A 68282-nucleotide genomic window follows, 5' to 3' on the forward strand; every position below is an offset into this window, starting at 1 on the left:
CTTCAGTTTGAAGATTGAAAACTTTTCCTGCATTCATCAAACCAAATGTTACTACTGGTAAATGCTCTGATGACTGAGAGCGGACACTTACTATGTTTAGTAACATGTAGCTTCCAAATTAAACGAAAAACAAAAATAATCTCAAAGAAAGACAAGGCCATGTGGCACAGTGGTTAGTATTGCTAGCTCACAGTGCCAAGGACCTGAGCTCAATTCCAGCCTCAGGTGACAGTAAGGTTCTTCTTGTTCTCCTTGTGTCTGTGAGTTTCTTCCAGGTGCTCCGGTTTCCTCCCACACTCCAAAGACCTATTGGTTCAGTGGATTGGCCATGCTAAATTGTCCCTCAGTATCCCAAAATGTGTAGGTTTGGGGGGTAGCAGGGTGGCATAGTGGTTAGCACTGCTGCTTCACAGTGTCAGAGATGCAGGTTCAACTCCAGGCTTGGGTCACTGTTTGTACAGAATCTGCACATTCTCCCCATGTCTGTGTGGGTTTCCTCCAGGTGCTCCAGTTTCCTCCTACACTCCAAATGTCTGTGTGGGTTAGGTGGATTGGCTATGCTCAATTCCCCATAGTGTGAGGGGGACTAGCTAGGGGAAATACATGTGTTTATGCGGATAGAGCCTGGGTGGGATGTGGTCAGTGCAGACTCGATGGGCCGAATGGTCTCCTTCTGCACTGGATTGTATGACTGGCAGAGTAAATGCGAGGGGTTACAGGAAACGCAGTTTGGAACTGGATGACACATCGACAGTTGATGTTGAACCTCTCCTCGTGCTGAGAATTGGAGTCAAACTAAATGTTATCACATTGCTCGCCAGAGCTACCATATGAATATCAAATACCTAAAGATCATATGGGCAGAAGGAATCAAGGGATATGGGGGGAAGGCAGGATCAGGATGTTGAATTTGGTGATCAGCCGTGATCAAAATGAATGGCAGAGTAGGATCGACAGGCGGAATGGCTCCTCCTGCTTGTATTTTCTATGTTTCTATGTGTGAAAGTTCCCAGTAAAGAAGGGAACAGAACCTCACTCTCCGGGCTAAAGGAATCAGATTTAGAGGGAATGTTCACTCCTGCCACGCAGCAAAGACCTTCCAGAAACTTCCTCTGCCAATCGGTATTGCTGAAATCCTGAACTGCCATTGACAATAATGCTGAGTGATGAAATTAACCAAAATACAGAACATTGCAAAAAATAATGCAACTTCCTGCTGGACAATTTCAGTGACAGACATATATTGGTTTTAATGTGATATTATACTCTTATGTCATCCCTCCTCATTCATAAAGCTGCTGACTCTCACTGGGATACAGTTACATAGAACACAGAACACTACAGCACAAACAGGCCCTTCGGCCCACAAATTGCACCGATCACATCTATACCTACCAAGCCATAGAACTATCTGTAACTCCCAATGCCATTAGATCCCATATACTCATCGAGAAGTCTTTTAAAAGACCCCAGCGAGTTTGCCTCTACCACCACCGACGGCAGCCGATTCCACTCACTCACCACCCTCTGAGCGAAAAACTTACCCCTAACATCTCCTCTGTACTTGCTTCCCACCACCTTAAACCTGTGTTCCTGAAGGTGCTGACTCTGACTGGGATACAGTTCCTGAAGGTGCTGACTCTCACTGGGATACAGTTCCTGAAGGTGCTGACTCTCACTGGGATACAGTTCCTGAAGGTGCTGACTCTCACTGGGATACAGTTCCTGAAGGTGCAGACTCTGACTGGGATACAGTTCCTGAAGGTGCTGACTCTCACTGGGATACAGTTCCTGAAGGTGCTGACTCTCACTGGGATACAGTTCCTGAAGGTGCTGACTCTCACTGGGATACAGTTCCTGAAGGTGCTGACTCTGACTGGGATACAGTTCCTGAAGTTGCTGACTCTGACTGGGATACAGTTCCTGAAGGCGCTGACTCTCACTGGGATACAGTTCCTGAAGGTGCTGACTCTCACTGGGATACAGTTCCTGAAGGTGCTGACTCTGACTGGGATACAGTTCCTGAAGGTGCTGACTCTCACTGGGATACAGTTCCTGAAGGTGCTGACTCTCTCTGGGATACAGTTCCTGAAGGTGCTGACTCTGACTGGGATACAGTTCCTGAAGGTGCTGACTCTCACTGGGATACAGTTCCTGAAGGTGCTGACTCTCACGGGGATACAGTTCCTGAAGGTGCTGACTCTCACTGGGATACAGTTCCTGAAGGTGCTGACTCTCACTGGGATACAGTTCCTGAAGGTGCTGACTCTCACTGGGACACTGTTCCTGAAGGTGCTGACTCTCACTGGGATACAGTTCCTGAAGGTGCTGACTCTCACTGGGATACAGTCCCTGAAGGTGCTGACTCTCACTGGGATACAGTTCCTGAAGGTGCTGACTCTCACTGGGATACAGTTCCTGAAGGTGCTGACTCTCACTGGGATACAGTCCCTGAAGGTGCTGACTCTCACTGGGATACAGTTCCTGAAGGTGCTGACTCTCACTGGGATACAGTTCCTGAAGGTGCTGACTCTCACTGGGATACAGTTCCTGAAGGTGCTGACTCTCACTGGGATACAGTTCCTGAAGGTGCTGACTCTCACTGGGATACAGTTCCTGAAGGTGCTGACTCTCTCTGGGATACAGTTCCTGAAGGTGCTGACTCTCACTGGGATACAGTTCCTGAAGGTGCTGACTCTCACTGGGATACAGTTCCTGAAGGTGCTGACTCTGACTGGAGTAAATCTCTTCAGAATGTTGAGCATTAAGTAACCAATCAGTCATTCAGGTAGGTTGTTGAGAGGCAATGCACTTTGCCTAATGTTGAATCCAGCTTCCCTGACAGCAGGATGAGTTTGGGTGTGAGTGGTGTGTGTGCTGTGGCTGTTCTTGCTGCGGGTCCTGGCGGAAGGTGCAGATGATGGGGGGCTGAGGCGCAGTGCTGGATAGGGGTATCTGGCATTTGAAGCAGATACGAGAGGTTGCCAGTGAGGGGGGAATGGGAGGGGGAGTAATGTGTGTGGGAGGTTGCCAGTGAGGGGGGATGGCAAGGGGAGTGTGTGTGGGAGGTTGCCAGTGGCGGGGGGAGGGGGGTGGTGTGGTGATGGGAGATTACAAGTGGGGGATATGGGAGGTTGTCAGCGAGGGGGGATGGCCGAGGTAGAGGGTATGGGAGATTGCGAGTGGGGCTGGTGGGAATGGGTGTGAGGGGGTATGGGAGGTTGCCAGTGAGGGGGGATGGCAGGGGGAAGGGGTGTGGGAGGTTGCCAGTGGAGGGGGGGGAGGGGGAATGGGAGATTACATGTGGGGGATATGGAGGTTGTCAGTGAAGGGAGATGGCTGGGGGAGGGGTTTTGGGAGATTGCGAGTGGGGTGGATGGGAGGGGGGGTGCTCAGGGTTCGGGAGTGTGGGATGGTAGATGGTGCAGGGCTGATGGTTTTGGGGTTTGGTGGATGAAGGGGTGAGGGAGGGAGGATGAGGAGCAGTGGTTGGGGTCAGACTGTGGGGGTGGAGGTTGGGCAGCATTGCAGGGTGTGTCAAGGTGAGTGGAGGCCATGAGTACAGAGGTTACTGGAGATGTGTAGAGTCGATGGTTTGTACTGTGTAGCAGCTGCTATCTCCCCAGTAACCTGGCAGCTGGTTAAATATTAGCAGGAAGCAAACAGAGAGAAAGGCCGGAGCATCTCGACAGGACGTTGCACTTTGTCCCAACTGGAACTGATCGCGGCCCAGCAGAATGGGAGGGGCAGTGAGCTTGTCCAGACTGGTAACCAGGCACTGCCCAATCCCCAGTTTACAGCCCGAGAACTGGAAATCTGACCAATCTGAACTTTACATTCTAAATCAATCAAATTGCAGAATCTATAAACCATTGGAACACATTTCCCACTCAGATCCGAAGCCTTCAATCTGATCAATCCTCTTCCCAGCCTGGAAATTGATGAGTTGTCTTTGGGATTCTAATGTGATTGGCATTTAAGTGGCCATTGAAATCCTGGCAAACTTCCCAGTTCCTGGGCAATTAGGGATGGGCAAATGCTGGCTTTGCCAGTGACCCCCACATCGCGTGAAAGAATCTTTGAACTTTCCTGTTCCCTGGCATCTCTCCATAACTAGGGAAGATTGGAAGATTAGAACAAGCCTCTACTTCCTCCAATAACTGGGGATGCATGCCAAATGGACCAGATTTAAAGTTTAAAGTTTATTTATTAGTGTCACAAGTAGACTTACATTAACACTGCAATGAATGTACTGTGAAAATCCCCTAGTCGCCACACTCCGACACCTGTTCAGGTACACTGGGGGAGAATTTAGCATGGCCAATGCACCCTAACCAGCATGTCTTTCAGCCAGTGGGAGGCAACTGGAGCACCCGGAGGAAACCCACACAGACATGGGGAGAATGTGCAAACTCCACACAGACAGTGATCCAAGCCTGGAGTCGAACCTGGGTTCCTGGCACTGTGACGCAGTAGTGCTAACCACTGTGCCACTGTGTGCTGTGACTCTCCATTTCTCATCAGCTCCTTAGTGGCTCTGAGTGCTGATAGTGGGAACGGTCATATTGGTTCCATTGAATATTTACCTAATCATCTTCAATGGCCTTGTCCACAATCATTCCCTCCATCAGACAGTTCAGAGGAGTGGGATGTTTGCTCCCAATTCCACTAGTGTTCAGTCTCATTCATAGAAACATAGAAAATCGGACTGGGGGAGGCCATTTGGCCCATTGAGACTGCTCCACCATTCATTATTGTCATGGCTGATCTTCCAATTTACTAACCTGTTCCCACTTTCCTCCCATATCCTCTGATTCCCTTTGCCCCAAGAGCTATATCTAATTCCTTCTTGAAAACATAATGTTTTGGCCTCAGCTTTCTGTGGTAGAAAATTCCAAATGGTGAAATTTGAACTCAGTAAAAAATCTGGAATTAAAAATCTACTGATGACCATGAAACCATTGTGGAGGTTCACTGATGTCCTTTAGGTAGGGAAATCTGCCGTCCTTACCCAGACTACACGTGACTCCAGACTCACAGCAATCTGAAATGCCCTCAGGGATGGGCAATAAAAGTTTTTTAAAAGTTTATTTATTAGTCACAAATAAGGCTTAAACTAACACTGCAATGAAGTTACTGTGAAATAAATGCTGGCCCAGCCAGCGATGCCCATATACCATGAATGAATTTAAAAAGTCTCCTACACACCCTGACACTTCACATACCCACACTGAAACTCTCATGTACTCACTAACGCACAGCTGAGAATCATAGAAACCCTACAGTGCAGGAAGAGGCCCTTCGGCCCATTGAGTCTGCACTGAACACAATCCCACCCAGGCCCTACCCCCATATCCCTACATATTAGACCCACTAATCCCCACATCCCTAGACACTGAGGGGCAATTTTAGCATGGCCAATCAACCTAACCCGCACATCTTTGGACTGTGGGAGGAAACCGGAGCACCCAGAGGAAACCCACACAGACACGAAGAGAATGTGCAAACTCCACACAGACAGTGACCCGAGCCGGGAATTGAGCCCGGGACCCTAGAACTGTGAAGCAGCAGCGCTAACCACTGTGCTACCGTGCCGCCCCGTGCCCATTACTGGCACATTTGTAAACCATGTAATAAAAACAGAAAATGTTGTTAATATTGAATGTATTGAGTGTGCAGAGAAACAGCTTCAGATCCAGGACCTTTCAGCAGCTCTGATCTGCGGAATATTTCCAGTGTTTATTTCAGATTTGCAGCATCTGTAGTGTTTTATTTTGGTAATGTGTCTGACGGTTCACACAGACTGCAATCTTGCTTCATGGAGTCTGCTTCTTCCTGAGTTCAGCTCAATGATTTTAGATGTTTTTCTCCCTCACTTTCTCCCAGGTGCTGTTTCTCACCCATTCTCTCTGGTCTGATGTGAAACTGCGGAGTTACAATCTGGAAAATCAACCCATTCTCTCTCTGAATGAGGAAGGATTGGCCTCTGTCCTCTCAAACTCCAGTGCAGTCTCCACCCCGGGCTGGGGGGTCTGGTTTCTGGGCACTCCTGCAACTAAGATCCCAACAGCCGGTGTCGCGCAAGTATGATCCAGATAAACTCCGAGACTGTGCGTAATAATTTAACTTAGCTTGGCTCAGAGACAAGAGAAAGTGTCCAGAGACCGGGGTAAACCGAGATAGACCGCGTTAGAGACAGAGAGGGGGGGGGGGCAGAGTGAGAAAGAGACTGACAGAAAAAAAAGAGAGACTGACAGAAAGTCGGCAAAAAAAAGACGAAGAGAGACAGCAACTGAGAGCGAGATAGAGACACAAATAGAGAAAAGGGGCGGGGGGGGGGGGTACTGACAGACGGAGAGAGAGAGGAGAAAGACTGACGAGGAAAAGAGACAGGGAGAGAGAAGGGCCGGGAGAGATTCACAGAGAGAGAGAGAGATTGATAGAAAGACAGCAAAAAAAAAGGATAGAGAGATAGGGAGAGAGAAGTCAAAGAGAGAGACTGACAAAGTGTGACAGGGAGAGAGAGATAGCGAGAAAGACAAGTAGAGAAAGAGAGATAGGTGAGGATAGACCGATGAGAGGAGATAGAAAAGAGAGGGAGAGAAATAGAGGAGAGATGCCTGAACAGGCTGACAGAGAAAAGTGAGCAAACCATAGGCGACACTGAGGAGAGATGAGAGTCTCTCAAACCAAAAACTCAGCCACTGGCACTGAGAGACTGACACAGAAAAAAACCTCACGAGGGTTAAATATAATTTATTACATGTTTTCAAAATTGCTGGACATATCAAATATCGGTACAAATGAGTTTTTAAAAATCTGTAAAGTTTCTATCAACATTGCGGCTGCTCCCAGGATTCACACGTTCACATTCGGAATAAAAACAGAGATTCTGTCTCCGTCTCAGAGACAAACTCAGACACAACTCCCAGAGAGAGTGTGTGGGAACAGCTGAGATACAGTCCAGTGCAGAGTGATATGAAAAACCCAGCACACTAAACAGCGGCTCAGAAAACTCTCTCTACTTCGGTTACAATCTCCAACCGGATTGGAAATGATCCAGACGGGGTGAGCTTTGCTTTGTAAACCGGCCCCGGAGCTGCCAGCTGATTCACCTCAGAGAAAGTTCAACAAATATTCTCTGCCCATCACACAGAAAACTCTGCACAGTCGCTTCAATAACACATTGCTGCTTATTTACTGAGTTCTCCCCACCCCTTCTCCCGGGCTCACTCTGTAGCCCAGTAACAGCTCCTTCCACATCCTGGCCCAGAGGCTGTGAACATTTCAAACCTCTTCACCCGCGGGGGGCAGATCCATCCCGCTGCCGTCTGCAGAGTGGGGTTAGAGTCAGTGTTCAGTCTGAGCCCGTGTCTCAGTCTCAGGTGGACGGGCTGAGCTGTGCTGGTGATGTAGAGTTGAGAGAGAGAGAGTTGGGGGAATTACACAGCTCAGTCTGTGTGTCTCTCTGTGTCTCTGTGTGTCTGTGTGTGTGTGTCTCTCAGACACAGTCATGCACAGCTGCCCATGGCTTTAAGTAGAGAGTCCTCGGGTAGTTGTCTGAACAATCCCCGCAGAGTTTCCAGCTCCCTGTTGAGTTGTTCCAGCCTCTTCCGGAGCCTGTCATTATCGGTGCTGAGCTCCATCACTTTGTGCTGGGTCTCCACATTGCGGAGCTTGGCTTTATCCCGGCTCTTCCTCACCGCGATGTTATTGCGCTCTCTCCGGAGCCGGTACTCCAGGCTCGACTTATCCACCGACTTCTTCCCCTTGGCCGGGGGGGGCAGCCTGGGCTGGGGGCTGGACACGGGGGTGGGCGGTGGGGTGGGGTGGGCAGCCTGTAGCTGGACACTGGTCTGGGCGCACTGGGCCACCTGGTACTGGAGGTGCTGCATTGGGAAAGCGCCGCCGGGGCAGCGCTCCCCGGGCTCCTGTTTGACCATGACTGAGGCTGCGGGGGGGCTGAGGCAGCAGAAAGCCCCCGGAGCGGCTCCCTGCCCCCGGAGGCCGCTCAGTGCCCCCCTGTGAGTGCCCCCCAGCTCCGGGCCCAGTTTGGCCGCTTTGGGGATCCCCAGGCCGGCTCCGTGCCCCCCCGCCGCCCCCCCCTGCTGCTGGCTGAATAAATCCGCCAGGAAATCCTCGTTAAAGGCGGCAGGGTCGATGTAGGCGCTGATATCGATGGAGTTCTCATTCTCACAGATACCCCCCAGCTCAGAGGGGGGGTCCCGGTAACTGAAAACCCCCCCCGGGACCGGGCCCCCCGCCCCCAGAGCCCGCGGCTCCGGCTCGTAGAAATTGGGCAGCTCCATGGGCGGCCGGAGGGAGGGGAAGCCGGAGGGGCGGGGAGGGGGCTCCAGGGCGGGGGGGGGGGGGGGGGGGTGAGAGGGTCCCGGGGGGGGGGGAGTGAGAGGGTCCCGGGGGGGGGTGTCCGGGGGGCGGTGTAGGGGGCAGGGGGGCTCTGTGCTGGGACTGGGGGTCTCCGGGGGGGGGGGGGGACAGAGACACGAAGATCAGTGAAATAATAAAAAGTAACCCACTGCCGCCCCGAGTGCCGCTCTGCCGCCGCCGCTCACTGTCACTCTCACTGGGTGCCGGTGTCCGGGAGATCGCTCTGCCTCTCCCTTTGGGTGAGCTCTGTGTCCGGGTCAGCTCTCTCTGGGTGATCGCTCTGTCTCTGGGTGAGCTCCGTCTGTCTCTCCCTCTGGGTGAGCTCCGTCTGCCTCTCCCTCTGGGTGAGCTCCGTCTGTCTCTCCCTCTGGGTGAGCTCTGTCTGCCTCTCCCTCTGGGTGAGCTCTGTCTGCCTCTCCCTCTGGGTGAGCTCCGTCTGTCTCTCCCTCTGGGTGAGCTCTGTCTGCCTCTCCCTCTGGGTGAGCTCTGTCTGCCTCTCCCTCTGGGTGAGCTCTGTCTGCCTCTCCCTCTGGGTGAGCTCTGTCTGCCTCTCCCTCTGGGTGAGCTCTGTCTGCCTCTCCCTCTGGGTGAGCTCTCTCTGTCTCAGGCTGCCCAGCGCACATTATTCCGCCTTTTATACCCCCTCCACCTCCTCCTCCTCCCCCCCGCCTCCTGGCCCAACCCACAGCACAAAGCCGGGTCCTAATGCCCGTCTCCGCTCTCTAACCCACAGCCCGGGCAATAACCCCCCCGGGGGCAGGGGGTGCAAAGACCCTTCATTCTGACACCAAAGCCCACTGACAGAGAGCCTGCACCCCTCTCAGTGTCACTTTCCCAGCTGACTGGAAGATGCCGATTTGGATCTTTCTCTTCCCGGGCAGGGAGGGGACAGAGGCTATCACAAGGCAGGGGCTGATCACCGGAACCGAGTCGGTTCCGGAGTCAGTGACTTTCCCCCTGAACCCGCACCCCTTTACCTGGCAAACATTCCCATTAACTCCCCCATCCCCAAAACTTCAGCATCCAAAACCCCACAAAAAACTGCCCCGAAAACCCCATCCCCTTAAACCCCTCCCCTAGACCCCAAAACATTGCCCCTAAAACCCCAAAATACTGCCCCTAATAGCCCCTAAACACTGCCCCTAAATCCCCCTAAAACCCCAAAACACTGCCTCTAAACCCCTCACCCCCTAAATCCCTTACCTCAAAACATTGCCTCGAAACCCCCAAAACCCCAACCCCCTAAAACCCCTCACCTCAACCTTTAAACCTGCACCCCTAAACTCCAAAACCACACCGACTAAACCCCTCACCCTGATATCTCCCCACTCATCTCCAACCCCCAACCCATTCCCTAACCCCGACCCCCTCACTCCCCACTCCTCCCCCATTCCTTACCCCTAAGCCCCACCCCTCACCCACTAACCCCCATCCCTCCCGCATCCTTCCCCCACCCTGGGACAGTTGGTTTGGGAATGCCTCGGAATTACAGTTCTCTGGGTGAAGCACATTCTGAGAAGTCACAGTCAGGTTTGGGATTGGGATGAAGCTCACTGAGGGAAGAGGGTTGAGTTGGTTATTTCCTGCTGGGTTTACAATACCTGTTCAATAATCTGCCTTTAATTAAAGACCGGCAGATGTCAGGGATTCAGGCTGAGAGTTTGGAAGCAGCATCATAAACACAACATAATGGGGAAAGTTTGATAAAGAAAGTGTTACAGGAAGTAAATGTGACACTGAGAGGAAGTGAGCAGGAGAGGCAGTTTTTAAAAATACATCACTAACTGCAGCAACCAGTCTCTACAGGGTCTCTACAGCAAGGAGGAGAGGGAGATGGAGACCCCCCGCCACCCTCCGCCCCCCCGTAAGAGAATTACACCCAGAGATACTGGGTGTAATTCTAATTGTGTCATTTCAAACCTCCACGTTGTCTTTTTTTTACATTTTATGATAAATTTCGATATTCCATTAATAATGGGGACGGAAAAAGTGTTTGTCATGCTTAACACACAACCAGGGTAAGGATGTCCCAGTGTTACAAAACAAGAGGACACAGGTACAGCACAGGGTTAGATACAGAGTAAAGCTCCCTCTCCACTGTCCCCATCAACACTGTAAAAAGTCTGACAACACCAGGTTTTAGTCCAACCGATTTATTTGATAATACTCACAAGCTTTCCAGGGGACTGCCTCTTCGTCAGGGAGGCAGTCCCCTCGAAAGCTTGTGAGTATTATCAAATAAATCGGTTGGACTAAAACCTGGTGTTGTCAGACTTTTTACTGTGTTTACACCAGTCCAACGCCGGCACATCCACATCATGCCCATCAACACTCCCAGGACAGGTACAGCAGGGGGTTAGATACAGAGTAAAGCTCCCTCTACACTGTCCCCATCAAACACTCCCAGGACAGGTACAGCACGGGGTTAGATACAGAGTAAAGCTCCCTCTACACTGTCCCCATCAAACACTCCCAGGACAGTATAGTTGTTCATCCATCGACATTGATGAGGACCTCGCCACCATTAAGTCATTTTGAGGCTGGTTGCGGTGTGTCCAAAGATGACTGATCAGGCCAATTCAGGCATGGAATGTCCTGGCATATATTGGACAGACTTGTGTAGACACTGTAGTTGTTGTGCTGGTGGCTCTGGACTTGCGCAGCTTGCGCTTAAGTTGTGCTTTGGCAATACACTTTGCTTCGTGAGCTTGACAGCCTTTGTGGGTAAGGCAGTGCCAGGGAGAGTTGTTTTGTGCCAGCGTTTCCCAGGTGGTCGTGTCAATGTCAAGCGACTTCGGGAAGGCCTTGAGTGTGTCTTTGAAATGTTTCTTCTGCCCTCCATGCGAGCGTCTTCCAGCAGAGAGTTTCCCAAAAAGGAGTTGCTTGGGTATGCGATCATCTGACATACGGATGACATGACCTGCCACCGCTTCTGCGCTCTCATCAGCAGTGTGTGGACTGATGGTAGACTTGCTCTCGAGAGAACTTCAGTGTCTGGTACTTTGTCTTGCCATCTGATGCATCTACAGGGCCATGGTACTCACTACCCTCCTGTATGCCTGTGAAATGTGAACTGTGTATCAAAGGCATGCAAGACAGCTCAGTCATTTCCACATGACTTGTCTTCGCAGAATATTACGCTTATTACGTAGGACAGTATAGCATGGGGTTAGATACAGAGTAAAGCTCCCTCTACATTGTCCCCCATCAAACACTCCCAGGACAGGTACAGCACGGGGTTAGATACAGAGTAAAGCTCCCTCTACACTGTCCCCATCAAACACTCCCAGGACAGGTACAGCACGGGGTTAGATACAGAGTAAAGCTCCCTCTACACTGTCCCCCATCAAACACTCCCAGGACAGGTACAGCACGGGGCTAGATACAGAGTAAAGCTCCCTCTACACTGTCCCCATCAAACACTCCCAGGACAGGTACAGCATGGGGTTAGATACAGAGTAAAGCTCCCTCTACACTGTCCCCCATCAAACACTCCCAGGACAGGTACAGCACGGGGTTAGATACAGAGTAAAGCTCCCTCTACACTGTCCCCGTCAAACACGGGACAGCATGATGGCACAGTAGGTAGCACTGCAGTCTCACAGCATCAGAGACCCAGGTTTGATTCCTGGCTTGTGTCACTGTGCAGAGTGTGCATGTTCTCCTCGTGTCTAGGTGGATTTTCTCCAATTTCCTCCCACCGTCTGAAAGACGTGCCAGTTAGGTGCATTGGCCATGGTAAAATTCTCCCTCAGGGTACCTGAACAGGCACCAGAGTGTGGCAACCAGGGGATCTTTACAGTAACTTCATTGCAGTGTTAATATAAGCCTACATGTGACACAAATAATACACTTTAAACAATCCCAGGACAGGTACAGCACGGGGTTAGATACAGAGTAAAGCTCCCTCTACACTGTCCCCCCATCAAACACTCCCAGGACAGGTACAGCACGGGGTTAGATACAGAGTAAAGCTCCCTCTACACTGTCCCCCATCAAACACTCCCAGGACAGGTACAGCACGGGGTTAGATACAGAGTAAAGCTCCCTCTACACTGTCCCCCATCAAACACTCCCAGGACAGGTACAGCACGGGGTTAGATACAGAGTAAAGCTCCCTCTACACTGTCCCCCCCCATCAAACACTCCCAGGACAGGTACAGCACGGGGTTAGATACAGAGTAAAGCTCCCTCTACACTGTCCCCATCAAATGCTCCTAGGTGAATTATGGTAAGATTGAGATACAGTAAAGCTCCCTCTCTGCCTGTTTCTCTAACTGTCTGAGCAGTTGCTGATGTGGACTATTTGATGATTTCTGACACATTTACAGACAAGGCCATGACCCTGTAGAACATTGTTATACATCTTAGTCAATATTTTACCAAAGACAGTTCCATTGCCCCTGTCCAGAACTCTAATCACCAGTTTTTCATCTGCAGCAGATAACTGGGAATGAGTTACAAACACTCTAATCTAATCTCGGCTTCAGATGATGCCCTGAGAGGTTTATTAACATCATCTGGATTCCACAGATTAGATTGCAGCCTCGCAGTCAGTTGCTGCACACTCTGATTTGATAGAATACACGTTGGACTATCTGCTCAGTGTCACAGAGTTCATTATTCCGGCTGGAACAGTCTCAGCCCCTGTCTGCTTGTCCCTGTTCCAATTCAAGACAGATAGGGCAGTGAGATCCCGGGTTCAACCTGCCTTTGAGCCGAGTTAGCTGTAGTTGATGTTGATCGTGGAGAATCACATGTGTCACACATGTAGAACAAATGCCTGAGTGAGGGGATAGAAGGTGAACAGACACAAACAGGAACTGGAAGAGAATCTGGAATGTTTAAAAGCTGTAACTGTTTACACCCTAAAGCCCATTGGCACGGCAACAGGAGGGGGGCAGATGAACTAGAATGAAACCAGGGTTACATTATTAGTGCCAGCTTCACTCTCAAACATGCAGAACCTTCCTTTCACTGAGGAGGTTGGGGAGTGAGTCTTCTTATTGAGGCATTTAAAATTCTAAAGGGTTTTAATAAGGAAATATTAAATATTTCTGCTGATGAGAGTAACCAGAACAAAGTGACAGGTCTTCACAGTAAAGTTCAGTGTTTAACAGGACATAGTTTTACATTTTAAGGAGAGTGGGAATCTGGAACTCTGACACCCTAAAGACCCTGGATTCTGGGAGGCAAGTAGAGCGTAAAGACATCTAGGGATATGGAGCAAAGGCAACTAAATGGAGTTAAAAAACAGATTAGCCATGACCTGATTAAATGTCAGAATGGGCTTGAGGGGCCAAATGGCCTCTGCTTGTCCATGTGCTTGGTATTTTATGAGGTGGGACTTCTGATCATCGTCCAGATGTTGAAAAAGCTTACAGAGATTGCCAGAGTCTGGAAGGAGGCATGTAGACAGAGGCATGTTCTCCTCTGTGCTTCCTGAAGTCAATGACAATTTACTTTGTTTTGTTGGTATTGAGGGAGAGATTATTGTCGCCACACCAGTTCACCAGATTCTCTCTCTTTAGCCATGTCGTGTTTACATAGGATAGAGCAAATGGATTTTATTGAGAGATTCCCCCTAAACCAGATCCTCACTGAGGATAATGCACAGAGGGAACCTGGCACTCTTGAACCTGACCCCCTAGCTAGGAGTTGGGGGAAAAAGATCATCTGACACCTCTTGTAACTAACCTCAGGGCAAAGGATGCACAGAGAGTGTCTGATGACCCTCGACCTAGACCTCCAACACAGACTGGAGGTGGAAGTCTGAGTGGAAACTGACGGCAGAGGAAATGTACAGTAAGCAGTATTCTCACAAACAATGGTCTGATTGTAAGAAATACACCATTTAAATCTTACCCACTGTTATCTCACCTTTATCTCTCTGTCCATCTCGGAATGCAGCTCCCTCCAAACGCACAACTCTGTATGGGTAAACACCTCAACAATCTCTTACAATCATCTCGTTATAGTCATCAGAATACATTTAATGACTAAGAAAGCCAAAATAAATCACTCCTGGGAAAGTTTTATAAATGCAAACATTAAAAATAAAATAAAACCACAGTAAGATTTTTTTTTTAAAAAATGAATTGGTGAGTAGTTTGGAACTGGGCAGGTACGGTTACCCGGAAACAGTCTTGTACCTCAACATGTTCTGATAACCAGTCAGCTCACATCACGTTTACATAGAAACATAGAAACTCGAAGCAGGAGGAGGCCATTCAGCCCTTCGAGTCTGTTCCACCATTCATTTTGATCATGGCTGATCATCAAATTCCATATCCTGATCCTGCCATCCCCTATACCCTTTGATCACCTTCATTCCAAGAGCTATACATACTCCTACTGTACATTTTCATATAAAATACATAAAAATTTAGAAAACATACTATTTCATTCTAAATATTTACTCTCTCATGGGATATGGGAGTTGCTGGCTGGGCTAGCGTTTATTGCCCATCCCTAATTGTCCTTGCACTGAGTGTATCGCTGGGCCATTTCAGAGGGCAGTTGAGAGTCACTGACATTGCTGTAGCTCTGGAGTCACATGTAGGCCAGACCAGGTAAGGACAGCAGATTTCCTTCCCTAAAGGAAATGAGATGGGTTTATCCGACAATTGACAATGGTTTCATGGTCATCAGTAGATTCTTAATTCCAGATCTTATTTTATTGAATTCAAATTCCACCATTTGCTGTGACGGGATTTGAACCTGGATCCCCAGAACATTAGTTGAGTTTCTGGATTAATAGTCCAGCGATAATATCGCGAGGCCATCGCATCCCCAAGGTCAAAAGACCAAGGCCAGCAGTTACATGAGAACGTTGGCACCTTCAGATCATTCCACATAAATTGTTATTCCTTCATTTTCACTGGGCACAATTCTGGGACTCCCACCAGAACGGCATTGAGGGTGTAGTGTATGTGAGTGGGAATGCAGCCCAGCACCACCTTGTTAACAGTAAAGTAGTGATGAGCAATAAATGCTGGCCTAGCCAGCAATGGCCATATTGCAAGAATAGGTTATAAAGAAAATACTCTGCTCCCTCAGACAGTCGCATGGGATCTTTAGCCTGAATGAGGGGATGGAGTGGCAGTGCAGCACTGCGCAGTGAGATTCTCAGTTAAGGTTCTATCCCAGAGTGAACCTTCTGGGTCAGATGCTGAAATGGAAGCCTAGCTGTGGGAGGCTGCAGACTGCACTGTGAGAGGTACTGGGGAAAGGGACAGGTTAAAAAACAACAAGCAGACCAGCATCCTCCTGTGGGAAATTGAGCACACGCATGTTCAATACGTGTCATTTCCTTGATGCTTGTGCAGGATAGTATTAAATGAGCCATGATAATGTCTCAATTATAAAATCTTGGCATGCGTGTTATTACACATTGTGACACAGTGCTGACATGTCAGTAGGATAATAGGTGGATAATAGGTGCCAGCTCAGACACTCAACCAAAAAACTGAAAACACTAAACAACTGAGTTGTTAAATGTTATAAGCATTGATATTACCACTGGATGAATGAAAACTGTGACCCAATTATCATGCAGACAATTCTTGCAGCGTGACAGAGGGAGTGGTGGAGACAGAGACTATTCTATTTTCAAGGAAAATTCATAGAATGATACTGCACAGGAGGCTATTCGGCCCCTCATGCCTCTGTCTGCTCTTTGAAAGTGCTGACTTGATTTGATTTATTCTTGTCACATGTATTAACATACAGTGAATAGTATTGTTTCTTGAGCGCTGTACAGACAAAGCATACCATTCATAGAGAAGGAAATGAGAGAGTGTAGAATGTAGTGTTTCAGTCATAGCTAGGGTGTAGAGAAAGATCAACTTAATGCGAGGTAGATCCATTCAAAAGTCTGACAGCAGCAGGGAAGAAGCTGTTCTTGAGTCGGTTGGTACGTGACCTCAGACTTTTGTGTCTTTTTCCCGAAGGAAGAAGGTAGAAGAGAGAATGTCCGGGGTGCTGTCCAATTAGTCCCATTCCCCCAGTATCTCCTCCTAACCTTGTACCTTCTGTTCTCTGTTTTGAGTATTTATCCAATTCCCTTATGAAAGTTCCTGTTGAATCTGCTTCCAACTCCCCTGCCCTCCCTCCCCCCCCACCACCACCACCTCACCCTGCCCCGCCCCGCTCACAGGCAATGCTTTACTGATCACAACACCTCACTGTGTAAAAACATTCTCGTCTGCCCTCTGGCTTTTTTGTAAGTTCCTCCTCTCCTCCCCTGCCCCTCCCTGACTCCTTTACCTTCTTTAGACAGGACCTTCCTCATTAATCTCTACTTCACTCACCTTACATTTTTAAAGAAATGTAAAGCACTTTGGGATTTTTTTGTACATTAAAACTTCCCATTAATGCAAGGTGAAAGCTTTTCTCAGCAATCTTCTTCATGTCCCCGTCCTCCAAGCCTTCTGCTAGAGGTGCCACCATAACACCAAATAATCCTCCTCCCAATCTTTATAAAGGGGTTCCCCTCTATCCATCCCTTCACATTCTCCATCCAGAAACACTTCCCCTTCATCTCGCCATCCACACCTCCCTCTTTCCATTCATCCCCTTTTCTATTTATCCCTTTGTCTCTATATCCACCCCCTCCCCTTCTCCATTTAACCCCTCCCCCTGCATCCAACCTCCCTCTCCATCTACCCCGTCCCCTCTCCATCCAACCCCCTCCCCCTCTCCACCTACTCCCCTCTCCATCTACCCCCTCCCCTCTCCATCCAACCCCCTCCCCTCTCCATCCAATGCCCTCCCTCTCTCCATCCAACCCCTCCCCCTCTCCATCTACCCCCCTCCCCCTCTCCATCAAACCCCCCCTTTCCATCTACACCCTCCTCCTCTCAATCCAACATCCTTACCCTCTCCATTCACTTCCCTCCCCCTCTACATCTAACGCCCTGGGTATCTATCCCCCTCTCCCTCTTCATCCAACCCCTTGCTCCTCTCCATCCAACCCCCCTCCCCCTCTCCTTCCACCCCTCTCCCCCTCTCCTTCCACCCCTCTCCCCCTCTCCTTCCACCCCTCTCCCCCTCTCCTTCCACCCCCTCCCCCTCTCCTTCCACCCCTCTCCCCCTCTCCTTCCACCCCCTCCCCCTCTCCTTCCACCCCCTCCCCCTCTCCTTCCACCCCTCTCCCCCTCTCCTTCCACCCCTCTCCCCCTCTCCTTCCACCCCCTCCCCCTCTCCTTCCACCTCTCTCCCCCTCTCCTTCCACCCCTCTCCCCCTCTCCTTCCACCCCCTCCCCCTCTCCTTCCACCCCTCTCCCCCTCTCCTTCCACCCCCTCCCCCTCTCCTTCCACCCCTCTCCCCCTCTCCTTCCACCCCCTCCCCCTCTCCTTCCACCCCCTCCCCCTCTCCTTCCACCCCTCTCCCCCTCTCCTTCCACCCCCTCCCTCTCTCCTTCCAGCCCCTCCCCCTCTCCTTCCACCCCCTCCCCCTCTCCTTCCACCCCCTCCCCCTCTCCTTCCACCCCCTCCCCCTCTCCTTCCACCCCCTCCCCCTCTCCTTCCACCCCCTCCCCCTCTCCTTCCACCCCCTCCCCCTCTCCTTCCACCCCCTCCCCCTCTCCTTACACCCCTCTCCCCCTCTCCTTACACCCCTCTCCCCCTCTCCTTACACCCCCTCCCCCTCTCCTTCCACCCCCTCCCCCTCTCCTTCCACCCCCTCCCCCTCTCCTTCCACCCCTCTCCCCCTCTCCTTCCACCCCCTCCCCCTCTCCTTCCACCCCTCTCCCCCTCTCCTTCCACCCCTCTCCCCCTCTCCTTCCACCCCCTCCCCCTCTCCTTCCACCCCCTCCCCCTCTCCTTCCACCCCCTCCCCCTCTCCTTCCACCCCCTCCCCCTCTCCTTCCACCCCCTCCCCCTCTCCTTCCACCCCTCTCCCCCTCTCCTTACACCCCTCTCCCCCTCTCCTTACACCCCCTCCCCCTCTCCTTCCACCCCCTCCCCCTCTCCTTACACCCCCTCCCCCTCTCCTTCCACCCCCTCCCCCTCTCCTTACACCCCCTCCCCCTCTCCTTCCACCCCTCTCCCCCTCTCCTTCCACCCCCTCCCCCTCTCCTTCCACCCCTCTCCCCCTCTCCTTCCAGAGTTTGCTCTCCTGGTTCACCCTGTAAGAAAGAGTGTAATGTTATCCGAGAAAGAGGCAGCAGTGACTGGGGCAGAAATCCAATCGGAAAGAGGATGGAGAATTGAATACAGAGAAATAAAAGTTATCAATACTGAAATAAAGAGTAAAGGAATTAAACCGAGGAAGAACAAACAACAATCAACACAAGATTGTATTTAATGACATTTATATAATTATGATTTAAATTTATATATAATTACACATACATTTCTATACTGCAAATAATGATATTTAATTACATTGACATGTCACCCAACACAATTAGATATAATTAACTGTCATCTGATCTGTTCTGACCAATGCCACAGACAAGTCAGTAACTGAACCTGACATGCTGATTCACCCAGTTTTCACACTCCAACTCCCAGATACTGAATGCACAGCAATCTGGAGGAGGAAAAGTTAGTTTCTATTGTATAGTTAGTTACTACAATTTATAAAAAGGACATGTTTGGCTAAGATAAGTGTGGGTTGTTACAGGCAGAGTCAGGAGAATTTATACTGGGGAATAGAGAAATGGTAGAGAAGTGAAATGATCACTTTGTGTCTGTTTTCACTCAGGAAGATACAGGAAAGCTCCAGGATGTACAGATCTAAGGGACTCTGGAGATTGAGGAGTTGAAGGAAATTAGTATCAGTAAGAAGGTTGTATTGGAGAGATGAATGGGAAAGTCCTGAGAACTGGTATTCTACATCCAGAATGTTGAGTGAAATTGCTGTAGAGATAGAAGGTGGGATTTTTCTCTCATTCTGTGGTGTTTTGCGGCAGTGGGAGGTGCCGTGCACTCACTGGTGCAGGATCTTATGGTCTTACTATTGTCTGAGAGTCTCCTTTTGAACACAACCCTCGCACCGGGAAACCCTTCACAGGGTCGCGTCATTGGCAGTGGGACCCTGAGATCCCGCTGGCGTGAATATGAGCAAGATTTTGGCAAATGGATGTCGTGATGATCATCTTCTGAAAGTCTATAGATTCTGGAATGGTTCCTGAAGATTGGAAAGTGGTAAATGTCACCCCATTGCTTAAGAAGGGAGGGAGAGAGAAAACCTGTTAGCCTGACATCAGTGGCAGGGAAAATGCTAGAATCCATGATAAAGAATGTGATAAATGATATTAATGATCTGATTGGGGATCATCAGCATGGATTTATGAATGGAAAACCATGTTTGATGAACTTGTGGGAATCTTTTGAGGATGTTACTAACTAATATTTAGAAAGGGTGGATGTAGTGGCTGGAATTCTCTGGCTGTTCACATCAGTGGGATCTTCAGTTCCCGGTGTTCCCTGGCCATGCGCTTCCCGATGGTGTGGAGTGAACGCAAAGAGAAATCCCATTGACAGCAATGGGACCAGAAAATCCCACAGCCAGTGAATAGTGCACCATCTCCCACACGCTGCAGAGAGGCCAGAGAATCCACCTTAGTGAACTTTCAGACAGCTTCCGATAAAGTCCCCCACAGGAGGTTAATTAGCAAGTTAAAAGCACATGGGATAGGAGGCAACACACTGGCATGGATTGAGGATTGGCCAACAGGCAGAAAGCGTTGGAATAACACAATCATGACTGGTTGGCTTTTCAATGCCTTTTACACCCACCAATCCCAGAACTCTTTACATTTTTAGTAATCGAGGAATGAGAGGTGATCTCATTGAAACCTATAAAATACTGAAAGGAACAGACCTGGGTAGATGTAAGTAAGATGTTTCCCTTAGTTGGAGAGTCTCAAACCAGGGGGCGCAATTTCAAAGTAAGGGGGATGCCACAGAGGACCGAGATGAGGAGAAATTTCTCCACTCAGAGGATGGTGAATCTTTGGAATTCTCTACCCCAGAGGCTGTGGAAGCTCGGTCATTGAATCTGTTTAAAGTAGAGATTGATAGATTTTTGATTACCAACAATGTAAAGAGTTCTGGGATTGGTGGGTGTAAAAGGCACTGAAGAGGCCAATCAGTCATGATTGTATTAAATGGTGGAGCAGCTTGATGGGCTGAATGGCCTCCTCTTGATCAACCTTCATGTTGCTGTTACTGACCTCCAGATGAAATTAATAACCGCTTTCCAATTTGCAAACTTTGCTGACTGATTAACGATTGAAATATGATTCACGCAGTAAACTTTTTTTTTGTCCTTAACCAGATAGAAAGAAATACATCCTAATCACAACTGACCCCACCGATAATTTTAAGAACACAGCATTCTCTGGCATAGAATCTTAGAAGAAGCATCGAAAGCTTAGAGCACAGAGAGGCACCACGTGGCCCATTGTGTCTGTGCTGGCTGAACAATGAGCCAACCCAATCCAACCTCACTTTCCAGCATTTGTTCCACAGCCCTCGCCTATCCAGACACCTATTAAATAAATTGAGGGTTACTGTCTCCACTGACCCTTCAGATGCTGCTCCAGACCCTCACAACCCATCAGGAGTTGTAACTTTAGAATAAAAAACTGAAGATGTTATCCATTATTTTGGAAGGGAGAAAAAAGGAAGTTTCAAATCAGTTTAACAATAAATCTGGGGAAGTTACTGAAATCTGATTGAGGATCTGCATAGCTATTGGCTGATTGAAGAGATTTATTAGGTCATGTCTGATGATCTAGTTGAATTTTTTTGAGGATTTGATTTATTTTTGTCACAGTTTTTATAAATTAAATATATAAAAAGGAAGAGGCTGGCTAGGGTGAATGTTGGTCGTTTAGAGGATGAGAAAGGGGACCTGGTGGTAAGGGATGGGGATATGGCTAAGGTATTGAATAACTTTTTTGTTTCTGTCTTCACGGAGGAGGACGTGAATAATTTGCCGGGTGTTAGCGATGGAAAGGTGGTAGGACTGGAGGGTCTTAATGACATTACTGTTACTAGAGAGGCGGTGCTCGACAGACTGGAGGGGCTGATTGTGGACAAGTCCCCAGGACCGATGGAATGCATCCGAGGGTTCTGAAAGAAATGGCGGAGGTGGTAGTGGATGCCTTGGTGGTTATTTTCCAGACGTCGCTGGATTCCGGGGAAGTGCCGGATGATTGGAAAATGGCTAATGTTACGCCGTTGTTTAAGAAGGGTGCCAGGCAAAAGGCGGGGAATTATAGGCCAGTTACTTTAACGTCTGTGGTAGGTAAAATGTTAGAATCTGTCATTAAGGAGGAAATTGCGAGGCATCTTGAAGGGAATTGCTTGATAGAGCAGACGCAGCACGGTTTCATTAAAGGGAAGTCGTGTCTGACAAATTTACTGGAGTTCTATGAGGATGTGTCTAGGGCGGTGGATAGAGGAGAGCCGGTGGATGAGGTCTTTCTAGATTTTCAGAAGGCGTTTGACAAAGTACCTCACAAGAGGTTATTGCAGAAGGTCGAGGGACATGGAGTTGGGGGTAGGGTGTTAGCGTGGATAGAGGATTGGTTGTCAAATAGGAGGCAGAGAGTGGGGGTCAACGGGTGCTATTCGGATTGGCGGATGGTGACTAGTGGAGTGCCCCAGGGGTCGGTGCTGGGGCCTCAGCTTTTTACCATTTATGTAGATGATCTGGAGGAGGGAACCGAGTGTAGGGTGTCGAAATTTGCTGATGACACCAAGATTGGGGGAACGGCAAATTGTGCGGAGGGTGTGGAGAGTCTGCAGAAGGATCTAGATAGGCTGGGCGAATGGGCCAGGAAATGGCAAATGGAATTTAATGTTGGCAAGTGTGAGGTGGTCCACTTTGGTAGGAAGAATGGTAGGAAGGACTATTACTTACGGGGCGAAAAACTGCAGCAGGCGACGGTGCAGAGGGATCTCGGGGTCCTTGTGCATGAGTCGCAAAAACCCAGCTTGCACGTGCAGCAGGTGGTCAGGAAGGCGAATGGGATGCTGGCCTTCATAGCGAGGGGGATTGAATATAAAAGTAGGGAGGTCTTGCTGCAGCTGTATAGGGCATTGGTGAGGCCACAGCTGGAGTACTGTGTGCAGTTTTGGGCGCCGCACCTGCGCAAAGATATTTTGGCCTTGGAGGGAGTGCAGAGGAGGTTTACTAGGCTGATACCAGAGTTGAGGGGGTTGAGCTATGAGGAGAGGCTGAATAAACTGGGCTTGTACTCGTTAGAGTTTAGAAGAACGAGGGGAGATCTCTTTGAGACGTATAAGATGATGAATGGGATGGATAGGATAGAGGTGGAGAGGCTCTTCCCGCTCAAAAAAGACAGTAGGACTAGGGGGCACAGCCTCAAGATAAAAGGGGGGCGGTTTAGAACGGAGTTGAGGAGGAACTTCTTCACTCAAAGGGTGGTGAATCTCTGGAATTCTCTGCCCGTTGAAGTGGTGGAGGCTGCCTCGCTAAATATTTTTAAGATGCGGGTTGATGGGTTTTTGATAAGAGAGGGGATTAAGGGTTATGGGGAGAGGGCGGGAAAGTGGAACTGAGCAGCGACAGATCAGCCATGATCTTATTGAATGGCGGGGCAGGCTCGAAGGGCTAGATGGCCTACTCCTGCTCCTATTTCTTATGTTCTTATGTTCTTACATGTATTGACATACAGTGAAAAGTATTGTTTCTTGTGTGTTATACAGGCAAGGCATACTGTTCATAGAGAAGTGAATGAGACAGTGCAGAATGTAGTGTTACAGTCATAGCTAGGGGGTAGAGAAAAATCAACTTAATGTGAGGTCGGTCCATTCAAAAGCCTGACGGCAGCAGGGAAGAAGCCGTTCTTGAGTTGGTCGGTACGTGACCTCAGACTTTTGTATCTTTTTCCTGACGGAAGAACGTGGAAGAGAGAATGTCCGAGGTGCGTAGGGTCTTTAATTATGCCGGCTGCTTTGCCGAGGTGGCGGGAAGTGTAGACAGAGTCAATGGATGAGAGGCTGTTTTGTGTGATGGATTGGGCTACATTCACAACCCTTTGTAATTCCTTGCGGTGTCACTAGGATGGTAGATTGTCTTATGGATGTTCTCGATACAAATTAAGAAGTCTCACAACACCAGGTTAAAGTCCAGCAGGTTTATTTGGTAGCAAAAGCCATTAGCTTTCGGAGCACTGCCCCTTTGTCAGGTAAGTGGGAGTTCTGTTCACAAACCCTGTTTGTGAACCCTGTTTATGAACAGAACTCCCACTTACCTAACAAAGGAGCAGCGCTCCGAAAGCTAATGGCTTTGGTACCAAATAAACCTGCTGGACTTTAACTTGGTGTTGTGAGACTTCTTAATGTGTTTACCCCAGTCCAATGCCGGCATCTCCACATCATCAATACAAATTGTCAGAGACTCTTCAACAACTTTCCACACTACTGAGTTTGCAAAAAGACTGCTTTTCCTTATTGATTGAATGTTACAAGTGGTATCCCCCAAGGATCTGTACTGTGGCCACAGCTTTTCACACCATATCAATTAGTTAAATGGAGAGAGAGTAAATATCTAAATTTACAGGGTATAAGTGTATTTTTATTACAGCATAATGGTGTTGCTTCCATCCTGAATAATTTAGCTCCTGTTTTTGGATTGTTTGATCGCTCCTCTAGCTTCCAAAGAATTTTCACTGATCTTGATATTTGGTTCCATTCTGATGTTGAGTAGAAAATCAGCATGGTCAGCACTGCTGCCTCACAGCACCAGGGACCCGGGTTCAATTCTGGCCTTGGGTGACTGTCTGTGTGGAGTTTGCACATTCTTTCTGTGTCTGCCTGGGTTGCCTCCAGATGCTCCAGTTTCCTTCCACTGTCTGAAGGATGTACTGGTTAGGTGCACTGGCCATGGTAACTTCTCCCTCAGTGTAACCCGAACAGTTGCTGGAGAGTGGCGACGAGGGGATTTTCACAGTAACTTCATTGCAGTGTTAACGTAAGCCTACTTGTGACACTAATAAATAAACTAAAAAAAAGTTGGGAGATTAGCCATGGTAAATGTTTGGGGTTAGAGGGATAGGGCATGGGAGAGGGCCTGGGTAAGATGCTCTCTCAGAGTTGGTGCAGACTCAAGGGGCTGAATGGCCTCTTCTGAACTGTAGGGATTCAATAAAGGTCATCCAGGCTGAACTCCAGTGTGATAAGGCAGGAGTGCGGTAATGTCAGTGGTGCTGTCTCCCACACCAAGGCCCCATTGGACCCTCTTGGGTGGATGTTAAAGATCCTGTGGTGTTGTTTCTAGAGGAGCAGGGGACTTTTCCCAGTGTCCTGCTCAATATTTATCCTTCAGCCAACATTACTGAAACAGATTATGTGCTGTCTGTGTGGTGTTGTTGTGTACAAATTGGCCTTTCGGTGATAGAATACACTCCACTTACCTGGATGGGTGCAGCTCCAACAACGCTCAAGGAGCTTGACACCATCCAGGACAAAGCAGCCCCACCTGACTGGCACCACACCCACAAACATCCACTCCCCCACCACCAATGCTCAGTAGCAGCAGTGTGTACTATCTATAAGTTGCACTGCAGCAATTCACCAAAGATCCTTAGACAGTGCCTTCCAAACCCATAACCGCTCCCTTCTAGAAGGACAAGGGCAGCAGATGCATGGGAGCACCACTACCTGCAAGTTCCCTGCCAAGCCACTCACTATCCTGATTTGAAAACATATTGCCGTTCCTTCACAGTCGCTGGGTCAAAATCCTGGAATTCTCTCCCAAATGGCATTGTGAGTCAACCCACAGAACATGGAGGACACAGGATGTTGCCTGGTATGGAGGGCATTAGCTCTGAGGAGAGGTTGGAGAAACTTGGTTTGTTCTCACTGGACCGATGGATGTTGAGGGGAGACCTGATAGAAGTCTACAAGATTATGAGAGACATGGACAGAGTGGATAATCAGAAGGTTTTTCCCAGGGTGCAAGAGTCAATTACTAGGGGGCACAGGTTTAAGGTGCGAGGGGCAAGGTTTAAAGGAGATGTACGAGGCAGATTTTTTACACAGAGGCTGGTGGGTGCCTGGAACTCGCTGCCAGGGGAGGGAGTGGAAGTGGATATGATAGTGACCTTTAAGGGGTGTCTTGACAAGTACATGAATATGATGGGAATAGAGGGATATGGTCCCCAGAAGGGTAGGGGGTTTAGTTCAGTCGGGCAGCATGGTCGGTGCAGGCTTGGAGGGGCCGAAGGGCCTGTTCCTGTGCTGGAATTTTCTTTGTTCTTTGTTTTTTGAAGCGATTCGAGAAGGCAGCTCACCACCACCTTCTCAAGGGCAACTAGGGATGGGCAATAAATGCTCACAACACCAGGCATTGTGAACATTTGTTGTCAGCATCTCACAATCCTGGTGTTGTGAGACTTCTTAACTGTGTTTACCCCAGTCCAATGCTGGGATCTCCACATCAATAAACACTGGCCAGCCAGTGACGTCCATGTCCCATGAACGAATAAAAACTATATAGCAGTGACTACACTTCAGAGCTACTGCATTGATTTTAAAGTACCTGGGGACAGCCTGTGGTGAAAGTAGGCGCTATATAAATGCACCTCTTGCTTGGCTTCTGCCGCCAGTGACGTCTAATGGGCGGGACAACGGAGGGTGATCTTCCGATTGGTTGTAGCATCTACCAATCCAGCTGTTCTGCATTATGATTGGTCAGTTTGACTGTCAATTAGCTGAGGGGCGGGTGTGACCTGCGACTCCTGAGCGCCCATTGGTTCAAAATGTCCCAGTGCACAGGTCGGAGCTTCTATTGGTTAAAACGCCCGTCAATCAGTCAGCGCATTACATCATTCACCAATAGTGTGCACTGATTGGCTGTCAGCGCTGTCAGTCGGCAGGGAGATTGCGTCATTCTAGGAATGCGCGGCTCTGATTGGTTAATGTCCTGTGGGGAGGGGCGGGACCGCCGGGTCTGGAAAAAAATCCCGAGAAACCCGAGAGGCCCCGAGCCCGAGCCCGAGCCCGGGGAGAGAGAACCCGAGCCCGGGGAGAGTGGAGCCCGAACCCGGGGAGAGTGGAGCCCGAACCCGGGGAGAGAGAACCCGAGCCCGGGGAGAGAGAGGCCCCGAATCCGGGAAGAGGGAACCGGCCGCGAGGAGCAGGTAAGGCCCGAGATGCCCGGGGCCGGGGCCGGTGAAGAGGAACCGGAGCGGGGCCCGGGTTGAGGACAGCCCCTCCCCGGGTATTTGCTGCACAGAGAGGCCGTTTGACTGGGAAACCATTGGGGGGCGGAACTCTGAGGAGAAGATCGGCCTCCAGTGGTGGGGTGGGCCGGGGGGGGGGGGGTGACCAGGTGTGTAGATGAGGGTAGTGCAGTGGATGCAGTTTATATGGATTTCAGTAAAGCCCTTGACAGGGTCTCACATAGGAGACTTATAAAGAAGGTAAGTGTACATGGGATACAGGGTCATTTGATAATGTGAATTCAAAATTGGCTCAGTTGTGGGATATTGAGGGTGATGACAGAAGGCTGTGTTAGTGGCTGGAATACTGAGGGGGAACAGTGGTTAGCATTACTGCCTCGCAGATCCAGGTTTGATTCCCAGCTTGGGGCACTGTCTGTGTGGAGTCTGCACCTTCTCCCTGTATCTGCATGGGTTTCCTCCCACAGTCTGAAAGACGTGCTGGTTAGGTGCATTGTCCATATTCTTTCAATGTACCTGAACAGGTGCCAGAGTGTGGCGATTACAGGATTTCCACAGTAACTTCATTGCACTGTTAACGTAGCCCTATTTGTTACACTAAATAAATAAACTTAAACTAAACTTAGGGAGCTAGTGCCTATTGGCGTACCACAGGGTATCTGTGCTGGGCCCCCTATTATTTGTCATTTATATAAACATATGTTGATTGTGTGGGGGGTGGGATCAGTAAGTTTGCAGATGACACAAAGATTGGCCGGGTGGTTAACAATGAGGCTGAGTGCCGTGGGCTACAAGAACATACAGACGGAATGGTCAAATGGGCAGATAAGTTGCAGATGGAATTTAACTGAGAAGTGTGAGCTGATATACTTTGGAAGAAGTAATTTGACAAAGTAGTCAATGAACAATAGGATACTGAGAAGTTCTGTAGAACAGAGGGACCTTGGCATGTTTGTCCATAGATCTCTGAAGATGGAAGGGCATGATAATAGGGTGTGAAAAAGGCATATGGGACACTTTATCAATCAATGTATAAATTACAGAAGCAGGAAAGTCGTGTTGGAGTTGTATAAACCTTTGGTGAGGCCCAGCTAGAGTGGCAGTAGCTTTGACCAAAAGGTCATCTGTACACGAAACATCAACTCTTTCTCTCTTTACAGATGCTGCCAGACCTGCTGAGATTTTCCAGCATTTTCTCTTTTGGCCACAGCTGGAGTACTATGTACAGTTCTGGTCACCACATTATAGGAAGGATGTGATTACACTGATTTGATCTGATTTGATTTATTATTGTCACATATATTAGCATACAATAAAAAGTATTGTTATTGTGCTATACAGACAAAGCATGCTGTTCATAGAGAAGGACAGACAAGAATGCAGAATGTAGAGTTACAGTCATGGCTAGGGTGTAGAAAAAGATCAACTTAATGAGGTAGGTCCACTCAAAAGTCTAACAGGAGCAGGGAAGAAGCTGTTCTTGAGTTGTTTTACGTGTCCTCAGACTTTTGTATCTTTTTCCCAATGGAAGAAAGTAATCAAGAGAATGTCCGGGTGCGTGGGGTCCTTGATTGCGTTGCCTGCTACAAAGAAGCTAGAAAGAGTTGTGAACGTAGCCCAGTCCGTCACACAAACCAGCCTCCCATCCATTGACTCTGTCTACAGTTCCCGCTGCCACAGCAAAGCAGCCAGCTCCAGACTCCCCAGACGTTCTCTCTTCCATCTTCTTCCGTCATGGAAAAGGTACAAAAGTCTGAGGACATGTACCAATGGACTCAAGAACAGCTTCTTCCCTGCTGCTGTCAGACTTTTGAATGGACCTACCTCGTATTAAGTTGACCTTTCTCTACACCCTAACTATGACTGTAACACTACATTCTGCATTCTGTCCTTTCCTTCTCTCTGAGCGGTATGCTTTGTCTGTATAGCACACAAGAAACAATACTTTTCACTGTATATTGTCACCAGGTTGTTGCCGTAGATGGAACGTTTAAGTTATGAAGAGAGGTTGGGTAGGCTTGGGTTGTTTTCTCTGGAGCAGAGAAGACTGAGCGGGTGACTTGAGGTGTACAAGATTGAGGGGTTTGGACAGAGTGGATAAGGAGCAGCTGTTCCCCTTAGTTGAAGGGTCAGTCACAAGGGGACACAAGTTCAAGGTGAGGGGCGGGAGGTTCGGAGGATGTAGAACATAAACATAGAACATTACAGCGTGGTACAGGCCCTTCGGCCCTCGATGTTGCGCCGACCAGTGGAACCAATCTAAAGACCCTCTAACCTAAACTATTCCAATGTTATCCATATGCCTGTCCACTGACCATTTGAACGCCCTTAAAGTTGGCGAGTCCACAACTGCTGCAGGCAGGGCATTCCACACCCTTACTACCCTCTGAGTAAAGAACTTACCTCTGAAATCCGTCCTATAATTACCACCCCTTAATTTAAAGCTTTGCCCCCTCGTGTTAGCCATCATCTGAGGTAAAAGGCTCTCACTGTCCACTCTATCCAATCCTTTGATCATCTTGTATGCCTCAATCAGATCACCTCGTAATAAAGAACAAAGAACAACCCAGCATGGGAAACAGGCCTTTCGGCCCAACGAGCCCGCGCCGCCGCATCCTCCTACACCTACCCTGCCCTGTGTGTCTGCGAGTGGAACCCCTAACTTAGCCAGATTCGGGGAGAATAGTGTCAATTTGGTAAAACCAATCAGCCTAAGAGCACATCTTTGGGGTGTGGGAGGAAACCCACGCAACCACAGGGAGAATGCGCAAACTCCCACAGACACAGGCCCAAATCCATGTATCTGCACAGCTAGCAGTGCTAGTCACTGAGCTGTTGCGGCGCCCGTCTACCGGTCCAGGATCAAGCACACACACCGACACGAAGTACTAGGCCACTCCCAGAGCAGCCCACACATGACCCACCGTGTGCATGCCCCTTGTTTGACAACAAGGTGGACCTCCACCTGCGGAATAAAAAGACAAAAACATTAACATATAAGTCTGCATTTCCGGTGTCTCCCGAGGCTCTGACCCTATTTAATACCCCCTACTATAACCCTCCATCCTTGTTTCGCTCATGTGTCTATCTAAGTAAACCTTAAACAAGTCCAACATTCCTGCCTCCACCACCCTACTTGGTAGCGCGTTCCATACCCCCACGATCCTCTGCATGAAGAATCTTCCTCTCACATCCAAATTATACTTCTCCCCCCTCACCCTTAGATCATGACCTCTCGTAATTGTACCCAGTCTAGGGAGCAGCCTCTCACTATTGACTCTATCTATTCCCTTCAGTATCTTGTATACCTCTATCATGTCTCCCCTCAATCTCCGTCTTTCCAAGGAGAAAAGTCCCAGTTTCTCCAACCTTTCCTCGTAACTCAGTCCTTCCATGCCAGGCAACATCCTGGTAAACCTCCTCTGCACCCTCTCCAGAGTCTCCACGTCCTTCCGGTAGTAAGGTGACCAGACCAGAGGAGAGGCTGAGGGATTTGGGGTTGTTTTTGCTGGAAAGAAGGCGGCTAAGAGGGGATCTTATTGAAACATATAAGATGATTAGAGGTTTAGATAGGGTGGATAGTAATAGCCTTTTTCCTCTGATGGAGAAATCTAGCACGAGGGGGCATGGCTTTAAATTAAGGGGTGGTAGTTATAGGACGGATGTCAGGGGTAGGTTCTTTACCCAGAGGGTGGTGAGGGATTGGAATGCCCTGCCTGCTGCAGTTGTAAATGCGCCTAGTTTGGGGGCGTTTAAGAGATCCGTGGATAGGTTTATGGACGAAAAGGGATTGGTTTAGGTTAGTGGGTCATTGTTTTGTAACTTGTAACTGGTCGGCGCAACATTGTGGGCCGAAGGGCCTGTTCTGCGCTGTAATGTTCTATGTTCTATGTTCTATGTTCTAGAACTGGACGCAGTACTCCAAATGCGGTCTAACCAATGTTCTGTACAACTGAAGCATTAGACGGCAGCTCCTATACTCTATACCCCTTCCTATAAAGGCTAGCATTCCATAAGCTTTCCTCACAACCTTCTCCACTTGTGTCGCAACCTTCATAGACTTGTGAACCTGCACTCCCAGGTCCCTCTGTATTTCTATACTCCTAATCGGTCTGCCTTTTATCACATAGCTCCTCTCTGCATTATTCCTTCCAAAATGCATCACCTCGCATTTGTCAGGATTAAATTCCATCTGCCACCTATCTGCCCACTGCACCAACCTATCTATATCCTGTTGTATCACCTGACATTCCACTTCAGTATCTGCCAACCCTGCCATCTTGGTGTCATCAGCAAACTTGCTGATCACACCACCTACGCTCTCTTTCAAGTCGTTTATGTAGACTACAAAGAGGAGACGTCCCAGTACTGAGCCCTGCGGCACACCACTGGTCACTGGCCTCCAGCCTGAAAAGGTCCCCTCAACAACTACCCTCTGTCTCCTATTGCCCAGCCAGTTCTCAATCCACCTAGCTACCTGACCTCGTATCCCATGCGCCTTAACCTTTCCTACCAGCCTACCATGAGGGACTTTGTCAAACACCTTACTGAAATCCATATAGATGACATCAACGGCTCTCCCATCGTCAACCGTTTTTGTCACCTCCTCAAAGAATTCCACCAGATTCGTAAGGCAAGACCTCCCTCTAACAAAGCCATGTTGCGTATCCCTAATCAGATCGCAACGCTCCAAATGCTCATACATCCTACCCCTAAGTATTTTTTCCATTAATTTCCCTACCACCGATGTCAAACTCACCGGTCTATAATTTCCAGGGTTATCCCTACTACCTTTTTTGAACAGCGGTGCCACATTTGCTACCCTCCAGTCTTCTGGGACCTCACCTGTGTCCCAAGAAGAGACAAAGATTTGCGCCAGAGGCCCAGCAATTTCATCTTTCACCTCCCTAAGCAGCCTGGGATAAATACCATCAGGCCCCGGAGCTTTATCCGTCCTTACGCTACCTAAAAGCCCTAGCACTTCCTCCCTCGTAATAGATATTTCCTGCCACTGATCCACAGCTCCCTCCAAGACGCCGCACGACACCGAACCCCTCTCCTTCGTGAATACCGACGCAAAGTATTCATTCAGGATCTCCCCCATTCCCTCCGACTCAATACATAACTCCCCACTTTTGTCCCTAAGAGGACCAATTTTCCCTCTAACTACTCTCTTGCTCCTAATATAGGAATAAAATGCTTTTGGATTTTCCTTAATCCTACCAGCCAAAGCCATTTCATGCCCTCTCTTCGCCCTTCTAACTCCCCTTTTTAGCTCCCTCCTACTCTCTCTATATTCCTCCAGCGCACACTCCATACCCAGTTGTTTCGACCTAACATACGCCTCCCTCTTCTTCCTGACCAAGTCTTCGATACCCCCTGTAATCCACGGCTCTCTAATCCTACCTTTCCCATCCTTCCGCTTAAACGGAACATGCCTTTCCAGCAACATTTTCAGTTTGCCCATAAAAGCCTCCCACTTGCCAACTGTGGACTTGCCAGCTAACAGTCCCTCCCAATCAGTGTCCTTCAGCTCCCTCCTAATCCGGCTATAGCACGCCTTCCCCCAGTTCAGCACCCTCCCGTTTGGCTGGCACTCATCCCTTTCCATTTTTATCCTAAAGTAGACGGACTTGTGGTCGCTGTTAGCCACATGTTCGCCTACCTCAACCTCAACCACCTGCCCCGGCTCATTACCCAACACCAAATCCAGTATAGCCCCTTCCCTAGTCAGGCTAGTTACATACTGCTTTAGGGACCCTTCCAAAACACATTTTACAAACTCATTTCCCTCCGTACCCCCAGCTCTAGGCCCCCTCCAATCCACTCCAGGAAGATTAAAGTCACCCACTACAACCACCCTATTCTTCCTGCACCTATCCAAAATGCCCCTGCAAATGCCTTCCTCCACTGACCTCAGGCTGTTGGGTGGCCTTCTCTCCAATGAAAATAACCTCAAGTCCCTCAGCCTTTCCTCATAAGACCTTCCCACCATACCAGGCAACATCCTGGTAAACCTTCTCTGCACCTTTTCCAACGCCTCCACATCTTTCTTATAATGCGGCGACCAGAACTGTATGCAATACTCCAAGTGCAGCCGCGCCAGAGTTTTGTACAGTTGTAACATGACCTCACGGCTCTGAAATTCAATCCCTCTGCCTATAAAAGCTAACATACCGTACGCCTTCTTAACAACCTTATCAACCTGGGTGCCAACTTTCAGGGAGCTATGCACATACCCCGAGATTACTCTGCTCGTCAGCACTACTAAGAGTCCTTCCATTAGCCCTATATTCTGTACTCCTGTTACTCTTACCAAAGTGAATCACCTCACACTTTTCCGTATTAAACTCCACCTGCCACCTCTCGGCCCAGCTCTGCAGCTTATCTATGTCCCTCTGCAAACTGTAACATCCATCCTCACTGCCTACAACTCCTCCGACTTTGATGTCGTCAGCAAATTTACTAACCCATCCTTCTACACCCTCATCTAGGTAATTTATAAAAATGACAAACAGCAGTGGCCCCAAAACAGATCCTTGAGGTACACCACTTGCAACTGAACTCCAGGTTGAATATTTCCCATCAACCACCACCCTCTGTCTTCTATCAGCTAGCCAATTCCTGATCTAAACTGCTAAATCACCCTCAATCCCATGCATCTGCATTTTCTGCAGTAGCCTACCGTGGGGAACCTTATCAAACACTTTGCTAAAATCCATATACACCACGTCAACTGCCTTACCGTTATCCACCTCTTTGGTCACCTTTTCAAAAAACTCGATAAGGTTTGTGAGGCATGACCTACCCTTCACAAAACCTTGTTGACTATCCCAAATCAATTTATTTCCCTCTAGATGATTATAAGTCCTATCCCTTATAATTCTTTCCAAAACTTTGCCCACAACAGAATTAAGGCTCACCGGTCTATAATTCCCAGGATGGTCTCTACTCCCCTTCTTGAACAAGGGGACAACATTTGCTATCCTCCAGTCTTCCGGCACTATACCTGTAGCCAATGATGACATGAAGATCAAAGCCAAAGGCTCTGCAATCTCCTCCTAGCCTCCCAGAGAATCCTAGGGTAAATCCCATCCGGCCCAGGGGACTTATCTATTTTCACACTCTTAAGAATTGCCAACACCACCTCCTTATGTACCTCAATCCCGTCTAGTCTACAACCTGGTATTGCGGTATTCTCGACTACACTGACTTTTTCCTGCGTGAATACTGATGAAAAATACTCATTCAGTGCCTCTCCTATCTCTTCAGGCTCCACGCACAACTTCCCACTGCTGTCTCTGACTGGCCCTAATCTTGCCCTAACCAATCTTTTATTCTTGACATACCTGTAGAAAGCTTTAGGATTTTCCTTGATCCTATCCACCAAAGTCTTCTCATGTCCTCTTCTAGCTCCTCTTAACTCTCTCTTTAGCTCCTTCCTGGCTAATTTATAACCCCATGTTATAAATTAACATGGAGATATGGGGGAAAAGCTTTTTTACGCAGAGGGTGGTGAGGGTCTGGAATGCGCTGCCTGGGGCCGGAGGGAGGTGGGTTGCCTCACATCCTTAGAAAGTAGCTGGATGAGCACTTGACACATCATAACATTCAGATCTGTGGATTGAATGCTGGCAGATCGATTAGGTGGAAGTCAGATGTTTCTTGTCTGTAGATTTGATGGGCCAAAGGCTCTAATCTGCGCTGTATGATTTTGTGATATTTCTGTTGGTTTTCTAACAGTTACCTGGTTAGTACTACTCCCCTACTCTGTTCCCTGTATTCTGCAAATTCATTAATATTTGTTGCTTATCCAATTCTCTTTTGAAAGCCAATATTGAACCCACATACCCCCAAAATGCAAAAACAGTCCATTCCTGACCCTAACTACTCGCCAGGTAAAATAAATTTCCCTGTGTCACTGCTGAGTTTTTCCCATTCCATTTTAGCACACTCCCTGATTTTTGACCATTCTGCCGATGGAAACAGTTCCTCTGGACCTACTCTGTCCAAACCCCATCAAAAATTTTAATTCTTCCATCAAATCACCTCTGGGCCATCTTTTCTCGAAGGAACCAAGTCTGAACTTTTCCAGTCTATGTTGATAGCTGAAGTTCCTTGTCCCAGGAACCGTTCTTATGAATATTTTCTGCACTCTCCCTCAGTGGCTTTGCATCATTCCTAAAATGCAGCTCCCAAACCTATTCCAGTTGAGGCTAAACTAGTGTTTTATTCTTATTGTAGTTGCCTTGTTTTTATATTCTAGAACACTAATTATAAAGCTCAGAGTCCCTTCATACCTTCTCAATCTGTACCGCACCTTCAGTTTATAAGAACATAAGAACTAGGAGCAGGAGTAGGCTATCTGGCCCCTTGAGCCTGCTCTTCAGTAAGATCATGGCTGATCTTTTTATGGACTCAGCTCCACTTACCCGCCTGCTCACCATAACCCTTAATTCCTTTACTGTGTAAAATACTATTCATGCGCACACATCCCTAGTACCTCAGCTCCTGTACCCCCTTTAGAATGGTATCCTTTATTTCACATTGTCATTCCTCTGCAATTTCAACCCTTATCTCTCTCAGTACTCTGTTTAAAAAAAAAAATCTTTCTTTAGAAGCATGTGGGCTCTAAGTTTTATAATTGGGGCACAGAGCACTATAACGTATCATGTCATCTTCTTTCAGATGTAGCTCTTGGTTAAAGGGATCAAGGGATATGGGGGAAGGCAGGATCAGGATATTGAATTTGATGATCTGCCGTGATCAGAATGAGTGGCAGAGCAGGTTCGAAGGGTCCAATGACTCCTCCTGCTCCCTGTTTTCTATGTTTTTAGTACTCTTACTTCTGGATCAGAAGGCAGGAGTTCACGACCCACAGCAGAGACTTTCACATCTATTCTTGGCTGGCTCTGCAGTGTAGTACCAAGGGAGAGCTTCACTGTCTGTGTGCGTGCGGCACCATCTTTTGGGTGGGATATTAACCTGAAGCTCCTGCTTCACCCTCGGATGATATACAAGATACTCTATTCAAAGAATGTCTAAGAGCGGGTGTAAGGACATCTATAACAGTGATAATGATATGTTACCATTAGGAATTGGCGTTTGGATAAGAACATAAGAACATAAGAACATAAGAAATAGGAGCAGGAGTAGGCCATCTGGCCCTTCGAGCCTGCCCCGCCATTCAATAAGATCATGGCTGATCTGTCGTGGCTCAGTTCCACTTTCCCGCCCTCTCCCCATAACCCTTAATCCCCTCTCTTATCAAAAACCCATCAACCCGCTTCTTAAAAATATTTAGCGAGGCAGCCTCCACCACTTCAACGGGCAGAGAATTCCAGAGATTCACCACCCTTTGAGTGAAGAAGTTCCTCCTCAACTCCGTTCTGAACCGCCCCCCCTTTATCTTGAGGCTGTGCCCCCTAGTCCTACTGTCTTTTTTGAGCGGGAAGAGTCTTTCCACCTCTATCCTATCCATCCCATTCATCATCTTATACGTCTCAATGAGATCTCCCCTCATTCTTCTAAACTCTAACGAGTACAAGCCTAGTTTATTCAGCCTCTCCTCATAGCTCAACCCCCTCAACTCCGGTATCAGCCTAGTAAACCTCCTCTGCACTCCCTCCAAGGCCAAAATATCCTTGCGCAGGTGCGGCGCCCAAAACTGCACACAGTACTCCAGCTGCGGCCTCACCAATGCCCTATACAGCTGCAGCAAGACCTCCCTACTTTTATATTCAATCCCCCTCGCTATGAAGGCCAGCATCCCATTCGCCTTCCTGACCACCTGCTGCACCTGCAGGCTGGGTTTTTGCGACTCATGCACAAGGACCCCGAGGTCCCTCTGCACCGTTGCCTGCTGCAGTTTTTCGCCACGTAAGTAATAGTCCTTCCTACCATTCTTCCTACCAAAGTGGACCACCTCACACTTGCCAACATTAAATTCCATTTGCCATTTCCTGGCCCATTCGCCCAGCCTATCTAGATCCTTCTGCAGACTCTCCACACCCTCCGCACAATTTGCCTTTCCCCCAATCTTGGTGTCATCAGCAAATTTCGACACCCTACACTCGGTTTTATGTTTTGAGGCACTTGCTGGATATAGATGGTTTTGATTGGGCAAGGTGGGTGTATAATGTTGGGAAGTGTCGAATTAGCGGCTTCGTGGGAAGAATAGAAAAGCAAAATATTTAAATGATGAAAGAGGAGAAAGTGATAGGATTTGGGTTTCCTTGAAAGTTAACTTCAGCAAGCAAGCAATTAGAAATACATATATGGAATGATAGTGTTTTAGAAGAAGGTTAGAGTTTTAGAATAAAAAAATCTTGCTCCAATTGGGAATCAAGTAGATAGGGTTGTTAGGAAGGCATACGGTGTCTTGGCGTTTATTGGTAGGGGGATTGAATTTAGGAGCCGCAGCGTCATGTTGCAACTGTACACAACTCTGGTGCGGCCGCACTTGGAGTATTGTGTGCAGTTCTGGTCCCCACATTATAGGAAGGATGTGGAGGCTTTGGAGAGGGTGCAGAGGAGGTTTACCAGGATGTTGCCTGGTATGGAGGGGAGGTCCTATGAGGAGAGACTGAGGGATTTGAGGTTGTTTTCGTTAGAAAGAAGGCGGCTGTGAGGGGACCTTATTGAAACATTTAAGATGATCAGAGGTTTGGATAGGGTGGACAGTGATAGCCTTTTTCCTCGGATGGAGAAAGCTAGCACGAGGGGGCATAGCTTTAAATTAAGGGGTGGTAGTTATAGGACGGATGTCAGGGGTAGGTTCTTTACCCAGAGGGTGGTGAGGGATTGGAATGCCCTGCCTGCTGCAGTTGTAAATGCGCCTAGTTTGGGGGCGTTTAAGAGATCCGTGGATAGGTTTATGGATGGAAAGGGTTTGGTTTAGGTTAGAGGGTCATTGTTTTTTAACCGGTCGGCGCAACATCGTGGGCCGAAGGGCCTGTTCTGCGCTGTAATGTTCTATGTTCTATTCTACAGGACTTTGGTGAGACTACACCTCGAGTATGATGTAGCTTTGGCCTCACTAAAGAATGATATGAATTACAGAATCAAATCCAGGGTTTTGGGAAAGTGGGAGGTGAAGCTTTATTCTTGTGATTTATAAACTAATCGTAGTCTGGCACGATGCTGAGTGTTATGTCCCTACATTGCTGGCTGTGAACCTTGGTTGTGGTGATACTGCTGTCTAAGTTTGTTGAAATGATGAGCTGGGACTCGCGGTTAATTGAACATCAGTGCAGCTTACGAATCTAATCCAGAGTTGAGTATATGGGAGGACTCGAATCTGCTGTGTTTGAAAAATTCAGATGACGTTGCTGCATTTTTTTTAAACTTGTCCTGAGATTAGACTGGAAGCCTTGAAGTGATCGGTGTTAAGTTCAGAGTGAGGGGAGGAGTGCTGGGGGCAGGCTGGGTTTATCTGGGAACTGAGTGCTCCAGTATCTTTGATACTTGCTGATGGAAACAGTTGCTGGTTCTTGCATCATTTCTGGGTGTTTAGTGAGACCGTGTTCAGTGACATTTGGTACCTGCACAGTGATGTTATCAGTATGTGCACTGCGCTCACTAAACTATCACCATCACACTTTCAGCTAATGCACACTTACATTTGCGTACTTTAAGGTTGTGGTTTTTGTATTCATGGGATGGGAACACCATTGGCAAGGGCAGCACTCGTTGCCCACACGTAATTGCCGTTGAACTGAGTGGGCTTTTTCGGCCATTTCGCAAGGCATATAAGAATCAACCCCATTGCTCAGAAGTCACACGTAGGCCAGACCAGGTAAGGATGGCAGATTTCCTTCCCTAAAAGAAACCAGATGGGTTTTTACAACAATTGACAATGATCAGACAGACTTTTAATTCCAGATTTTTATTGAATTCAAATTTAACACCTGTCCTGGTGGGATTTGAAGCTGGGTCCCAGAGCAATATATCCTGTGTCTCTGGATCACTAGTCCAGCTACACTCTGCCTTGTTACTTGACATTAGAAACTAACTCGGTTAAGATTATATATTCACCGGAGTTTAGAAGAGCAAAAGGGCATCTCATAGAAACTTATAAAATTCTAACAGGGTTAGACAGGGTAGATTCAGAAAGAATGCCCCCGATAGTGGGGGAGCCCAGAATTAGGGGTCATAGTTTGGGGATAAGGGGTGAAGCTTTTAGAACTGAGGTGGGGAGAAATTTCTTCACCCAGAAGGTGGTGAATATATGGAATTCACTCCCACAGAATGTAGTTGAGGCCAAAATATTGTCTGATTTCAAGAAGAAATTATATACAGCTCTTGGGGCTAAAGGGATCAAGGGATATGGGAGAAAAACAGGTTCAGGACAATGAATTTGATAATCAGGCATGATCAAAAAGAATAGCGGAGCAGGCTGGAAAGGCTGAGTGGCCTCCTGCTGCTTCTAGTTTCTATGTATCTATTCCTCCCACCAGCAACGACACACGTAAATACACGTTCCATTTTTTTGAGGTGTGTTTTGATTTCGTGCTCCCACTTCTGGAACACAGGGTCATGGGTTCACATCCCAACCCAAAACTGAGTGTAATGAAGGGAGTGCAGCATCCATCATTCTATGATATTATGAGAGTGAGTCTTAAACCCAGGATGTTATTCTTTCACGAGGAAGCAAATGAGTTTGATATTCTGTGTGTGATTGTGTTGTTACCAGATTGGGTACATCACATTTCAGTGTTAAAAGCGAAACAACACAGTGTCCCGTTGTTGCTGAAATTGCGTTAGGAGAGGAGAGTTAGAGGCAGAGTGAAATACTGATGGTTTCAGGAGCATTACTGATGGCCTCAGTTTGGAGTGAGTGAAATGTAGTGAACTGTATTTCCCTTTGTCTGTTTTTGGGAGCACTAACTGCAGGACCCAGATCATATTATAAAATGCATTTTATAATCATCAGGAGACCAGGGTACGATTGCAGCCTCGCAAACACAGATCTGTTTTTTCACACTGGGAACCTGCACTGTTTCGGTTTTTTGGTGATTGCAAATCTTTTGAACATGTCACCTGGTCAGTGTGATGACAGCAGGGCTGAAAGATAAAATAGTGCATCACCCTTCAGCCTATCTGCATCTCCAACATTGATTTATCCTTGCTTTCTCACAGTGTCATTGCTAAAGTATCGCAATGGTTTAAGCTTGGACCTTCCCTCTTGTTTATCTGAAGCTTCCATACGTACAATGTTCATTCTCGCTACCATTCCTCTGACCCCAGTAACAACATCTCTGGCCTTCAAGTCACGATGAATCAAATTTCCTTCAGCTGAATATCAGGCTGGCCAAAGAAGTTATGATGCACACCACTTCCCAGCTAAGACAGAACAAAATCTTTGCAACCTCTTGTAGTGTTTTCATGGATAGGAATAATGACCATGTCTCCCCTGGTCTGAAGTGGTTGAGAGTTGCCCACATTTTTCGGGGAATGTTGAAACCTGTGACTTCATCTCTAGTCAGTTAGCAGGTTATAGATAACTTCACATTAACCACGTTACACTGCATCTGCCCGCTTGCTCAATTTGTCCAAATCGCTTTAAAGCATCTTAACATCCTCCACACCACTTACATTTCCACCAAGTTTTGTGTTACCAGCAAACTTGAAAATATTACCTTTAGTTTCTTCACCCTAATTATTGATGTCATTGTGAATAGTCGAGGGCCAAGCACTTTTCCTGTGGGACTCCATTAGCCTATTGCTTTGAAAAGACTCTCAATAATCAAGTTAAAGTCCAACAGGTTTACATGGAGCTTCATCTTGATGCAGGTGTAGCACTCCGAAAGCTCGTGCTACCAAATAACCCTGTTGGACTTTAACCTGGTGTTCTGAGACTTCTTACTGTGTCCACCCCAGTCCAATGCCGGCATCTCCACATCATATCACTTTGAAAGAGATGCATTTATTCCTACTCTATTTCCAGTTTTCCAATCCTCAATCAGTGCCAATATATTACCCCCAATTCCATGTGCTTTAATTTTGCACATTAGCCTCCTCTGTGGGACTTTATCAAAAATTCTGTTTAATTGCTCTGCCTTTGCCCTCTATTATAAATTCTCCTCTCCTGGACTGCAAAGGTTTTACATTTGTCTTCACTAATCTTTTTCTTTTTATATACTTACAGAAACCTTTACATCTGCTTTATTGTTACTTGCAAATTTACTCTCATTCTCTATTCCAACTCTCCCTCCCCCTGCCATCAATTTCTTGGTCCTCCTTTGCTGTATACTGTCCTTTGGATCTAATACTAGTCTTAATTTCTTTTGTACGCCGTGTTTGGGTCGTTTTTCTTATATTTTTGTGCCAGAAAGTAAACCTGTTGCAATAAGTACACTTGTTCTTTAAATATTAGCCATTGCCTCTCCCACCCTGCCTTCGCCAACTCACCCACCATAACGTGATAGTTTCCTTTGTTTCGATTTTAGACTCTAGTTTCAGAAGCGAGCTCTTCACTTTCCATTCTAATGAACAATTCTCTCAAGTTCCCTTGTGCCTAATTTTGACCTTCCTGACAAATAACCATCATCATACAGATCTCCAGTTTCATCTGGTAAAAAGCCCATCTCCACTTCCTCGTGACCAACACGACAGCTCAACTATATCCAGTGCACTGCCCGTCTTGTCGACTGACACTGTGAACACGATACAGCTCGATGTTAGCCTAAATCATCTGTAACTTTAGGGTCACTGATAGGTCAAGAATGTCTGTCCTGTGCAATGAACTTTAAACCCCTTTCTTCCAGCTCATTTATACCGATTGTTTAGTGTTGTCTGATTTGTGACTTTCCTGGATAGATAAGGAATTGTGGGTGTTTCAGACCAGCCCTGTCTCTTTGGCGTTGCTTTCATTCACTTTTTGAAGTGATTCAGGCATCCTATACCAGTCAGGTGAAGCTGAGGCCAGTGTATAAAAGAACCAGCTTTTCCATGTCATACTGGTGTAAGCGATGCAGGCGAGCTGAGTTGTTTACTGCCCGAGTTACCAGATGAAGAACAAGCTGCGGTTATTCTCACGAGGATCATGATCCAAATCCTGTTTCTGGGTTCCTGAGGAAGTTCAATAACTTTCATGATACAAGTTTTCTTGAGGTTAAATTTTGAAAGTTGTAAGTAAGTAAATATAACCTCAAAATATAGCAAATTCAAGAACAGCAACAGTAGGGGACTTTAACCTTCCCAGCATTGACTGGGACAGCCGTAGCATTAGGAGCTGGGATGGAGAGAAAATTGTTGAGTGTGTTCAGGAGGAATTTCTCATTCAGTATGTGGATGACCTGACTAGAGAGAGGGCAAAACTTGACCTCCTCTTGGGAAATAAGGAAGGGCAGGTGACTGAAATGTTAGTGAGGGATCACTTAGGGACCAGTGACCATTATTCCATTAGTCTTAAGATAACTATGGAAAATGATAGATCTGGCCCAAAAGTTAAAATTCTAAATTGGGAGAAGACCAATTTTGATGTTAGACAGGAGCTTTCAACAGTTGATTGGGGAGTCTGTTAGCAGGCAGTGGAATGGCTGGTAAGTGGGAAGCTTTCAAACGCATGTTAACCAGGGTTCAGGGTAAGTACACTCCTTTCAAAGTGAAGGGCAAGGCTGGTAGAAGCAGGGAACCCTGGATGATTTGGGATATTGAGGCCCTGGTCAAGGAGAAGGAGACACATGACGTGCAGCTGGGATCAAGTGGATCTCTTGAAAAGTATAGAGGGTGTCGGAGTAGAGTTAAGAGAAATCAGGAGGGCAAAAGGGACACGAAATTGCTTTGGCAGATGAGGCAAAGAAGAATCCAAAGCGCTTCTGCAAATACATAAAGGGCAAAAGAGTAACTAGGGAGAGAGTAGGGCCTCTTAAGAATCAACAAGGCATCTATGTGCAGATCCACAGAGATGGGTGAGATCCTAAATGAATATTTCTCATCAGTATTTACTGTGGAGAAAGCCATGGATGTTAGGGAATTTGGGGAAATAAATAGTGATGTCTTGACACGCATACATATACAGAGAAGGAGGTGCTGGAAGTTTTAAAGTGTATCAAGGTCGATACACCCTGGACCTGATGGTGTATTCCCGGACATTGTGGGAGGCTAGGGAGGAAACTGTGTCCCCTAGCAGAGATATTTGAATCATCAACAGCCACAGTTGAGGTGCCTGAAGATTGGAGGGTGGCAAAAGCCTGGGAATTACAGGCTGGTAAACCTAACGTCTGTAGGGGATAAGTTGTCAGAGAGTATTCTGAAGCAGGATCTACAAGCATTTAGACAAGGACTGATTAGGGACAGTTAGCATGGCTTTGCGAGTGGAAAATCATGTCTCTTGAATTTGAGTTATTTGATGGGGTAACCAAGAAGGTAGATGAGGGTAGTGCATTTGACAATGTGCACATGGACTTTAGCAAGGCATTTGACAAGGTACCACATGGTAGGTTGTTGAATGAAGTTAAAGCTCTCAGGATCCAGGGTGAGGGAGCCAAATGCAGCTTTAACAAGTCTTTTGTCTTATGCTCATTAAACCTTTCTCAGCCTTTCCTTTTCCCTGACCTATCCCTGTTCTTCTATTCTGCCTCAACTCCCCCACTCCCGTTCCAACTCTATAATTCCGTAAATTTTTCCCGTCAGTTCTTCAGAAAGCTCATTTGGACTCAAAAAATTATCCTATTTCTCTCTTTGCAGATGCTGCCAGACCTGCTGAGTTTATCCAGCATCTTGAATTTTTAGTTCAAACTATCATTGGCTTTAAAACAAGCCATTGCAAAGCACTGTTGGAAGGGCAGAGAGTCAGATTCATGGTCCTTCTCTTTGGCAAGGCACTAATTTGGGCCAATTAGGGCAACACGGGGCTGTCACAGACTCACCAGACCTGATTACCTGTAAAGACTCGCATTCCAGCCATTATTTTGTAAATTGAGTTTGTATCTTTATATGCCCTGTTTCTGAACAGAGCTCTATTCACCTGATGAAGGAGCAGCGCTCCGAAAGCTAGTGGATTGTGCTACCAAATAAATCTGTTGGACTTTAACCTAGTGTTGTGCGATTACTTACTGTGTTTACCCCAGTCCAACGCTGGCATCTCCACATCACAGACTCACCAAACAGGATTCAGCTCCAAGAGACCTTCTGTGAAGCACCGTTCATTAAGGAAGGAAAGATCTGGCCCAGCCAGACTATCAAAGCTAAACCAGTAACTTCCAACAACAGCAAATTGGACCTTGGCATATTTGGGATCTGGTTGGGGGCGGGGTATTAAATTCACAATCAGTTATAACTAGCTCCCTGTTGGACCATGATGTGAGTGTATCCAGGCATGTTGTTCAGTGTCAAACTAGCCAAATACAGCCCGTTACAATCATGGCTTGCATTATATTCTGAGAGTTAAATGCTGAGCTGGGTCATAGCTTTATCAGTGATGACATTGAGATTTCCATAAATAATACATGACATATTCAGCCAAATTGGTCTACTAAAAATTAGACTTACAAGGATGTTGCCTGGATTGGGTGGCATGCCTTATAGGTTGAGGGAGTTCAGTCTTTTCTCCCTGGAGAGATGAAGGATGAGAGGCGACCTGATAGAGGTTTATAAGATGTTGAGAGGAATAGATAGGGTGGATTCTCGGAGGCTATTTCCCAGGGCTGAAATGGTCGCTACAAGAGGACACAGGTTTAAGGTGCTGGGACGCAAGTACAGAGGAGATGTTAGGGGTAAGTTTTCCACTCAGAGGGTGGTGAGCGAGTGGAATCGGCTGCTGTCGGTGGTGGTAGAGACGAACTCGTTGGGGTCTTTTAAGAGACTTCTGGATGAGTACCTGGGACTTAATGGGATTGAGGGTTATAGGTAGGCCTAGTAGGTAGGGATATGATCAGCGCAACTTGTGGACCGAAGGGTCTGTTTGTTGTAGTTTTCTATGTTCTATGTTTACTCGTAACATCAGCAAGTAGCTGAGTGCACTGGACGCAGCAACGGTGCTGCTGGAACAGGAATGTTAGAGTGGCCAAACTGTAGTTTTAACATCTGTCCTATCGACTATGTGGAAAATTGCTCAGTTCTATCCACAAAACAGCCAGGGTAGATATAATCGACCAATGCAGAAAAGGGAGACATTCTGTCGAAGCTTTTCAACTTGCACTCAGCAGGACACTTTGCAGGAATACCGGTGTAAAGGAAAACTGCAAATTTATACTGCGTGAGAAGGGAGTGTTGATTCATTGTCAGTGAATTTGATTTGTAGAGTAGTTGTCATGGAGGTTGTACCAGTTGATGTTGACTGACAGTTAACTGCCAAACATTGCTTAAAATTTAAACCAGGCAGCTTGACTTTGCATTGACCTGAATGAACCAGAGAATGGCAGTCACTTATTTTATCTAGCTGAAACAGGTGCAATGTGTCTACCTGTTTTTCTCTTTTCATGCAGTAACTAGAATACTGGAGCTGCAAGAATCACTTTAATTGAATTGAATGCACAAACTCATGAAATTGCCAACTCTCCTCCCAAATGTTGTGTGGATCTGAACATGTGAAAAGAATCACATTTGGCTCAGCCAAGCTGCTATCAGGGTGATCCTGTGCCGTGTTAGTAAAATTCTCATCCTTATGTTCACAAAGTTACAGAGATGGGGAGGGATATGGAGATAAGGATTACAATCGGACTGGCAGTGAATGCAGACCAGTGAGTTCAGGGTGATGAGTAAACACTGACTGCAAGTTAGGTTAAAGGCAACCGTTTTGGATGAACTTCAGAGATAGGGTGAGAGACAACGGGGATGGGTATATAAGCTGCAGATGGAGGAGTGGAGATGGCCAGTGTTACGGACTGGACGCTGGTGGCCTCAGAGAGGTCAGTGGTTCGGTAGCTGAGCTCTCGGTCAATAGTAATAGCAGGGGTGCTGTAGCTCGAAGGTCTGAATAGCCTGTTCCTATCTTCTAAGCTGGAGCAAATGAAGACCAGTAAACAGTAATGAGCTTGTGAGCTTCTAACTGTGGTTTCTGAGAGAGTGCAGCAATGGAACGTCTGTGAGATGCTTGCTCCAGAACATTTTACAGTCTGATTTTGGCTATGCAGCCACTGAGTATTCGACTAAATACGTGAAACAGCATCAAAACTGTGTGACTCCTTTCCAATGGGAGAATGCTGCCCTGAAATCCGACAACAACAGCCTGATTCAAGCTGCTGTGACAGTGGGTCATCCAGTCTCGAAACGTTGGCTCTATTCTCTCCCCACAGACACTGTCAGACCCACTGAGATTTTCCAGCATTTTCTGTTTTTGTTTTAAGTTGAATCATTGTGATTTTTAATTTTTCCTTTTCTGCAACTCGCGTTTATAAAATATCTGGAATCTCACCGACCATCCGCAAAGCAACACTATTCAAAGACAGAGTTATCAGTGAGCCAATCAGGAAAGTCTTGGGCTGAATGCTTGGTTAGAGGTGAATTTTAGGTTGTGTCTGAGAGATGGAGAGAGCTTTAGGGAGGGGATTGCAGAGATTGAGCTCCAGGTAGTTGAAGGCGAGATCAGCAATGGTGGAGTGACAAACTGTAGGGGTTTTGTGCTGGTTCTCAGATTCGCTCTGAGATGTTACTGGCTCACCTGTCCGTCCGTTACTCCACTGATCCAGGTGTAGACTATTTCACGCTGGTAATATTGAGTAACCCAGCTGAATGGTACAGCCTCACAGTTTGACATGGGGATTGAGAAGAGTAAACACAGAGACACGGGGAGGGGTGGTAAGGTGCCGCCTGGTTTGGGGTTTTAAACACTGTCGGAGGAATGATGATGGTGGGAGGGGAACAGTTTGAGGTCTTGGGAAGGAACAGGTTGGAGCCTTGATTTCGACATCCTGAGGTTATGGAGGAGGAACAGTATATAGGGGGTGGACCCGGAGCTGACAGGAGCAATAAGAATATAGAAAATAAGAGCATAACACAGTGACAAAACTGCCTTCTGTAAACACAACACAGTGATACGTCCCTGTTGCAAAGACTCTCATTTCTGTAGTACCTTCCAGTGAAGTGCTTTGGAAATGTAGATACTGTTGGAATTTAGGAAACGTTGCAGAGAATTTGTACATAGCAAGCTCCCAGAAACAGCAATGCAAAAAATGACAAGATGATCCGTGTTTGTGAATGGATAAACATTGGCCCAGAAAACCACTGCTTTCGTCTGAAAATACCATGGCATATGAGGACAAATCGGCCTTTGGTTCAAAGTTTGTGCATTAGGCAGCATCTGTGACTGTGCGGCACCCCCCTCGGCACTGACCCCTCTGACTGTGCGGCACCCCCCCCTCGGCGCTGACCCCTCTGACTGTGCGGCACCCCCCCCTCGGCGCTGACCCCTCTGACTGTGCGGCACCCCCCCTCGGCGCTGACCCCTCTGACTGTGCGGCACCCCCCCTCGGCGCTGACCCCTCTGACTGTGCGGCACCCCCCCTCGGCGCTGACCCCTCTGACTGTGCGGCACCCCCCCTCGGTGCTGACCCCTCTGACTGTGCGGCACCCCCCCTCGGCGCTCACCCCTCTGACTGTGCGGCATTCCATCCACACTCTATCCTGCCCGCCGAGGTAAGAGACTGCAGAACCCCAACAGAGAAACTAGTCTGTGCCGAGTTAGCGAATTGTAGCCGGGGTCTCCACCCCAGCGAGCTGGGAGGGGTTGGTCACACCCCAGCTTCACGCTGTCACCTGCTGCAGAAGAGGATAGAAAATTGGCAGGAGGATGTGGAAGAAAATTGAATTTGAAGGAGGCTTTGTTCCAGTTTGTTTCCCTGATTTGGTAATTCCGTCTTCTCATTCTTGCTGAGATCTGCCTTGCTATCGGAGCAGTGATCTCTCTCTGGGCCTGCAGTTTGGGTGGTTTGTTTTGATTTATTGAAGATTCTCATTCCTCGATATTAAATAGCAGTGGCTGAAACATATTTTCAAAATTCCAGGGAGTGATGAGTGAAACTCTAACAATTGCTGTCTTAGTTCAGAGTCTATGGGGCATGGACGGAGTGGATAGTCAGAAGCTTTTCCCAGGGTGGAAGAGTCAATTACTCGGGCACAGGTTTAAGGCACGAGGGGCAAGGTTTAAAGGAGGTGTATGAAGCACATTTATTACAGGTTATTGCAGAAGGCCAGGGGGCATGGAGTTGGGGGTAGGGTGTTAGCGTGGATAGAGGATTGGTTGTCAAATAGGAGGCAGAGAGCGGGGGTTAATGGGTGCTATTCGGATTGGCGGTTGGTGACTAGTGGAGTGCCCCAGGGGTTGGTGCTGGAGCCTCAGCTATTTACCATTTATATAGATGATCTGGAGGAGGGAACCGAGTGTATGGTGTCGAAATTTGCTGATGACACCAAGATTGGTGGAAAGGCAAATTGCGCGGAGGGTGTGGAGAGTCTACAGAAGGATCTAGATAGGCTGGGTGAATGGGCCAGGAACTGGCAAATGGAATTTGATGTTGGTAAGTGCGAGGTTGTCCACTTTGGTAGGAATAATGGTAGGAAGGACTATTACTTATGGGGCGAAAAACTGCAGCAGGCGACGGTGCAGAGGGACCTCGGGGTCCTTGTGCATGAGTCGCAAAAACCCAGCCTGCAGGTGCAGCAGGTGGTCAGGAAGGCGAATGGGATGCTGGCCTTCATAGTGAGGGGGATTGAATATAAAAGTAGGGAGGTCTTGCTGTGGCTGTATAGGGCATTGGTGAGGCCGCAGCTGGAGTACTGTGTGCAGTTTTGGTCGCCGCACTTACGCAAGGATATTTTGGCCTTGGAGGGAGTGCAGAGGAGGATTACTAGGCTGATACCGGAGTTGAGGGGGTTGAACTATGAGGAGAGACTGAATAAATTGGGCTTGTACTCGTTAGAGTTTAGAAGAATGAGGGGAGATCTCATTGAGACGTATAAGATGATGAATGGGATGGATAGGGTAGAGGTGGAGAGGCTCTTCCTGCTCAGAAAGGACAGTAGGACTAGGGGGCACAGCCTCAAAATAAAGGGGGGGGGGGGCAGTTTAGAATGGAGTTGAGGAGGAACTTCTTCACTCAAAGGGTGGTGAATCTCTGGAATTCTCTGCCCGTTGAAGTGGTGGAGGCTGCCTCGCTAAATATTTTTAAGATGTGGGTTGATAGGTTTTTGATAGGCAAGGGGATTAAGGGTTATGGGGAGAGGGCAGGAATGTGGAACTGAGCCACGACAGATCAGCCATGATCTTATTGAATGGCGGGGCAGGCTCGAAGGGCTAGATGGCCTACTCCTGCTCCTGTTTCTTATGTTCTTATGTTCTTAGATTTTTTCACACAGCAAGTGGTGGGTGCCTGGTTAGTGGAAGTGGATACGGTAGTGACTTTTAAGGGGCATCTTGACAAGTACATGAATAGAATGGGAACAGAAGGATCTAGTCCCCAGAAGGGTAGGGGGCTTTAGTTAAGTTGGGCAGCAAGGTCGGTGCAGGCTCGGAGGGCTGAAGGGCCCGTTCCTGTGCTGTAATTTCTTTGTTCTAGAAGATGCATTACTTGTAGTCTCTACATTACTATCACAGAAAAATAGTAACTCAACGCTTAGGGGAGGTGGTGGGACAATAGTATCTATCGTCATTGGGCTAGTAATCCAGAGACCCAGGGTAATGCTGTGGGAGCTGGGTTCAAATCCCGCCGCAGCAAATGGTGGAATTTGAATTCAATAAATATCTGGAATTTAAGAATCTACTGATGACCGTGAAACCACTGTAAATTGTTGTAAAAACCCATCTGGTTAACTAATGTCTTTTAGGGAAGGAAATCTGCTGTCCTTACCTGGTCTGATCTATATGGACTTCAGATAGATCCACAGCAGTGTGGTTAACTGTCAGCTGCCCCCTCCAGGGCTGGGGAAGTAAATGCCATGAACGAATAAAGAAAAGTGATTGAAACTGGCGCATGGTGCAATGATATTCCATCTTTGAGAGATATTCGATCGTGTTTTTGTGATGCTGTCAGCGACCAGCTGATTAAACATCAGCTAACATTGTGCATGTTAACCATTGCTGATCTATTATTGTACTGACTGATATACCTCATGCTCCAGTTCCTGCATAAAGCTCGTTTCTGAAGCAGCAGGATTAAATCAAATGTGTGCTTAAAGCTTTAACTCTCTTCTGGTCAGTTCCTGGGACGGGGTGTGTTTAGCAGAATTGTGCATTATAAGTAACTGATACTAATACCTTGTAAAGGTTCAGCTCTGTCCTTTTCTTTTTAAATCGTAGCGAGTGTTATCTGTCTTCTCTGCCAACAGCGTCTGTTGTCTTGGAATCTGGGTGGGTGGGGGACGGGGGGTTAGGTGGGATGGTGATGGTATGTGTATGATGGGGGGGGGGCGTGGGGAGTGGCAGTGATCTCAGTGGTGTGTGTGTGATGGGGAGTAGGGGGTGGCAGTGATCTCAGTGGTGTGTGTGTGATGGGGAGTAGGGGGTGACGGTGATCTCAGTGGTGTGTGTGTGATGGGGAGGATGGGGAGTAGGGGGTGACGGTGATCTCAATGGTGTGCATGTGATGGGGAGTAGGGGGTGACGGTGATCTCAGTGGTGTGAGTGGGATGGGGGGGTGTGGAGAGTGAGGAGGTGGGCAGCAGCGGGTGATGGTGGTGGTGTGTGGGGGATGGTCCCTGAACACGTCAGCTGGTTGAGTTTCCTAAAAACCTACCATTCCCGTGCTGACTTTCCCAGTTTCTTCCACAGGTTCCCACGTTTATTGGGCGTGGTTCTCTAATCAGTCCTCATTGGTTTGAATTCTCAGTGGTGATGTTGCCAGAATCGTCACACACTATCCACATTGGGATTGCCTTTCACCCAACGCATCCCCATTAAAACTGAGGTTTTATAGAAGAGAAAGTCAGTGTCGACTTGGATTAAAACATTGCATTGGTGCTGTCCCCTGTGGCTCGGTGCTGGGGCCCATTGTCATAGAACATTACAGCACAGTACAGGCCCTTCGGCCCTCGATGTTGTGCCGACCAGTGGAACCAATCTAATGATCCTCTAACCTAAACTATTTCAATGTTATCCATACGCCTATCCACTGACCGTTTGAATGCCCTTAAAGTTGGCGAGTCCACAACTGCTGCAGATCCTCTGTGGATCCATTGCTTTTAATGCAAGTCAATGAATATTGGCATGCAGAATAAGATTTCAATCTACCAATGATGCCAAACTTGCAGGTATAGCAGATAGTGAGGCTGACAGCTAGCAGGAGGGGTAGACACGCAGCTGGTGGAATTTAATGCAGCAAAGTTAGAGATGATGTATTTTGGCAGAAGAGGCAATCCAGACTTAATGGAACAGTTGGAAAGAGTGTGCAGGAACAGTGGGATTTGGGAATTTGTGTGTTTATTAGGGTGTGGGGGTCACTGGTTAGGCTAACATTTATTGCACATCCCTAACTACCCTTTCTTGAGCTGCTGTAATTTGTATATTGTAGGTACACCCACAGTGCTGTTAGGGAAGGAGTTCCAGGATTTTGACCCAGTGACAGTGAAGAATGTAAATGTATTGGTGGAGTTTGAGGAGGTTTACTGGATTGAAACCTGAATCGAGTGGATTGTTTTATGGGCTTGTTTCCACTAGAGTTTAGAAGAGTGAGGGGCGATTTGATTAATATAAGATCCTGAACAGTCTTGATAAAGTGGATGTTGAAATGATGCTTCCTTTTGTGGTGGAGTCCAGAATTAGGGAGCACGGTTAAGGGTCACCCTTATAGGACAGAGATGAGGAGATTCTTTCTTTTTCTGAGGGCTGGGTGAATTTGAAACACTCTGCCTCAGAAGGAGGTGGAGCCATTTAAGATTTTTAAGTTGGAGGCCAGCGAATGAAAGGTTATCGGGTTAGTTGTTCATGTGGCATTTGAAACACTAACAAACCAACCATGATCTTACGGAATAGTGGACAGGGCTTGAGGGCCGAATGGGCTACTTCTGCCTATTTGCGTGTTTGTCTGAGTTTTGTCAGTTTCTGTGCAGTCACGTACCTTCTCTTGTTTTTAGGTTGTGTGGATTTCCTGTGTGGCACTCTTACTCCAGGGGGACGTTCCTCCCAGTTTGCAATACTCGACACTTCCTAAACCCATCGTGAAGAGAATCCAGAGCATCAAGGGGATCGTTGACCCAAATGAGTGCGCAGTCTGTCATTTCCACTCACCCCAAAGAGAGCACAGGTCAGAATGGAGTGAGCAGAGTGCAGCTCCAGCCCAACAGCAGTGGTGCCAGCGTGGGCTCACAGCAAGTCCCGCAGCTCCATCCGCTCAGCCCCTCGGGGGCTGGCAAGGCCATGGCACCAAGTAAACAAAGCAAGAAGAATGCCAGCTACAGCAAGGAGAGTGAGGAATACCGGCAGCGGCGCGAACGCAACAACATGGCGGTGCGTAAAAGCCGATTAAAGAGCAAACAGAAAGCTCAGGACACGCAACAGAGAGTCAACGAGCTGAAAGAGGAGAATGAGCGTCTGGAAGCAAAAATCAAACTGCTCAGCAAGGAGCTGAGTGTCTTAAAGGATTTGTTTCTTGAGCACGCGCATTCTTTCTCTGATAATGGGCACCCACCATTCACTGAAAACACTGGATCTGGGCAGGAGTCAAACAGCATGGGGCAGTAGGAGGGAGCAGGGATGGCAAGTGTCAACACCTGGGAAATTTTATGGAAAGGTGTTTTACTTTGAATCATCTATTTTAATTTAATTTTCTAAAAAGTGTATATTTCTGCTGTCCAATGGTCTGTGTCTGGAAAGTATTCAAATTTCTAAAGGACTGAGAAAAACAGCAGTTGGTAAAATGGACTCTGCAGAAGTAAAAGACACCCTCAACAATCAAGGAAGGCACCCATTAAATGCGGAGTTACACTTGCTGCTTGGTGTCTACCCCCTGCCCCACATCCGTTCAGTCTCTTCCCCATCTCCCTCGAATCTTTTGTGGCTATGCTGAGGGGCTGTGGGTTTTAGTACAAAGCTAGCAAGGATGCAGTTTCACTCCAGTTGGTTTATTGGGTGAGAAGACTATAAGATGGAGGTTTTGGTTTGACACTCTTGAGTATTGGGTTATTGACTTTAGAAGCAACGATTAGGCTGACAAATGGAAATGCAAAGCAGTCCAGACAATGTCTGAAGCAGACAAAGCACAATAACATTGTGGGGATCCCCTTCATTACAAGCTGTGTACAGTTGCCCTGCTTAGCTTAGGGAACAGTCTACTTGCCTTGTAGCCATAATGTGAGTCTGACAGTGGGGTGGCGGGGTCTTGGGGTCTGACAGGGGTTCTTGTTTGAAACACTAAGCTATTATTTTCTCGCTCTGCGTGGCTGGCTCTGTTTCAGCCACGATGCTTTCATTTTACAGGAGTGTAGTGTTTTTGTTATGGGAGATAGTCAGTTCAAATCCCATCAGAATTCAGTTTAGAAATAAAAGTTGTTAGCTGTGGAAGTGAAGTAGTTTGGAGCCAGACTGCACTGTTATAATACTGTCTCCTTATCCAGGCCTGTCCACAATTTCCCCGTTTCCGTGCAGAGATCAGCAGTTTCTAATCGCAGCGTCCAGTGCGCAGAAATCCTTTGCGTTTGGTTTTTGTGTGTCTGCTGTCTTTGTCTCTTTGTCACCGACAGTGCCTGCGTCCCACTCTCAGCCACTGCACCTCCTGCTTGCATGTGGCAGTTGCAATAAGTGAGAACCCATCTGATCGGAACCGGAATCACAATTGTGCAGCTACTAACAAACACGGAGTTCCTTTGATAAATTGTTCCAAAGAGGCTGTGCTGTCACTGGCCTAGGAATCCAATAACAAAGCTCTGAGGGCATGGGTTCAAATCCCACCGAAACAGCTGGAATTGGAAGCTAGTCTCAGTAATGGTGACCATGAAACCATTGTCGATTGTTTAAAAAAAAACTCTCATCCAATACACTAATTCAGGAGGGAAATCTGCTGTCCTTACCTGGTCTGGCCTGTATGTGACTCCAGACTCCCAGCAATGTGATTGCCTCTAAAATGGGTAATTGGTAAAGGGTGATAAACATTGGCCTTGCCAATGATACCTGCATCCCATTAAAGTAATAAAAACAGCCTTAACCCCGCAGTGTCTAGATTGTCCCTCATTACCTACCCGATAACCCTCATTGACAGGACTTTCACATACATCTTGGACAGATTCCTAAGCACTTCATGTACACACCACAATTTATATTGTACTCAATGGGCACAGTAAGATCCCACAAACAACAATGAAATAGCTAGACTATTTTGGTTGCATGATAGTGGGAAAGTTTCCTGTTTTTCTGTAACTATTACCACAAAATCTTTCCTAGCCACCCATGAAAATAGACCAAGTCATTTTTTAATGTCTTACCTGAAAATTGATGGCAGTGTAGCACCCCCTGTGCACTAGGGGTGTCAGTGCGGATCATTAGCCCCCTCCCCCACCCTCCACTCCTGCTCCAATGTAACCAGAATGTAGAATTTTGAGACTCCTCACTTGAACATTCAGTAACACAATTGGGGATGTTACTGTGATCAGCTTGAGTTGTGTTTGACCTGTGTAACAAGTGGACTTTCCATGTAGCCAGGGTCAGCTTGATGAATGCAGAAGTGTGGAAGTGATGCTTCCTGTGGCCACACACTCTCTGCAATGTTGTGTTGCTTTGTATCTTGACCCTTTAAATGGGATTGGACTGAATATAGTTAATAAACCCAGTGACCGCACTGGCCCAGGCTGTATCCCTGTAGATATGAAGGTAAACACTAACTGGCCTGGAGTGCTGGCATGTTCACCCTTTCGAGGACAGTGCTTGTTTGGAGCAGCCCTGAGCTACAGAACAGCACAAATCCACACAGACTGAGAGGTTCCAGGATCGATTGCTGGTCCCAGCTGAGTTCACAGTTTTGGGTTGAGTTAATTGTCCTTGGTGCCCTCAGTCTGAAGTGTGGGGCAGAAACCTTCACTTCGCAAAGGTATGGGGCTCCTCAGACCCTCCAGCCCAGCAGGAACAGTGTGTACTACGTTGAGAGTTCGGGATGTACTTCTGAGGCTGTATAAGGCTCTGGTCAGACCCCATTTGGAGTACTGTGAGCAGTTTTGGGCCCCGTATCTAAGGCTAGATGTGCTGGCCTTGGAAAGAGTCCAGAGGAGGTTCACAAGAATGATCCCTGGAGCGAAGAGCTTGTTGTATGAGGAACAGCTGAGGACTCTGGGTCTGTACTCGTTGGAGTTTAGAAGGATTTGTGGCGGGGGGGGATCTTATTGAAACTTAACAGGATACTGCAAGGCCCTGGATAGAGTGGACGAGGGGGAGGATATTTCCACTAGTGTAAAAGGCTAAAGGGACAATCCTTTAAAACAGAGATGAGGAGGAATTTCTTCAGCCAGAGAGTGGTGAATCTGTGGAACTCTTTGCTGCAGAAGGCTGTGGAGGCCGGGTCATTGAGTGTCTTTAAGACAGATAGATAGGTTCTTGATTAATAAGGGGATCAGGAGTTGTAGAGAAAAGGCAAGAGAATGGGGATGAGAAAAATATCAGCCACGATTGAATGGCAGAGCAGTCTCGATGGGCCGAGTGGCCTAATTCTGCTCCTGTGTCTTATGGAGCTGATCCAACTTCCATATTTCACCGTTACTTGTATCCCTTATACCTTTGGATAAGCTAAATTATCTCAGTTTAAACTAACAGCTGAATTAACATTAATTACTGTTTGCCAAAGAGAGTTCCTAACTTTAATCTCACTGTTGGAAAGTCTGCCTTGAATCTTTAGCCTCTGCTTCCTACTCCCAGACTCCCCTGCCATTGGGAAGTTTTTCTCTCTATCCTCTCTGTTCCTACTGATATCTTTTAAATCTTCAATCAAATCACCACTTATCCTTCTGAATTCTTGTAGCCTAACTCTTGGGAGTCCCAGTCTCATTCTGGTAAGTCTGTGCTAAATCCCTCCCAGGCCAGTGTATCTTTCCTCAGGTTCGGAGCCCAGAGCTGCTCTCAGTAACTCCAGGTGTGCTGCAGACAGGGCTTTGTGTCACTGAAGAAAACTTCTGACCCCTTGTATTCTGGTCTCCAGATATGAGGGGAAGTATTCTATTTACCTCATTCCTGTAGCTGTATATTTTAATGATCTGTGTGTCCAGGTCTCTTTGGACCTCCACGGTTTTGAGCCTTTTACCATTCTGCAAGCCCCCCAATCTGTCTGTTTTACATTCAGAGTGGATGGCCCCACACTTGCTGGCACTGTAATCCATTTCCTACAGTTTTGTTTGTTCATTTACAATTTCACCAGTCTTTCTGTCATCAGCTATTTATATACATGACTTTTTGCAATGGCAATATTAATGAACACAGTGAATAGCTGAGGCCCCGGCACAGGGCCTTATAGGATATCACCAACACACCCTGCCAGTGAGAATACCTGCCCATTATCCCGAATCTCTGTCTCCTGCTGCTCAGCCCATCGGATCAATCATTTATCTTTAATTCTATGACTTTCAGTTTTGTCTAACAATATTTTATGAAGGACTTGATCAAATACTTTATCTGTATTAGTAATATCTATAGACATCCACTTATCCAAGACCTGAGTCACCTCTTCAAAAAAATCTAATCAGGTTCATCAGGTGGACTTTTTTATATTCCCTGCTGCCGTCAGACTTTTGAATGGACTTCCCTTGCATTAAGTTGATCTTTCTCTACACCCTAGCTATGACTGTAACACTACATTCTGCAATCTCTCATTTCCTTCTCTATGAAAGGTATGTTTTGTCTGTTTAGCGCACAAGAACCAATACTTTTCATTCTATACTAATATATGTGACCATAAATCAAATCAAGGTAGGCTTACATTAACACCGCAATGAAGTTACTGTGAAAATCTCCTAGTCGCCACATTCCGGCACCTATTTGGGTATACTGAGGGAGAATTTAGCGTGGCCAATCCACCTAACTAGCGCTACTTTCAGACTGCGGAAGGAAACCGGAGCACCTGGAGGAAACCCCCGCAGACACGGGACGAATGTGCAGACTCTGCGCAGATAGTGACCCAATTGGGAATCGAACCCAGGTCCCTGTTGAGGCAGCAGTGCTAACCACTGTGCCACCGTGCCGCCCGCAAATCCATGCTGGCTCTCTAATAGCTGAAGATTTTTACTGTCTTCAGTAACTCTTTCGTAGACTGGAGTTGTTCACTGATCTTGGGATGCGCTGGTCTGTAATTCCTTTGTTTCAGTCACTTACTTTTAATAACAGTGACCTGTGCAGTTTTCCAATTAAAACAAACAACTCCCAATCCAGTTAGGGCAGGGCAGGAGAAAAGAGATTGAGGACAATTCATCGCAGGGAAAGGTCTGTACACTTTTCTCTTTGTAAAGCATCAGTTTATAAATCTACAGTGCACTACTTTTTTCAGATGTTAATGAATTAAATCTTTGATTTGTGTGATCAAAGCAACAAAGGACATTGGAATGTTAAAGGGTTAAATCCTGTGCCCATGTTGAACATACTACAGTGTAAACATGCATCCAGATTTAATAAATATAAGACCTAGGAGCAGGAATCGGCCATCCAGCCCCTCGAGCCTGCCCCGCCATTCAATAAGATCATGGCTGATCTTTTCATGGACTCAGCTCCACTTACCCACCCACTCACCATAACCCTTAGCTATAAATATCTGTTACTAGGACAGCAATAAAAAGACTGAATCTTGTATTTTTATTTTCAGTTCAGTTTTTGGATTGACCACGTTGTGAGAGAATGGTGAGGTTTAGTGAAATGTGGATGAGTGTTCCTGTAAGAGGCCCTGTGATAGAAACATCGTTTTATGCTTTGTAGGGTTTTTTAAATGTAGCTGTTGGAAGGAATTCGGTATCTGTTCTGCTGCAGAGATCTTGTTCCGATTGTTGAGAAAAGATATTTTGTAAATTGTTGAATGCGTTTTGTTTATTTATTAACGTCCTGTCTAAATCCAGATTGCTGATCGATTTGAGTCAATCCAGGGATGTGCAGCACCCCGAATTAATGTGGAGCTCTTTGTAAACGTGGACCTGAGATTGATTTAATTATGACTAAATCAGGTGAAACTTGTAGAAACAGGACACTGCCACAAAAACACTATTGACAAACCCGTTAACTCCCACTGTAAAAGGATTCAAAGGCACTCTGAAGATCACTGTCCTAACAATCCTTCTGCATTTTAAAATATGAACACACCCTGACACCAGTCATGTTGGTGCTGGGCCTCACAAAGCATGACTGATGGATTGTTGCTGGATTCCCCTCTGACCTTGCCCCCCTCTGGGATTTGAATCCTGCCTGCAGTCTTTTGCTCCTTTAGCCATGGTGGCACAGTGGTTGGCACTGCAGTCTCACAGTGCCAGGGACCTGGGTTCAATTCCAGCCTTGGGTGACTATCTATATGTAGTGTGCATGTTCTCCCTGTGTCTGTGTAGATTTCCTCCGGATGCTCCGGTTTCTTGCCACACTCCAAAGATGTGTAGGTTTGGTGGATTGGCTGTGCTAAATGTGCATAGTTGCAGAGACTGTATTGTTCCAAGGAACCCTTAATCTGCATATTTGCTTGTACCTGACAGCGGGAGAGTGTTTAGAAAGGATATTGTGTAACAGGTAGAGGTAGAGGCAGGGTGCCGTGATGAGGTGGGCATTGTTATGTGGGTAGTAATGAGCAACTTAAACTTTTGTTGTTTGGAGTGAAGTGCTTTCCAAGAGGAACCTGCCAACCCCAAATGCAGTGTTCAGCAACATGGCTAGCAGGTAGCAGAGAGGGGAGAATGTATCCTTTCTTTGGACAGGTAGGCCAGTTTGGATGGGAGCTGAGAGGAATTTCCCATCAGGATAATAGAAATGTTGCCTCATGTACTCCTGGACATGTTATATATTTAATAACAATCAGTAAATAGGATGCCCCAAATGAAACAACCCATCCCAACATCAAGTAATGACCGAGAGAGTCATTCACACCATCAAGCCTGCCCCTCCAATGGCTCCTGTACACTGTTCTATCACTGACTCTAACCAACAATTTAATCTGCTCCTAAACCCACTGTGCACCATATCATTCTCCAAAATATCCGGCTCTCGACTGTCGAACCGCGACTCCCTCGTTTCAGTGAATGACATTTTCCAATTTTTTGTTGCTATGGTGATGAATATTTCGTCGATCTCGGTTCTGACTACACTCTGCCCTCTCCCCTTTCCCCTTACAGTTTATTATGGCACTGCCACCTAAAACAAATTGTATATAACATTCTTTTTTAAATTATCCCTTCTCTCCTGAGGATAAGTTTTGGTATCCTTTCCTATTTAATGAAATGAGGAAGTGTTCCTTTTAAAAGAAGGTTGTTTTAAACCTTGTGTCAGAACCAAATGCTTTGCTGTGTAAATGCCTCCTAATCAAAATCCGAAATGTTACTGTGTGATATGAAATAACCAGAATGAAATGCTCAGGACATTTGATGTTGAAAATTTAAATCTCTTTACACTCTATTTTATACACTGTGTGCTCATAAAAGCCAATACTGCAATCTTTAGTTGTACGAACGGAGATTAAAGTATGAATTCTTTCACAATTGTATTTTGCCTGGAGAATGTCTGATATTTATGGTGTGGTTTGTCTTAATCCAGTGTGTTAGGATCCATGGCGTCTGAACCACTGGGCCACTGAAAACAGTTCTGCATCAATACTTTATCAACTGGTTTGCAGTAACTGCTCAGCTGATTGGCATGAGTGATATCAAATCTAAATTTCACATGGAATCGCGTCAGGGGACAGGCAATCAAATGCTTGGTCAAGTAGGGAGTTTTCCAGGAGAATGGGGAGGTTTGAGAAGGCAATCCCGAAGCTGGGGACCTGGGGAATACGGCTAGCAATGGTGAAGGGATAAAAGTAGGAATTCCACAAGAGGCCAAAATTAGCCGAGTGCAGAGATCTTGCAGAATTATAGAATAAGAGGAGGCTACAGATGTGGAGTGTGTTAGGATGTGGGCTGAAGTTTGCGCTTGGAGAGCATTGGAATAGAGAACTCCAGGTAGAATATTTGACAGGAGCATATAGGGCTGGGAGATCATTGCAGGAACAAGATCCCATCCTTGCTTCAAATCAGATTTAATGGAAGTATTTGTGAGGGTGAGTGAACCTGACTTATTTAATTATCCACGTACAGCTAATAATCAGCAGGTTTTATTATTTGTGATGGAACGGACAAGCCAGCATTAATTACCCATCCTGAGTGCCCATGGGGAGATTGGGAGTGAATCTGTAGTGTGGGACTGGAGGTGAGACTGTATTCCAGTCACTGGGGGCCCTTTGGGAAGCAGTTGGATTTTCAGCAATAATCCACAGCTTCACGATCACTTTATCCTGATCCAAGCCATTGGAAAACTGAACTCTGTTCCACAGCTTGGTGGAATGTGGTTTCTGGCTTGTTCCAGTCCTGTTAGTACTGTTCAGAATGATAAATCACTTGGAACCTCCACACTGTAAGTTTTATGTTGACCCAGAATGATAAGAGATGCCAGATTGAGGAACGTCCTGGGGTGCCATCACTGATTGGATGATTCATTTACAATCTAGTGAAATCAGTAAGCTGGATAGTAAAATCACAGATTTGCTACTACTTCAGAGGAACTATCTGAAGAATGTGAAGAATTCAATACTGGAGATATGGTTGTTTGTGTTGGGTACCATTCTGCAATTATATATTACTGCAGCATGATAACCCTCGCAACAAATTAGAGACTTCGACAGCAAGAAGAAAAGGAATGTAGGATGGAAAGCTGGAAGAAATAGCCAAGCAGCTAAGATTGTTTAAGAGGCTCCAATCGCTGATGAGGAGCAAAACAATTGTGGATTTGAGAGTTTCAGAAAAACAGGATTAGAGTGACTTTGAGATTTGTCTTCGATGGTGGAAGGGAGCGTTTGCGGCACTGTGAGTGTAACCTGCGAGAAGTGGCTCAGGGGATTTCACAATAGAAGTGGGGTAATAACCTGGGAGTGGATTCCCTGGGGCAGCTGGAATGAGGAGATAGAGGTTGTGGATGGGTCTTTTTCTGAATGGAGGTCAGTCACCAGTGGAGTGCCCCAGGGATCTGTTCTAGGACCCTTGCTGTTTGTCATTTTCATAAATGACCTAGATGAGGAAGTGGAGGGATGGGTTAGTAAGTTCGCCGATGACACGAAGGTCGGTGGTGTTGTGGATGGTCTGGAAGGATGTCAAAAGTTGCAGCAGGACATAAATAGGATGCAGGACTGGGCGGAGAAGTGGCAGATGGACTTCAATGTGGACAAATGTGTAGTCGTCCATTTTGGCGGAACCAACGGGATGAACGAGTACACTATCAAGGGCAGGAGTCTTAGTAGTGTTGAAGAGCAGAAGGATCTTGGGGTCCGGGTCCACAGGACTCTTAAATCGGCCTCGCAGGTGGAGGAGGTGGTCAAGAGGGCGTATGGTGTACTGGCCTTCATTAATCGAGGGATTGAGTTTAGGAATCAGGAGGTAATGCTGCAACTTTATAAGACCCTTGTCAGGCCTCATTTGGAGTATTGTGCGCAGTTCTGGTCGCCTCACTATAGGAAAGACGTAGAAGCTATTGAAAGGGTGCAGAGGAGATTTACAAGGATGTTGCCTGGACTGGGAGGCATGCCTTATGAAGTTAGGTTGAGGGAGCTGGGACTCTTCTCCCTGGAGAGACGAAGGTTGAGAGGCGACCTGATAGAAGTTTATAAGATGTTGAGAGGAATAGATAGGGTGGATTCTCAGAGGCTATTTCCCTGGGTTGAAATGGTCGCTACGAGAGGACACAGATTGAAGGTGCGGGGAGGAAAGTACAGAAGTGATGTTAGGGGTAAGTTTTTCACTCAGAGGGTGGTGAGTGAATGGAATCGGCTGCCGTCAGTGGCGGTGGAGGCGAACTCGCTGGGGTCTTTTAAAATACTTCTGGATGAGTATATGGAATTTAATGGGATTGGGGGTTATAGATAGGTCTATAGATTGGTAGGTGTTGATGTGATCGGCGCAACTCGTGGGCCGAAGGGCCTGTTTGTGCTGTAGTGTTCTATGTTCTATGTTCTATGAAAAGGGGGAAGAATGAGGGTCAGGAAAGGACTTTGAGCTGCAGAGATCTGACATTGCAGAGGTTGGTGAAATAAAAGTAAAGTTAATTTATTAGTCACAAGTAACGCGTACATTAACACTGCAATGAAGTTACTGTGAAAATCCCCTACTTGTCACAGTCTGGCACCTGTTCAGGTACACTGAGGGAGAATTTAGCGTGGCCAATGCACCCTAACCAGCATGTCTTTCAGACTGTGGAAGGAAACCGAAGCACAGGGAGAACATTCAAACTCCACACAGACAGTGACCCAAGCAGGGAGTTGAATGTAGGTCCCTGGCATTGTGAGGCAGCAGTGCGAACTACTTGCCATCAACAAGAGGAATTTTAAGAAGTTGCTCCTTGCAACAGTGAGAGGCAAGATGAAGTTTGTGGGGAGTGAGAGGTAAGAGCATCGTTAACTTGGAAAATGGACTGATTTATGGTGAGAACTTCAGACTGAACCCAGTAACGAGACTGTGCATGACCCCAGAGGCTGAGTGATGATGAAGGAATGGTCGAGGTGAATTGATGTATTTAATTGGAAACTGGATAAACACATCGGGAAAAGATTTGCTGATAAGTTAGATGAAGAGGGGTAAGAAGAAACTTGTGTGAAGCGTAAACCCTTGTGTCATGACCAATTATGATGCAAGAAATAGGAACAGAAGTAGACCATTTGGCCCATTGAGCCTGCTCTGCCATTCAACATGATCATGGCTGATTTTAGGCTTCAAATAATTTTCTCACACACTCCCCATATCCCATCCGATACTCTATAGGGAATTCAATTGTATGGGGGAACAGATAGGTGATTTTTGTGGTGGCAAACGAGACTCCAGGTTAGTATGTTGCCTCCTTAGTGCTCGGGTTAAGGATGTTTCTAAGTGACTTAGAAAGGTTGCAGAGCTGGGCCGCGAGGTGGCGGATGGAGTTTAATGTGGAGAAGTGTGAGGTAATTCATTTCGGTAGGAATAACAGATGTGTTGAGTATAGGGCTAACGGGAGGACTTTGAATAGTGTGGAGGAGCAGAGGGATCTAGGTGTATGTGTACATAGATCCCTGAAAGTTGGGAATCAAGTAGATAAGGTTGTTAAGAAGGCATAGGGTGTCTTGGCGTTTATTGGTAGGGGGATTGAATTTAGGAGTCGCAGCGTCATGATGCAACTGTACACAACTCTGGTGCGGCCGCAGTTGTGCAGTTCTGGTCCCCACATTACAGGAAGGATGTGGAGGCTTTGGAGAGGGTGCAGAGGAGGTTTACCGGGATGTTGCCTGGTATGGAGGGGAGGTCCTATGAGGAGAGACTGAGGGATTTGAGGTTGTTTTCGCTGGAAAGAAGGCGGCTAAGAGGGGACCTTATTGAAACATATAAGATGATTAGAGGTTTAGACAGGGTGGACAGTGATAGCCTTTTTCCTAGGATGGAGAAAGCTAGCACGAGGGGGCATGGCTTTAAATTAAGGGGGGGTAGTTATAGGACTGATGTCAGGGGTAGGTTCTTTACCCAGAGGGTGGTGAGGGACTGGAATGCTCTGCCAACTGCAGTTGTAAATGCGCCTAGTTTGGGGGCGTTTAAGAGATCCATGGATAGGTTTATGGACGAAATGGGATTGGTTTAGATTAGTGGGTTAGTGTTTTTTTTTAAAAGCTGGTCGGCGCAACATCGTGGACCGAAGGGCCTGTTCTGCGCTGTAATGTTCTATGTTCTATGTTCTATGTTCTATGTTTCAGGGTGGCTACAGGACATTCTGAGGGGGGAGGGGGAACAGCCATCAGTATCAATGACATTGGTTAAAAAGGGATAAGGTCCTAAAAGAGGAATATAGAGACCTCAAAGGTAGGAAAGAGAGAGAGAGAGAGGGAGGCACTTTCTTCAACCAGTTCCAAGACGCAACTGCTCTTTATTTTAACATGAAAATGTAACTGTTCTTTCCTGCAAGCTTAATTCCTCCTATTAACCACATGACTCTGACTGTGTTCCTGTCAATCAGCCTAATCAAAACTCGCATTACTCTGCAGACGTAGTAAAATCCCAGGAGAACCTAAATAAACCAAAACTCCATTAACTCTGCAAGCTAACACATCCTTAGCTAAAATCAGTTATTGTCCTGCATTCTTAATATTTGAACTGCATGTTTTCCCAGACAAACAACTCTTGTAACAAAACACTGCCCCTTAAAGCAGCCCTACCTTCAACACAACATGTATCAAAATAGTGCAGAATCATCACAACAGTGATAAAAGAGAACAGAGATGCAGGAATGGTAAACTGGGTAATCGAGGGGGAGAAGCAAACAGGGCCATGGTACAAAGAAAAGGTAGGATGATTAAAAATGGCAGAAAGGCAAGCCTAAAGAGTTTGTACGTCAATGCACAAAGCATTTGGAGTAAGCTAATCGAACTGTTGGCACAAATTGAGGTAAATGGATGTGATCGCATAAGCATTATGGAAACGTGGATAGAAGGAGATCAAAGTTGGGAACTGAATATCCAGGGATATTTGACCTTTCAAGGAAAAGGTGGTGGGGTAGTGCTGTTAACAAGAGATGAATTTAGGTCAATGTGAGAGATGATCTCGGCTCAGATGATGTGGATTGTTTGGGTGGAGGTAAAAAACAGCAAGGGAAAGAGCATTGGCATTTGCCTATAGACCCCCAAACAGGAGCCACACGGTAGGAAACGGTACAAATCAGCAAATAATAGGACCATATAAAATTAGAATAATAATTATGGGTTACTTTAATCTTCATGTTGATTGGGTTAATCAAGCTGGAAAGGGTAGCTATGACAACAAATTCACAGAATGCATCAGGGATAGTTTCCTAAACAATATGTCATGGAACCAACCAACAAACAGGCCATCTCGAATCCGGTAATGGGTAATGAAGCAGGTTTAATAAATGCCCCCCGAGGAAAAGATCCCCTCGGAAGTAGTGATCATAACATGATAGAATTTAAAATTAAGTTTGAGAGGGGTCTGAAACAACTGTGTTTAACTTAAATAAAGAAAATTTCAATTAAATGAGGACAAGAGGAGCCACAGTGGACTGGCTGATAGATTAGCAGGAAAGACATAAACAAAGCAGTGGCTGGCATTTAAAGAGGTAATTCATGGCTAACCCAGGAAGGTTAAGAGAGTATTAAATTGAAAGAAAAAACATACAAGGAAGCAAAGAAAAGTCAGTGATAGCCCCAAAGACCAGGATAAGTTTAGAATCCAGCAAAGGAAGATTAAAAAGATAATAAAGAGAGAGAATAAGCTACAAACTAACAAGGAATGTAAAAATTGACAATAAAAGTATCTTTAAATATATAAAAAGAAAGAGAGGTCAAAGTGAATGCAGGCTCCTTAGAAAATGAATCTGGGGAGACTTATGGGGAACAAGGAAATGCAGGAGTTAATCAGATATTTTTGCATCAGTCTTTATGGTGGAAGATACTTTGAACGTTCCATCAATACTAAAGGATATAGGGTACCATCATTAGAACAAAGAGCAAAGAAAATTACAGCACAGGAACAGGCCTTTCGGCCCTCCAATCCTGCACCGACCATGCTGCCCAACTGAACTGAAACCCCCTATCCTTCCAGGGACCATATCCTTCTATTCCCATCCTATTCATGTTTTTATCAAGATACCCTTAAGAAGTCACTATCATATCCACTTCCACTCCCTCCCCCAGCAGCAAGTTCCAGGCACCCACTACTCTGTGTATAAAAAAAAACTTGCCTCGTACATCTCCTTTAAACCTTGCCCCTCGCACCTTAAACTTGTGCCCCCGAGTAACCCTTCCACCCTGGGAAAAAGCTTCTGACTATCCACTCAGTCCATGCCCCTTATAATCTTGAAGACTTCTATCAGGTCGCCCCTCAACCTCCGTTGCTCCAATGAGAACAAACCAAGTTTCTCCAACCTCTCCTCATAGCTAATGCCCTCCATATCAGGCAACATCCTGTAAATCTTTTCTGTACCCTCTCCAAAGCCTCCATATCCTTCTGGGAGTGTGGTGACCAGAATTGAACACTACATTCCAAGTGCGACCTAAGGTTCTATAAAGTTGCAACATGACTTGCCAATTTTTAAACTCAGTGCCCCGGCCGATGAAGGCAAGCATGCCGTATGCCTTCTTGACCATCTTCTCCACCTGCATTGCCACTTTCAGTGACCTGTGTATCTGTACACCCAGATCCCTCTGCCTATCACTATTCTTAAGGGTTCTGCCATTTACTGTATATTTCCCATCTGTATTAGACCTTCCAAAATGCATTACCTCACATTTGTCCGGATTAAACTCCATCTGCCATCTCTCCGCTCAAGATCTGTACCCTGCTGCATCTTCTGATGGTCCTCATTGCTATCTTCAAATCCACCAACCTTTGTGTCGTCCACAAATTTACTAATCAATCCAGTTACATTTTCCTCCAAATCATTTATATATATTACAAACAGCAAAGGTCCCAGCACTGATCCCTGAGGAATGCCACTTGTCACAGCCAACCATTGAGAAACACACCCTTCCACTGTTACCCTCTGTCTTCTTTGACCGAGCCAGTTCTCCATCCACCTTGCCAGCTCACCTCTGATCTCATGCAACTTCACCTTCTGCACCAGTCTGCCATGAGGGACTTTGTCAAAGGCCTTACTGAATTCCATGTAGATGACATCCACTGCCCCACCCTCATCAATCATCTTCGTCACTTCCTCGAAAAACTTGATCAAGTTCATGAGACACGACCTCCCCTTCACAAAAACCATGTCTCTCACCAATACATCCACTTATTTCTGAGTGGGAGTGAATCGTGTCTCGAAGAATCCTCCCCAATAATTTCCCTACCATTGATGTAAGGCTCACCTGGATTATCCTTGTTACTCTTCTTAAACAAAGAGAGGTCGTATCAGACAAAGTAATGGGGCTGAAGGTAACTGAGTCCTTGGGCTCTGGTGACTTGCAACCCTTGGATCTGAAATGAATTAGCTACGGATACAGTGGATGTGTTGGTTGTACTTTTCCAAAAATCTTTGGATTCTGGAGAAGTACCAGAGGATTGACTCACCTGATGAAGGGGCAGTGCTCTGAAAGCCTGTGGCTCGTGCTACCAAATAAACTGGTTGGACTTTAACCTGGTATTGTGAGACTTCTTACTGTGTTTACCCCAGTCCAACACCAGCATCTCCACATCACACATCAGGCCAGATTTAGACCAATAGGCAATTTTATAAACTGTTCATAGTCCAAGGTACCGGTATCTTGTACAGGATACTGGAGTGAGCTTGGCATCAACTCAGCCTCTCCAAGTCAACCCTTGTCCTACCGTTCAGAGTCCAGAGTGTTCTATTCGAGCCAATAATTGTTTTCTTTCAAGGGGAGGGAGAGGGTTAAAGTTTGAACCCATCGAATGAAGAATAGAATAGATTGTAAAAGCTCTTTGAGCGGAAATGATTATTCAAAGTAAACACAGGTCAGTTACAGGAAAACTCGGACGGGGAAAAGACATTAAACAAAGACATTGGCTAAGAGTTGGTGTTCCTCTTGGATTGGCCGTGAATGTGACGGGAATGCAGCACCTGATGCGATTGTTCCCCCCAAACCGCACCCCCCCCCCCCCCCAACCACCATTCCCCGCCCCCCCACCACCATTCCCCCCAACCACCATTCCCCCCCCCAACCACTCCCCCCACCCCCCCCACCACTCCCCCCAGCACCATTCCCCCCCCCAAACCACCACTCCCCGCCCCCCCACCACTCCCCCCACCACCCCCACCACTCCCCCCACCACCATTCCCCGCCCCCCCCACCACCACCATTCCCCGCCCCCCCACCACCACCATTCCCCCCCCACCACTCCCCCCACCACTCCCCCCACCACCATTCCCCGCCCCCCCCACCACCACCATTCCCCGCCCCCCCCCCCACCACTCCCCCCCACCACCATTCCCCGCCCCCCCACCACCATTCCCCGCCCCCCACCACTCCCCCCACCACCCCCACCACTCCCCCCACCACCACTCCCCGCCCCCCCCACCACCACCATTCCCCACCCCCCCCCCACCACTCCCCCCACCACCCCCACCACTCACCCCACCACCATTCCCTGCCCCCCGCCACTCCCCCCACCACCATTCCACCCCACCCTACCCCACCATCCCCCCCCTCCCCTCCCTGGTGATGGAACAGGAACCCTGACATTGAACTTTGGGAATCTCATGAGAGTAAATTTAGATCTAATTGTCAAGCCTCATTGGCTGGTAATCCCCTCCCAGCCCCCGTTACATGACCCAGTCACACCCACGCACCCTCACACCTACAGGATTCCCATGGCTCACACCTGGCGGCCAGACCTGCCGGACAAGCTCAGATTGTAGCTGTCGGGGGAGATAGTCAGACCTGGGCAGTACCCTGGCCCGGGGGTGGGGTTTGTAAGCTGGGTGGCCTTTAAAAACGGTGCCCTGATCTTTCAAAAACAAATCCTGGGAAGGGGGGATTCTGGCTCAATCAATGCCGCCCCCCCCCCCCCCCCCCCTGCCCACCACTCCCAACCCCCCCAGTGTGACTGTGTGGGGACTGTCTCTTGGAAGTTTATTTTCTCGCACCCTAACTATACAGAGAAAGTCACCACTGGGGCTGGCACCTT

At 47.2% G+C, this 68282-nt stretch overlaps 2 protein-coding genes across 4 annotated transcripts; one reads left to right on the forward strand and one right to left on the reverse strand.

The window, feature by feature from the left end:
- The first annotated feature begins 6064 nt into the window (after positions 1–6064).
- Positions 6065–59128, forward strand: cebpg (CCAAT enhancer binding protein gamma). Of its 3 annotated transcripts, none has more exons than XM_080186668.1 (2): positions 6065–6084; positions 51570–59128. In XM_080186668.1, exon 2 carries the CDS (start codon positions 51694–51696, stop codon positions 52174–52176), a length of 483 nt encoding a protein of 160 aa, XP_080042794.1. In that variant the 5' UTR covers positions 6065–6084; positions 51570–51693; the 3' UTR covers positions 52177–59128. The 3 variants fall into 3 exon arrangements, with proteins under 3 accessions (XP_080042794.1, XP_080042792.1, XP_080042793.1); XM_080186666.1 differs by lacking the exon at positions 6065–6084 and adding an exon at positions 26370–26516; XM_080186667.1 differs by lacking the exon at positions 6065–6084 and adding an exon at positions 47083–47349.
- cebpa (CCAAT enhancer binding protein alpha) lies at positions 6741–8358 on the reverse strand. The gene has a single exon (XM_080186664.1). It carries the CDS (start codon positions 8307–8309, stop codon positions 7512–7514), a length of 798 nt encoding a protein of 265 aa, XP_080042790.1. The 5' UTR covers positions 8310–8358; the 3' UTR covers positions 6741–7511.
- Positions 59129–68282: the final 9154 nt, after the last annotated feature.

This window comes from Carcharhinus amblyrhynchos, chromosome 4 (assembly GCF_965287045.1).
Source record: "Carcharhinus amblyrhynchos chromosome 4, sCarAmb.v2.hapA, whole genome shotgun sequence".
NCBI classification, from domain to species: Eukaryota; Metazoa; Chordata; class Chondrichthyes; order Carcharhiniformes; family Carcharhinidae; genus Carcharhinus; species Carcharhinus amblyrhynchos.

Bases quoted from the DNA above. Each gene is read 5' to 3' on its own strand.
- cebpa (XM_080186664.1), bottom strand. From the start codon at position 8,309: ATGGAGCTGCCCAATTTCTACGAGCCGGAGCCGCGGGCTCTGGGGGCG.
- cebpg (XM_080186668.1), top strand. From the start codon at position 51,694: ATGAGTGCGCAGTCTGTCATTTCCACTCACCCCAAAGAGAGCACAGGT.